The sequence below is a fragment of the Caretta caretta genome, chromosome 1 (assembly GCF_965140235.1).
Source record: "Caretta caretta isolate rCarCar2 chromosome 1, rCarCar1.hap1, whole genome shotgun sequence".
Classification (NCBI taxonomy): Eukaryota; Metazoa; Chordata; order Testudines; family Cheloniidae; genus Caretta; species Caretta caretta.
The window spans coordinates 30,066,184-30,138,272 of record NC_134206.1 but is presented as its reverse complement, the minus strand read 5'-3'; positions in this window follow the sequence as shown (position 1 = coordinate 30,138,272).

Here is a 72,089-nt window from a genome sequence, read left to right as displayed (position 1 = left end):
TAAAGTTATGGATTCCCCTTGTCTGATGTTGTTAGCGCATGTTCAAACCCACACAGCCGTAACTAGGCAAAAGTTGTTAAACAGGACTGCCTAACCAAAGGAACAGGTTTCAGAGGAACGTTTATTTACTGCTCATATTTAAATTGAGATGCACAGAGTCCATGAGACAGCAAAAGGGGGAAATGGCAGGAGACAAGGCAAACCTGCATTTCAGCATACACAGGGGAGAGGAGAGAACATGGGTCCACCTTCACCATCAGACTCCATGTCACCTTATTTACTGTTTGAATAAACTTTGCTTTGAGGGGTAATCCTCAGAAAAATCCACTTCAAAGGGTGACTGGACTATAAAAGTGAGGGGCAAAAACATCACAAGGTTTCTTTCCCTATCTCTCTACCTCTCTCTTTCACCTACGAAATCAAAGGAACCAGCCCTTTGACTTTGGGGGAGGGCCTGACCTGATAATTTGGTCAGTAATGTTGCTGGGAACATGTGGTAAGGATTTTACCTTGAACCAAGTCTAGCTTGTTAAGTTTTAGCTATGAGGAAGCATTTTATCTTTATTTTTCTTGTAACCATTTCTGGCTTTAATGCCTTATGCTTCTACTCATTTAAAATCTCTCTTTGTAGTTAAATAAACTTGTTTTATTTTTAAATCAAAAGTAACCCAGTCTGTGTTTAAACTGAACAGTTTGGTAACTCCAGTTAAAATAGAAAAATGTTGAATATTGACCCCTTACAGGGGCAACAGACCTATATTATCTGAACGACCCAGGAGAGGGCTGGAAAGTGCAGAATACACATACTGGAGAAAATTCAAGAACAGGAGTTTGTTGGGGCCACACTGCAAGTAGTAACCAAGGCTGCTGGGAGCCAGAGGGTGGCTGGTGTGTTGCTTACAGGCTGCTGGGGTCAGAGGTGCTGGGCCAGGGCTGTAGCTACACACAGACACTCAGGATGTGACCTGCATGCTGTTAGACTGTTTGTGAGTGGCCCAGCAAAGCACTGTGAGGCACCCAGGGTTACAGGCCAGGTAGTGACACAACCTCTCACTGGTTTGGACTGCACCCCAGAATGTGGCACAGAAGAATTAGGGTTGCTCCCTCAACTGAGGAGGGTATCTGTCTGCCCTCTAAGTGTCAAGGTGGTACATAGTCATGGACTCGGGACTCCCCCTGAGCACCCACATACCACCAATGATCACAGAAGTACCTTTCTTCATCTTTGGCTAGCCAGGAGATTCCTCCTCTTGTTCTTGGATATGGACCTAGCTATTTCAAGATATAACACTTGATTCACATGACGTCTTTGTACCAGCTCACCCTCAATAAAGGAGGCTGAAAAATCATCCAGTGGCTTTTTTTCTCCTCTAATCAGTTAGCAAGAATGAGGCTTTCAGAAAATACCCTATCTTCAATTGTAAGCTTGCTGGGGGCAGGGACTGTTTTTTGTACCATACTGAGCACAGTGGGATTCTGGTCCATGACTAAGACTCTTAGGCTCTACTGAAATGCAAATAATAGACTGGGGTAGGGACTAATTCTTCATTCAGACATCAGTGATATTTCTCTTGTATCTTGGGTTTGACACCTGGATTCTACAATGACATAATGCTTTGGAACTATGTAAACAGACAAACATCTGATGGGCTGTAAAAGCCATACCTCATGCACCATCCCTCTTCCACAAGGTAGGAGAATGTATTGTTATTTCCACCCCCTGAGCTGGTACAGTTTTGCCAGTGATTTTACCCCTTCTGCATTATTTCGTATGGCAATGTTTGTCCTTGTTGGGAATTTTGCATCATTACCAAAAGCTCCCTATACACAAGTGTGCCCTTAAAATGACAAATGACATCTACTGCTTCATTTACAATTTAAAACCCACATTTACAATGAACAAATAGACCTTATTAAAAGGACACTATTTCAATGTTGCACGATATCTGCAAAACCATATATCACAGCTGGCTATTGAAATTCTATAACCTGAATAGGAGAGGTACAAATGAGATGTAAGGAAAAACAAATCTTTTGAATTGCAGTTCATTTTTCACTTTAGAATTATAATGATCAACTATGATCCATAACAAACAGATCATTACCCCAAACTGTAATAAATCCTGAGCTCTTGTACCATAAGCACTTAAGATAGAGTAGGTGCAGTAGCAAAGCCTATATTTCATGTACACGTCAAATTATTCAGGATATATATGGATCAGACTGTAATATGGTTAACACGTATTTCTATTAAAAGGTGCTACCAAAATCTATTGCCAGTGGGCACAAAAATCCAATACAGTTTGTTCTCTGCATTCCGAGTGACTTCGAAGGCTTGAAGGAGTCATCAGCTGATAATGTCTGCAGTAGGGTCTGACCAGCAAACTATTTTCACCTCAGACAGTCAGAAATGAAGTCCCCCAGTTAAATTCTATATCCATGTGAAATGGATTCTGGCTAAACCCTGATTTGCACTTACTAGCAGCATAGTGAATACACTAAATTAGGCTTAATGGTATACATCAAATATTGGATCTACATATTTGAATTATGCTGTCTGGTTGGAATTTACACAAAGACAGATTCTCAGATGATGTCAATTAGCTAATCTGGTCCACAAATATTAACTACACAAGCTAAATTTTCAGATGTTATCATTCAAGTTCTTTCATCTATTACACATAAGACTCCTACATCTTCATGCATGAGAAAAGCTTTTCTCTTTTTTTAAGACAGTAATAATAATGCAATGTTTTTAGGTAAGTATGTGCCAATGTATTTCTGGGTGTGGCTAGACACACAATCATTGTACTTTAAAATGTTTTTACATGGTTGAAAGCTTGTACTGGGATGAGAGACATTTTCAATGGATGGATTAGAGGTCTGCACACAAGGCCCTCGTCCTTCACAGGGCTCTGAGTGGGTGGACCCCCATTGGGGTCAATGGGACTCCATGTGGTATGGACAGAGGGATCTGCCCATGTGGAACCAGTTGATAGATCAAGATCAGCATACCTTAGGCTACCTTAAAAACAACATCTACCTATTTAGAAAGAGAGAGAGAGATGGCCATAGCTGTAGAACCAATGAAAGCTTTCAAAATGCTATTGCAGTATTTGCTACAGCCGCAGTCAGCAGATGCATTCACACTGGAATCCCCTAGGTATAAGGGAAAAGGAGCTGCCAGCAGGACATATGCAATGAATGGCCTTTAACTGTGGAACCTACTCTTAGCCCTTTGGCCTGAAATAACCTTAATGGAAAATTGCATGGCCTATTGATTTACCCAGGCTGTGCAGGAGGATAGCACACTGAGGGGATATTGATTAGACTTTCATTCCATCTCTGGTCAGCTAATTTCTAGTTTGGGGAAGAGGATGGGGGCAGTTGCTATCACAGAGGTTTTTTTTGCCCCCGGTGTGACTGGATATTTAATGTCATGGCAGAGAACAGATCCATTGTTCTACAGATCACAAATTGGAATAAATAACTATACTGCACCCAGCAGCCCTGTTGATGTAAAAAAGAGGTGCATCTTCAGATGGTTGGCATGTGATATATGGGTCACAGTTCTCTTTGTGTTTTTGTCGTTGTACACTTGCTGATCTTAGTCCTACATCCCTCATCAGTGAAGAGGTAGAAACTCCATCATTGCAGACATATGGTATATTCTCTCATGCTTCATCAAGTGAGCCTTCATAGCTCTGAGCACGTGGTCACGCTATGGGTCCTCAAGCTTTTCCACAGGATAACCATATGCTGAGATACCTTAATGAAGCAGCTGCCCTTCCAGTTACACAACTGAGCCACAGCTGTGATTATTTTAATGGAAAAGTAATATTAGGAAAGTGTGAATTTGAACTGCCTTTAATGGGCTTGGTGGTTTTTCCTTTCTGAACTAAAGTCAGTAGCTATCTCCTTTTTTTCTTCATGTCATCTCATCCTGTAGCGAGATTTACCCTTCAGGAGCATTAATTGCTCACAGTCATGATATACACATCACGCAACCTTAACTAACTGAACTCTGGCTCAGTGACATTCCCAGTTCACCAAAAGGTCTGAGGGGTCCCACAAGCCCAGAGTGTAGCCTTACTTCCTGGGGGTAAAAGGCAATCCAGAGTACAGCTTGGGTTCCCCACGCCCACGATCACCACCATATGTAACAGACTGGGAGAGGGAGAGATCACCCGCGTCCTCAAAGCTCCATTTTGAAGATAGCAAGGGAAGCTCTTAGCAACTGCCCAGAAGCTGGCTTTGAAGTCTGTTTCCAGGATTGCACGACCCTCAATGCAGCTGATGAAGCCTCATAGCTGTCTCCCTCCATTATCTGAAGTTAACTGCAACCTTCAGGTAAACAAGATTCCAAGGTATAACACAAAAGGCAACTATGAAAAACTCATTTATGAGTAGTAATTAGTGAACAATACTTGGTGCTTCGCTCTACAGCCATTGAGCTTCACAGCAGTAGGGTTATCCTGTATTTTACAGATGGAGAAATTGAGACAGGGAGATTAAAGGTTAACATTTTGCCATCTTTACTCAGATAAAGCTCCCATTGGCAAGCTTCTCAGTGGGAACAGGGAGGCCGTGTAAGAACCAAGATTAGAACTCAGGAAAGCCTGGCTCCAAATCCTGTATTCCTACTCCCACCCCATATATCAGGTATACAGTGTGTCAGCCAGATTGTGACAGTCCTTACATTGCTGTGCAGGAGTAGGGGCTGTGCAAGATTACCCTTCATGTCTGGCTCCCTGTGCTCTAAAGAGTGCAGGGGGCATTCCTGCTCCTGCTTTCATCTCCAGGAGCACATCACCAAAAAAGGGACAGGGAGGAGCTGAGCCATGGCCGCAACCCCTCTTCACTGGTGCACCTGCAGCCTGATGGACTGAGCTGCTCGCAGAAACCCTGAGAATGGAGAAGCCCTAGAGAAGATTGTGCTTGCCAGAAGCATACAACCCTGCCTTCAATTCGCCTCCTGCAGAACAACACTATCCCCGTGGAGAGGGCTGTGTCGTAAAAACCACAATCCAGCCCTGCATGAGTGTAAATTCTTCCTTCTCCTCCTTTTCATCAGTATTTCCTTGAATAAAATTTCAGTTATTTGTATATAAATCAAACAAACAAGGAATATTAGTCCCATCCCTATAAAGAACAGTTTACCGTGATATGTTTGACTGAAACTTCTGTGCATGATAGTTTGTTGGCTGTTCCTGTGCAAATGATACAGTAAATCACCCATCACAGCAGCAATTTCTCAGCACCATCTTTATGTTTTCCCGCCCAAGCGTGAATGGAGATTTTTCATTTTGTGTATCATTTGCAACTATACACAGAGAATCTGCAAAGTTACAACCCAACCCTGCAGCCTTGATTAACTCTGTGGAACTTAATTTCAGTGGTCCTACTGTTATGAATAAGGATTACCCACCTGTGTAAGGATTGCAAGATCAAACAGTTAGACAAGAATTCGCCAACTGTCTCTCACTGTTGGCAGCAGCGTTTTCACAGCGGGTTCTCTCATGGGACACCTACCCTGCCCTTTGCAAAGCTTACAGTACACGCTTGTGGCAACTACAGCAATGTAACACCTGGAAGCAAGGAAAACCAGCATCATGTGGCCAGCCAGCACCTGGGTCTCAATCTTGCCAGTGCCCTCAGCTCTGTATCCTCCAGAGGACTGGCACGTGGCAGGATCAGCAAGTGCTGCATTGGCCACAGTTGGGGAAACATTATCTTAGTTAATAGGCATGCCAATAACCTTCACAGAGTGAAAAGAGGCAAAAAGATGAGCGTTGTGTTTTGGGGTGGAGTTTGTTTGGACCTTTTTCTTTTTTTGTAACAATGAGCTTTGTTAATAACCAGGCTAATGATTAAAATAAAGAAGATCTCTTTTTTGAGGTTTTGCTGCCATTCTTATATACACAACAATCTGAGTACACAGGGCGCATCTGTACTCTTGTTCCTTGTCACATCAATGCTACAAGTTACATAGAGAAAAACTGCCTACTATAACTTCTTATCTTCAAGTCTATAGAGAGTTGAGTGTATACACATTATGGCTGTGCTAAATTACACAGCCTTCTACTCTGCAGCTCCTCAGCAGCCAAAATACAGAACCCCATATCATCACCTTATCACTTACATATATTACTATGTTCTTCTCAGACAGAAAGTAGGTATGTTCTGTATTTCACTGCAGTCTCACCCCAGCCCACCCCTACACACTACTACCTTGTAACACAAATCTCAAACTTTGTTTTTTTCCTGTCCTTTTAAGGGAGTATCAGCTCCACACCATGGATTAACTTCCTATTGTAGTGTTATTTTAAGGCATCACGAAAAGCCTGGCCATGTTCAGGTGACGCTATTAAAGCTTCACGAGACTGCTGTTGTAAATCTCATAAGTGCCTACTAGAATATTAAATGGGAGGGGGAAGGGAAAGGAAATGGAAGACATTGCCCATAGCTGCTCTTGTGAGTGCTAGTCTCAGAGGCTTTGCTTGGTTCATCATATGGCCCTGAGTTAGAGGCTATTGAAAAGAAAAACCTTTTCCTCTGCCGTTTTGTTGCAGACTCCTGAAGAAACATGATCGTAGTACTGGTTAGTAATCTGCAATTTGCACTTGCTAACAAGCAGCATAAAACATGCACTCACCTTCTCTTTCTCCTCTAGTACTGGGTGGAGTGGGGAGAGAGAGAACAGCAGCAGAAGCAAAACTACTGGAAGGGATAACAAGAACAAAACACCCTGCAGGTGCTACACACCCATCAAACTTCAGCCAGCAGAATCTCTCACGTGGTAGCAAAGAAAGTAAAACAGTTCCTGGTAGGTGAGGGACAGAGAGAAAGGGAGAAAACAGGCTCAGTAACCCAAGCCAATAGTAAAAGGGAGGAGAAGGAACTCTGAGGAGTAATTCTCAAATGACTCTGCAAAAATGAAGAAATTGAAGATCCATGGACTCAGAGGAAAATGAGCAAGCAAAGGGGAATGAGGAGTGGGTCAGCCAGACTGTAGCATTACTTTCACTCATCCAGGAAAGTTCAGTCTCCGTTATTTTTTAGACCCACCCTAATGTGACTCAGTGCCAAAAAAATCAATGAAGCATAGATATTAGAATTGAAAAAGACCTGTACGGTCATCTTAACCTTCCATGCAAGTGCAGGATTGCTCCCTGGTTTAAGTGCTTTGCCCAGTCCAGGTGTATATGTCCCAACTGGTATTGCTTCCAGCTTGTGTACCATCCCATTTACTGTTAGTTTTACCCCTTCGCACCTCCTGAAATTGCTCTCAATTCTTGATGTTAAACATTTGTCAAATACTTGTGGGATAGTTATCACGCCCCACCTGTTACCTTAGTCATCATTTAGCCAATATTTAGTATTAAATATTTCTTTAAAAGTTTGTCCAGCTCTATAACAATTTTTGTTTCTCATCTTTAAACATACTCCAATTTGTCAGCATCTTTCTGGCAGTTATGTGTTCAGAAATTAATTAAATACTCTATATAGCCAATTAGTTCACTTTATCATTCATTTATCGTTGTATTATGTGATGTTATGGTCAATTCATATGCCATTTCATATATAATCAATTTATGCTAAATAGATTGAAGTTACTAGGCAATAGGCTTAAGAACACTTGACATGAGTGTGTTACTTAGGAATAACTCTATACCAGTAAGGGCACAAGATTACTGTAAAATATGTGCCAATAGGTGATACTACAAAAAACTAGATTGCAATAAACTGCAACGTATTGACCAAGATCACAAGGCACCTGATTGTAACATTGAAATGTCCTGTCCTGAAGGGTATATGTTGTGCATAGATACTAACAAGAATAAGAGGACCTATAAGTCAATGGACCTATTACAATTTCCACCTGTTGAGGATCTGTCCTAAAGTGTATGCTGATGACAGTCAAGCTAAAGATAGTTAGTTGAATGTATCACTGTTAAGTTTCCATTTTGAAGCGAGACCTCCACTACAGTAGCAGAAGTTTATAGAAATAAAGAGCCCGGGTAGTTGTTAGCTGTGAGAAGACAGAGCAGGTAAGTATGTTTTGTACAAAGTTTTGGCAGGGCAGAGGGAGGTTAGTTTTCTCTCTAGTCATGCCTTCCTTGCTCAATGATAAGAATGCAAATAATTGTTTATAAGGCTGAGAAAAGGGTAACAGCAGATTATTCTGCAGCACAATAACATACTGAATCATGGATGTATTATTAACCATGTTTATTACAGTAGTGCCATGATTGGGCCCTGTTCTGCTACGTGTTGTACAGACACATTAGTACACAGTCACTGCCCTGAGGATCTTACAATCTAAATAGACCAGACAGACATTGGGTGGGGTAAAGTGTAGCACACAAGCACAGCGAATAATAGGATATAGTCTGCAGTCCTATCTATAACTGAGTAGTTCAGATCAGGATTTAGGGAGATTCTGTGTGTTGACACAAAGCAGCTTAGGCTAGCTTTAGTCACATAGCTACTAACTAGCAAGCAAGAACAAGAGTCTCTTCTGAGACCAATAGCCTCAGTAAGAATTCCCTTTCAATTTAGCACAACCATGCCCTGTTTCTGTTCACTGCGAGGGACAATACAGTGAAAAGCAAGGGCACAGAAGTTACCCAGCTGCGCAGGAAGGACATTGTGAAGCCGACCTGTCAGCTGTGTTCTCCAAGAAACTTAGTATGAAATTCACGACTCCAGGTTGTAGGAGTTCTACTCTTTGCATTTCAAATTCTCATTGTTCAGCCAAGCACGTACACATACAAACCACTAGGTATCACTGATTACATCTAATCTTTTATATTAATATAACCATATTCCCAAATAAACAAAACATGTAGAAAACTAATTATGTTATTTGTTAACCTCAACCCAGCTCATGTGTTCTCCGCAGCTCATATTCTCCCTGCTGTGTACTACTTTTATTAATTTGCTCTTCTGACTTTAAAAGCAAATATTGCACAAATCAAAAGTAAATAACTATAGAATTTTAATCCTCTCACTCTGTGCAGATTTCAAATTCCCAGCCCAATAAGCAGCTGAAAACTCTCTTATTCTTAGCTGGGGTGCTCTGCATTGGAGTTGTGTTATTCTGGATTTACTCACTGCCTGCTTCATCAATCTGAACTCTTGCTACAGAGGACTGCTACCAATGTGGAAACACATCCTCCTCCTGGTACTCCTAGGAACCACAGATCATTTCCTTTGCTTGCCTCAATCTAAGCAGAGCCCACAGAACTGGTCTTGCATTGAAAATTTCAGCCTTTCTTCCATACCAGTCCTTCAGCAGCTCAAATTATATTTATAGTCCATAAGTGAGCAGGGCACTTTACAGCTGAATAAAAACATCAAGGACCCCTCCTCCAAAGAGTTTGCAGTAATCTAATTTATATAACAAAGTGCCAAGTTCATTGCGAGGAAAAGAAAGATGGGGGAGTGTTGCGTGGATGAGAGACCGTAAGCAACAGGAAGGGGAAATATTTGTGGGAGAGTGAGAGACCATTTTCTCCTTTCAGAGGAACAGCCGTGTTAGTCTGTATTCGCAAAAAGAAAAGGAGTACTTGTGGCACCTTAGAGACTAACCAATTTATTTGAGCATGAGCTTTCGTGAGCTACAGCTCACTTCATGAAGTGAGCTGTAGCTCACGAAAGCTCATGCTCAAATAAATTGGTTAGTCTCTAAGGTGCCACAAGTACTCCTTTTCTTTCCATTTTCTCCTTGTAGACTCTCGATTTCTCAAACACGCCACAGTCTAATGTTTGATCATACTAATTCTTCACTACTTACACCGCTCTACAGATGTGCGTGGTGCACTGCAGAACAGATAAACACAGTGAGTCTGATACTCATTTAAAAGGCACTTTGGACTACTAGATAAAGCATTAGACTGGGACTCAGGAGACCTGGGTTTTGTTCCCAGCTCTGCTGCTGGCCACCTTGAGTGCGTCACCACCCTGTGCCTCAGTTTCCCCATCTTTAAAATGGGGATAATGAAACTAAGCCCCTTTGTAAAATGCTTTTGAGATATACGTATGAAAAGTGAAGAGAGAGTGAAGAAGAGCTAGGTATTCTTATTTATGCTACACCACATTACAGAAATTTGGCAGTCTAAAGGGACATGAAACTGAATGTAAGCTACTTTTACACATACCTTAAATCCTCATTATGCTGCCAGAGTCGCTTTAGTGTAAATGAGAATCCAGCCCAGATTCTCTATTGAAAGACCTTAAGAGGAGAGCAACAGAAGAGGGATGGGCTTATAGGGAAGGGAAGAGGGTCAGGACAAGGGGCAAAGAAAATAGATATGCATTTGTAACTGGGAAGAGGGCTGCTGAGGCAACATTATGCATAACTATTACACTCCCCGTCTTCCTGCACCTCAGCTTCACTAAAGCACAGGCCAGAGTTCTGTCTTTTCAGGACTATTCAGAAAGCATTGCACAGCCCCAGTTAAACCTCAGGGCTATCGTATGTAAAAACTTGATAAATAGATGGCAGTAGTTCCCAGTCAATAGCAAAGAGAGAGCACCATGCAGTTTCTTAGTAACACAAACATTTAACGCACACAGCAAACATTATAAATAGTATTTGGAATACTTGAAATGGTATGGGAGGGAAGGAGTCTGATGTTGGTGTCGATGTACAAGGATTCAGAGAACAATATAAATGAACAGGTGTATGGGAGATCAGACTGATGTGGGGAACCGCAAACATGGTTACATGTGGGACAAAATGCCCATGACATTTGTAGGCTACAGTATCCTGGCTTTGCACTGTTCACGCTTTTCGCATAAGTTGTTGATGTGGCTTGTTTCAGGGTGATTAATGGCAACAGGACAAATCTACTGCCACCTCGCTCTGTCATGGGCTCTTGCTGCCCAGTTACAGTAGAACCTCAGAGTTACAAGCACCTTGGGAATGGAGGTTGCTCGTAACTCTGAAATGTGCATAACTCTGAACAAAACATTACGGTTGTTCTTTCTAAAGCTTTCAGCTGAACATTGACTTAATACAGCTTTGAAACTATGAGCTGCCAATGTGATGTGGCCGTGAAAAAAGCTAATGCAGTCTTGGGATGCGTCAGGCGAGGTATTTCCAGTAGAGATAAGGAGATGTTAGTACCATTATACAAGGCACTGGTGAGACCTCATCTGGAATACTGTGTGCAGTTCTGGTCTCCCATGTTTAAGAAAGATGAATTCAGACTGGAACAGATAAAGAGAAAGGCTACTAAGATGATCCGAGGAATGGAAAACCTGTCTTATGAAAGAAGACTCAAGGAGCTTGGCTTGTTTAGCCTAACCAAAAGAAGGATGAGGGGAGATATGATTGCTCTCTATAAATAGATCAGTGGGATAAATACCAGGGAGGGAAAGGAATTATTTAAGCTCAGTACCAATGTGGACACAAGAACAAATGGATATAAATTGGCCATCAGGAAGTTTAGACTTGAAATTAGACAAAGGTTTTTAACCATCAGAGGATTGAAGTTCTGGAACAGCCTTCCAAGGGAAGCAGTGGGGGCAAAAGACCTATCTGGCTTCAAGATTAAACTTGATAAGTTTATGGAGGAGAAGGTATGATGGGATAACATGATTTCGTCAATTAATTGATCTTTAACTATTCATGGTAAATAGGCCCAATGGCCTGTGATGGGATGTTAGATGGGGTGGGATCTGAGTTACTACAGAGAATTCTTTCCTGGGTATCTGGCTGGTGAATCTTGCCCACATGCTCAGGGGTCAGCTGATTGCCATATTTGGGGTCGGGAAGGAATTTTCCTCCAGGGCAGACTGGAAGAGGCCCTGGGGGATTTTCGACCTCTCTGCAGCATAGGGCACGGGTCACTTGCTGGAGGATTCTCTGCACCTTGAAGTCTTTAAACCATGATTTGAGGACTTCAATAGCTCAGACATAGGTGAGAGGTTTATTGCAGGAGTGGGTGGGTGAGATTCGGTGGCCTGCATTGTGCAGGAGGTCAGACTAGATGATCATAATGGTCCCTTCTGACCTTAATATCTATGAATCTATTAATTTAAATGAAAAAAGCACAGAAACAGTTTACTTACCTTGTCAAATCTTTTTAAAAAAAATCTTTCCCTTTCTTTTTTTTAGTCATTTATGTTTAACATACCACTGTACTGTATTGGCCTTTTTTTTTTTTTTTTTTGTCTCTGCTGCTGGCTGATTGCATACTTCTGGTTCCAAATGAGGTGTGTGGTGGACTGGTCAGTTCATAACTCTAGGTGTTCGTAACTTGGAGGTTCTACTACACTAGGATTGACCTAAAATGCTGTCAAGTTTGACCTCAGCATATCTTTATACTGACCACCATAAAAGCAGGTGCCTTGCTTTAACATTTTAACAAAAAATATGACCTTGTGTATTTCTGAGTCAGCTATATGAACGAGGTGACCAGACCAACACAACTGAGTGGTTATGACTATACTTTGAATATCAGACATCTGACAGTGATTAAGGATTTTGGTATTACTAAACTTGTCCCACCATTTGACCATGCAGACAGTGCCTATGGAATGATCAAGTTTCCTGATATGGCAACAATACATTGTCCATGTCTCACAACCACATAAAAGCACAACTGCCTAACAGATTTCCCTCTCATTCCATAGACAGTGTGACAGCATTTCAAATTCAGAGCTGGCCTTGGCTAATCTATAGGCAATCTCAAAATCAATCATGGCATTCTGTAACAGCATGCTCCCTATGTAACAAAACTTCTGCATGGACTTGAAAGGAGCATTGTTGATCTTAATAACTGGGTGAATGTGCCCATTCCCCCAACATAGGCTAGTACAGTACTTCACAAACTCAGACTTCTAAAGAGGTCAGAATTAAAATTAAAGAAACATTAAACATCCAACAGGCATCTTGAAGTCATGCGTTTTGAAGCCGTGATCATCTGATTCCAAGACAAACATCCCACAATCAATGCAACCTTCATGAATGTATGAAAGAGCTGTTCCAATCTAATAAGATTCAAAAGCATTTTAAGCAATAACTCAGCTGGAGTTTATTGCATTGAGTAGGTTTTCATCGTTGGTTGAGAAGATGGTTTCCAGACATCTGAAGTGCTCCATATTATGTTACTAAAGAGCTGTACATTTTCAGGCACCACTTAAATCCGTGTGCTACTGTTGGGGCTCAGTGGTTGGGTTAATTTTGCATCTCGTACTTGTGTTATTTACCTTTCAGGCAAATGAAGGAGCTGTTTTTCTGCAGCTGTCAACCAGGAGCTTTTGGAAATTATGTGTGTTTGTGAACAGACTGAGGCAATATAAGTAAAACAAGAGGAGTTGACAAGATCGGGAAATCAAGAGACCTCATTCACTCATATCCCATCATATTGACTATGATACTGGCCAGCTTCCATTCTCTCTTTGCTGTTCCCTTGCAACTGTAGTGGCTCCTTGTGTCTGCTGTACCACAGCCCTCCTCATCCCCTACTCAACTGTTCCAGCCCAGGCATTTTCTAGCTACTTTTCTTCCACATTCATTCTGGTAGACATGGGGAATTGATTCACATAAGCTTAGAAATCTGGAAAAGATCTGTTATACATATGCAACCCCATCCAAGTTAGTGAGGGTCCATAAATGTAAGCAAGGGAAAACTACTAATTTCTTTCTCTTATTTAGAAGACTCACTCCATCTTCAATGTTATTCTCATAAGTTGTTTCACTTTCCATTACAGTCATCCCTAGATGGCATATATGAACCTCATACCTGTAAACCAGGTATTATCATCTCTCGTGCAACCTTTTAATGATATTTCACTGTCTACTTGTATTACTTTACTTCTAGGATAATGTAACCCACAAGTTTAATAATGTTACTGGTTTATCCCTTCAAATATTCCTGTCTTATTACATTGAAGTACCAGACTCTTCTGCCCCAAATTGATTCACCAAAAATCAACTGAATATTCTAACTTTGGATGTAAAAGTAGTTCTAATAAAAAAACTTCTGCATCACTGCATAGATCACTGATGGGTCGTTTCACAAACATGAAAGCTTTTTTTTTTTTTTTTGCAAAAAATAATTAACAGATTTTAATAGAACATGAAAACCAGTTACCTAATTATTAGCTAATCTTTTGGCTGACAGTTTTAAAATGAAGCTATATATTATCTTTTATTGCTATTTGTCTTTTCTGAATTAGGTTACAAATTACCTGTTGTGCCAGTTCTGTTGTACACAGATTTATGTCACATGTTTTGCCACTATATACTAAACATCTTCCTGTGTGTTTTGAAGTTCTGTTTTCTTTTTGTATTAAAAAAAAATCAGATATTGGATCAGTTTTAGTGGGTACTTGATGGCCACATATGCAGTCAGTGAGAACTGACTTAGAGTCACACCGTTTGAGTTTCAAAAAGCAACCCTTTGTAAGGGTGGATCTTTTTTACTTAACTAGTTTACACTATCGCCAACCCCAAACACTCAAAAATCATGAGTCAGGCTCCCAACAAAATCATGAAATTAAAAAAATAACAATTGTAGGGTTCTTTCTATTTAACGGCTGGTTTTGGAAATGTCAATGTTCGCATGTTCAAGCGTTTCCAGCTGGCAATGTCTAATAGCCCACTAATGGTAACACAAGCCTCTAGCTCCACAGGTGTCCCTCGTAGAAATCACTTGGATCTCAGAGCACCCACAAAAAACACACGTCCCTTATGACAACAGCTCCTCAGGAGTCCCACTGTCCTTGCATCCTTGTCCATGACTGGGGCATGGCGGCTGGGACATGCAGAGCAGAAATACATTGTTGTTAACCCTGACAGGGTCAGGATTGATTCTTTCTTGTAGCTTCATAATTCCTACATAGAGTAGATCTTGACTGATTCCAACCCCTTCCTGCTCTACTCTACCACAAATGCTGGAGCCCAACTAGGCCGAGCTTGAAGGACTTTTGCAGGTCAGAGGGCATAATGTCACTTAGCTAAACTAGTCTCCTGGAACAGATTTTGACATCTGAGCAAGTTTTCCACTCCTTTCACCCTTTCAATGGCTAACATTAGAGGGTATTGTCCATAGTTCCAATGGAATTAAGGGCTGGGTAGGCGGACAAACAAGACGTAACCCTTTGAATACATGCCAAAGCCCCTGTATTGCATTGGGCAGGTGCAATTCAGCTGATGAATAACTGGAAGATCAGGATGAGCCTATTCTACTAATCTTTTATATAATTTTGTAAATCTTAAATACATCAGCATAAAATCTTCCATTTACCATTAAAAACATCCCCAGGTTCCTCACACAAATACCTCTGAGACCAAATCTGTCTGCTCAATATTGCACCCTCGTGGACACTTACATCTGTTCTAAGATGTGATGTTCGCTGTTGTTTATAGTACTCAAGGTGCCTTCTAACTACTTTATATACAATAATACTATCTTCTTTGATTTATATTGTATTTCTCTGGCAATTCTCTTTCCTTCTTCAATACAGAAGCAGAGTGGGTTGAAGGCCATGGGGAATTTCTCTAATAACAAATCCCAAATTTGTTTCAAACTCCTAGTAATATGCCACAGAGCCTCTCTATTTGTTACCTCATTGGATTCTTTGTGCCAGAATTTGTTTCTACATTCTGCATTTGTCTCTTAGAAAAAAGCATCTACATGATTTATGTCCGTATATGACTAACTTCATTGTTCATTTTTTTGGTATTTTTTCCCTGTTTAGTATCACATACAGACCTGAAAATTCTGCTCTCTATAGCATTAGGCAAGTCATTAAAGAATCAGAAAGCTGAACACATTTATTCTTTGGATCTTTTACAGTTTCTAGTTTCAATAAATCTGTCCCATCCTTTCCTAGAGATGACTTTCATTTTGGTGAGCAAATTTTCTTCTTCATCACAGACTTAGAAGTCTCAAGAATTTATTATGTTCTTGCACTTGGCTATATGCAGCTCTTTGCTCTGCATCAGGACAGAGACAGGGGCTACATGGTATTCACCAATATGTGCTTTGGAAAATCCAGTGGTCACTCACTGGTACTGGGACAGGGTTTAGTCAACCATGTATCTGAATGCAGTTTTCATTGGAATTTAAATTTAAGTTATTTTAAATATATTATGCTCTTCTAGTGTGATAGGATATTAATTAATTAGAGCTGGCTTGGATAACTAGCTTGGATAACATATGAATCAGCCCCAAAACATTGACCAAAGTGTTATACCATACCAGTGATATGTGAAGTGAACTTAAAGAGTAGCAATGAACAACGGTTTCTCCTCTCTGCAGGCCTTTGTTATGGGCCGGGTTGTGGGCTGTCAGGTCTAGTGGGCAGAGCAGATATACAGGTTGGGGGATGAAGCTAAGGCTTAACACCAGAGTCAACTGTCACTTCCAGAGCCAGAAACAGGGGGTAAAGCTGTGGCTCAGAGACAAGGTCATATGCAAATGCCAGAGCCAAGGGTCAGAATCAGGGTGAGAAATCAGAGGCTGGGATCAGAGCCAGGACTGATCACTGAGGATAGGAGGCGAGGCATAAGGGCAGGAAGAGAAGCAAGGATCAAGCATGGTGGGAATAGTAGTAATCAGTCCAAGTGTTAGAGAGACAGAGAGCTACAGGGTCTGTCTTTGGTCAGTGAAGAGTTCACTTTATATTTGTTACAACAGTTTTGTCTCTTCTGTACCGTGAGACACTAAAGACTCTGTAAGCAGCTGTATCCAGGAATTTCCAGCTGGAAAATGTGTGTTAAGATAAAAACTTTCAAGGACATTGAGAAATAACATGAAAGAAATGGAGGTCATAAGGAAACAATTCAATGAAGTGATGTAAGAAGCTTTAAATGGCAAGGACTGTTCCACATAACAGCACATCTCTACTATGTGCCTGATCCTGTACCCACTGAAGCCAAAGGGACTTTTGCTATTAAGTACATGTTTGAATTATAGCAGTGCCCAGAGACCCCAACAAAGATCCAGGTCTCATTGTGATAGGCACTGCACATACATAGAGTAAGAGACAGACCTTGCTCCAAGGAGTTTATAATCTTGACAAAGTGTTATTATCCCTATTTTACAGGGGAGGAATTAAGCAACTTGGCCAAGCTCATAGAAGAAATGTACGGCAGAACTGGGGATTGAACCCAAACATCCTGAGGCCCAAGGGCCTTAGCTACAATACTACCCATCTTCTCACTATTCCACCAGTTTTAATTTTTCCCTATATATAGATGACTGTTCTGTTGCTCAAGTGAAATGCATAAAATGTGTTTACTTTGTCTACAAGATGCTCCTACTACTAGATTTCTCCACAGAATGCAACATAAGATCATCCAAGAGTTAGCCACTTTGTTTAACATTGGCTTACACAATAAGAAAAAAAATAATGCAGCGATATTAAATTACTCTGCCAATTGCAGGCAAAAATAGCCTTAATCTTGGATCAACCTATATTAACATCCATGGAGTAAAAGACTTTTTAATCTATTAATATAGGTATTAGAGGGAGTTTTACCCAAATTTCATATCCGCTATTACATAGTCTCAGTTATGTCTCAGACTGGTAGTGGCAGTGGCATTTTAATGTATATTGAAGCACTGGCAAAATGAAACATAACGTCCCAGTAAAAGTCAGACACTAATAACAAGAGAATAAAAATCAAAAACCCTAGCCCAACGGTCCAAAACAAAACAAGCAGAATGCTGAGAAGTGTCATCAGACGATCACAACAGCAGTGAAGCCAAAGCCCCAAAACTGGTTCAATCACATTTCTTGTCAGACAACCAAGCTGAACTCTTAACTGCCTGTGGACAAATGATCAGAATAATTTTCTAGGCTGGATGAGGGCTTTAAAAAAATGTTGGAGAACCTTTCAGAAGGTAAAATACGGTGTTTTCTCCTCAAAGGTGCCACTAGTACTCCTTTTCTTTTTGCGATATCTTATACAGTTAACCTCAACGTTTCTGAAATTCTCCTCCAGCTGGAAAACACACAAGCCAACGCTTTGGAACAGATTAGCTTTCAAATTCACCAAATGCACTTTGGAGTACAGCTGGGTGGTAACAGGATTTTGGAGCGCAAAAAATTTCAAGACTTCCCAGAAATCAAAATTCTGAACAAATTTTTGTTTGGGGTTGTCATGAAAAAGTTAACCATGCCTTGTGTTTGGATCAGAACAAACCTGAGGTCCCTTTATTCAAGCATGCGCATACAGGGAGAATCAGCAGGAGCTGCTCTCACGTATACAGAAAATACAGGAGCTTATATTGCTGAAGACCACAGTTCGTCAAACCCACTTCCTTCAACAGCATTTTCCTTATTTGGCATATAGTGCAAGCTTCAACAGTAGCTCTGCCTTATTTGGAGTTTAGCAAAAGCAAGCTTTTCCTGTTATTGACAGGTGTTTTCTTTGTGGTTAATGTTGTTTTTTTAACTTCTAGCGGTTATGGTTACATTTCTTAAGCTGTGCTGTTTGCAATTTGACAGGTTAAAATCCATTGCTGATGTAATAACCTGGTATATGGATTTGTGTACAGGCTCAAAGTCCAGAGTTTGGTCAAGAAGTAGAGGCCTAGCAATAGCTAAGAGAAAGCAGAATAACCAAAGATAACCTTGTTTTTGTTAAGATATGTCTGGTCAGCAAAACGCCAGATGTTGGGGGCAATAGTTGTGTCTTATTCAAAGTTGCAAATAGAACAAAGAAGCCCTGTTTTCTGTTGTGTTAGTTTCTCCTGTAGGGAGATGTTCTTCCAACACATCCAACCTTAAGTTTATGAAAGGTTGGAACATGTCAGTATAAGATATGGCCTCCTCCCATCTCCCTTTCCCAGGAATCAATGCCTGCCTTAAAACACAAATAAGCAACTGGAAAGACAATCTTTATTGCCATATACTTTCACTGTTTCTTTGCTTTTACCCCTAGATATATATCTGTTGGACAATCAAAGGAGCTACTTCATTCCTATAGACCCCAAATTGAATCCAACATATATTCTATACTAATACATTTATTAAAGTACTAATTAAATGCTAAATGTTAATTTGTTAACTTGAGACCATGGGCGGAGACATTATGTAACCTTTTAACCATTGGCTACTGTGCTATCATGTCTTGCAGCTAAATCTATCCGGGGATGTGGGACTGCCTACCCCGTCACTTTCCCCACCCATGGAAAATCCATATATTCCATTGTAATCAATTGATAGTGTCTCTGAGCCTAATAAGCGAGGTGACACTCCATCAGCGCTGTACGTAGTAAACGCCTATGCTTGACCTCTACACGGTGTGGATTTATGTCCTTCACAATCGCCCCTCAGTGGAATTTTCCACACTCTCTTCTTATGCTTCATATACACAGTTAGCTTGACCAAAGTTTTAGGCCTACTTGGGTCCACTGAATTTTTTCTCCACAGGGCCAATTAAGATGATTTCCTTTGATAAAATCTAAACAATTCATTCAAATTTTGATCTTTTAAAACTTTTTTTAAGGTATATAACAATTAAATTTTGTTTCAAAAACTCAGTAAGAGAGACAAAACATTCAATTCTGAAAATATCAGAACAGACTATTTCAACATTGTAATGCATCAGGGCTTTTTAAACTAAATGTTATCAAAACTGACACTTTTTTCCTGTGTGTTAATATCGCCAAAATGGCATTTTTGTCAAAAACACTTTTCAACAAAAAAATCTGACCACCTCTAATTAGAAACATAGATTCCATTGACTTCATTGCTTCTAAATCATTAAGGCTCTTTTAAAAGTTTCTCCTTTTTTTCTCTCCCCCACCCCTCAGATAATGTTTTATAGTAACTACCAGTGGAGGCTGTTAGCTGGAGATTCCTTGATTTAAAAGGAAGGGGTGCTGGTAGAGTATTCTCCATAAAAGCCCCACAAATCTTCCCCACTTCCTTCCTTGAACTGCCAGAACCTGGAGTTGTTAAACTTCCAACCATATTTCAAAGGACATCTGTCTTCCAGGCCGAAGCAGGAGAGATGGGTGGAGGGATATAGGGCTTTACTATTTGGCCTATTGGAGAGTTCAATTACGGGCATAAACTGATTCATGTTGATTACAGTAGGAGGTAGATCAAGCCCTATTAGAATGGAGTTTATCGGGGGAAAGTGTTTTGGTTTTATTCTTGTCATACTTTAAAAACAGCTGAATTGTTTTGGCTCAAAGTTTCAACAAAAATTCACAACCAAACAGGGAACAAGCCTGGAAAACGTCATTCAAAAAGTGACAGGTTTCAGAGTAGCAGGCGTGTTAGTCTGTATTCGCAAAAAGAAAAGGAGTACTTGTGGCACCTTAGAGACTAACCAATTTATTTGAGCATAAGCTTTCGTGAGCTACAGCTCACTTCATCGGATGCATTTGAAGTGAGCTGTAGCTCACGAAAACTTATGCTCAAATAAATTGGTTAGTCTCTAAGGTGCCACAAGTATTCAAAAAGTGAAAGCTTTAAAAAGTTCTAGGGGACTGAAAACAGGGAAGTTCTTACTGTAGTGGTTGCTGCCACTCCTGTTCAGTGATCTGTTTTAGGCATTTGAAATGCACCCATCATTGTCATACCTCCGTGCTCACCCTGTTTAGTTTGGAGATCTGATAAGATAACCCAAGTGTTACAGTTAATTTAACCTTAATTCACCGAAAAAAATATTCCTTAAAGCAACTGATCTCCTGTTCCACAAAACTAACTTCTGGGCTATTTTTCTCTCTTGCAGTTTATTCTGCAAGAGGATTGTCATTATGAGTGAGAAGATGACAGTGGCACTATTAATGATAAGGCAGTGCTATATACAGTGCAAGGGGGAAAACCAACATAAAGAACTGTCAGCTGTAAACACAGAGAAAGTAATTCAGCACAAGAATAAAATAGGCAGAAAAATATATGCTGCCAAATTTACATCCACACTAACTAACTATTGTATTTTCTTATGTAAATATCAAGCATGAGGTGCTACTTTCTGGTTTACCTCTTTTAATAACAGCTGTCATTACTATATGCACTGGCATGTAACTAGAGACAGTTAGGTGCACAGAGCCTGTAATAAATATAAAGGGAAGGGTAAACACCTTTAAAATCCCTCCTGGCCAGGGGAAAAACCCTTTCACCTGTAAAGGGTTAAGAAGCTAGGATAACCTCGCTGGCATCTGACCAAAATGACCAATGAGGAGACAAGATACTTTCAAAGCTGGAGGGGGGGAGAAATAAAGGTTCTCTCTGTCTGTGTGTTGTTTTTGCCAGGAACAGAAAAGGAATGGAGTCTTAGAACTTAGTAAGTAATCTAGAAAGAAAAGGAGTACTAGTGGCACCTTAGAGACTAACCAATTTATTTGAGCACAAGCTTTTGTGAGCTACAGCTCACTTCATCGGATGCATTCAGTGTAAAATACAGTGAGGAGATTTATATACATAGAGAACATGAAACAAAGGGTGTTACCATACACGCTGTAAGGAGAGTGATCACTTAAGAAAAGGAGTACTTGTGGCACCTTAGAGACTAACCAATTTATTTGAGCATGAGCTTTCGTGAGCTACAGCTCACTTCATCGGATGCATACCGTGGAAACTGCAGCAGACTTTATATACACACAGAGATCATGAAACAATACCTCCTCCCACCCCACTATCCATAATAGCTATTACCAGCAGGACAGTGGGGTGGGAGGAGGTATTGTTTCATGATCTCTGTGTGTATATAAAGTCTGCTGCAGTTTCCACGGTATGCATCCGATGAAGTGAGCTGTAGCTCACGAAAGCTCATGCTCAAATAAATTGGTTAGTCTCTAAGGTGCCACAAGTACTCCTTTTCTTAAGTGATCACTCTCTTTACAGCGTGTATGGTAACACCCATTGTTTCATGTTCTCTATGTATATAAATCTCCTCACTGTATTTTACACTGAATGCATCCGATGAAGTGAGCTGTAGCTCACAAAAGCTTATGCTCAAATAAATTGGTTAGTCTCTAAGGTGCCACTAGGACTCCTTTTCTTTTTGCGAATACAGACTAACACGGCTGCTACTCTGAAATAAGTAATCTAGCTAGATATGCATTAGATTCGGTTTTGTTTAAATGGCTGATAAAATAAGTTGTGCTGAATGGAATGTATATTCCTGTTTTTGTGTCTTTTTGTAACTTAAGGTTTTGCCTAGAGGGATTCTCTATGTTTTGAATCTGATTACCCTGTAAGGTATTTACCATCCTAATTTTACAGAGGTGATTCTTTTACTTTTTCTTCAATTAAAATTCTTCTTTTAAGAACCCGATTACTTTTTCATTGTTCTTAAGATCCAAGGGTTTGGGTCTGTGTTCACCTATGCAAACTGGTGAGGATTTTTATCAAGCCTTCCCCAGGAAAGGGGGTGTAGGGTTTGGGGAGTATTTTGGGGGGAAAGACGTTTCCAAGAAGGCTCTTTCCCTGTTATATATTTGTTAGATGCTTGGTGGTGGCAGCAATAAAGTCCAAGTGCAAAAGGTAAAATAGTTTGTACCTTGGGGAAGTTTTAACCTAAGCTGGTAAAAAAATAAGCTTGGGGGGGTTTTCATGCAGGTCCCCACATCTGTACCCTAGAGTTCAGAGTGGGGAAGGAACCTTGACAGAGCCTAATCCCAAAAGGCAGTGAGTGTCCAGTAGGAGGTGTCATTGTGCATCCTCAACTCTCATTTCAGTCCAAGGGGGGTTGAGAATGGTCAGTATCACCCCCAAGGAAGCACCCCTCTCATTGCAGGACTTTAACCTCTGACTCGGGGCTTGAATCCACTTCGGGGGTCTGTGTCGAGGGTAATGCGAAACTGCACCACCCCCAGAAAAGCCTTCTGAATCCTCCTGTGTGCCATGGAGGCACTGAGCATGCTGCTACAGCCCTTTGAGCAGTGCATCTTACTACCTCCCCCCACAACATGGACAAAGAGCTCAAGTGGCCAGTGTAAATAAAGGACATGGCCCTATTTCCTCTCCACTTTTTTTGGAGTGCCAGGCACCCAAGTGGCACAGAGATCAGAGAGCAGCCCCTGCACTCCTGAGTATATCTAGATAATTCTGCCTAACCGTTATGTGGGCAGCTCAGAGTGGGGAGGCTTCTTGCACTCTTCCCCTTACAGAGCATGCCCACCTAAGGGCCAGGCAGAATCTAGCCCTCAGTGTTTACTCGACATTCTAGCGATGTCACTAACAATTTGGCCTGAGTAAAAACTGAGTCAGGAATTCTGGGTTTGGCCCATTGTGCAGATCCGCTTATCTAGGGGTACAATGGACAGCCAAGGGAACATGTGCAATGCGGTGGCTAAGACAGCAAACACAATCCTAGGATATATAAGCACAGGGAATATCAAATAGAAGCAGGAAGGTATTATTGCCACTGTATATGGAATAAGTGAGACCGCTGGCAGGGCCGGCTCTAGACCAAATGGTGCCCCAGGTGAGGAGCACCTTTGGCACACACACCCCTTCCATATGTTAAACTTTTGAATACCTTATTTTTTATAGAATGTGTAGCCTATTTCATGACTTTGATGGACAATATGGATGCATGAATTATCCCTGTCATACAAGATGATAAAGTTGTACAGTAGGATATGTAGATCTTATTTATTTATATACAACTTGAATAAATACAAAGCAAGGAAAATGTAGTTCTCAGAAAGTCTGGAAGGTTCCACAAGATTCTCCAAAGATCCAGAACATTTTAGAAGGTTAGTGAAAAATGAATCAACATATGGAATACCTGGAACATTTTACTTCAAACATTCTATTTTCTCTTTTGTCGCTAACAACAAAAACAGCACCTGGAGCCCGGTGCCCCCCAAGCTCGGCAGTCACCTGGGTCACCTGCCCCTAAATACAGCCCTGACCACTGCTGGAATCCTGTTCTGGTTTCTGGTTAAAAAAGATGCTATGCTGATAAATTGAAAAAGGTTCAGAAAAGAGCTACAAAAATGATTTGCGATCAGGAGACACCAGAGAAACTCAATCTACTTAATTTATCCAAAAGAAGGTTAAGTAGTGACTTGAACATGGTTTACATATATCTATATGATGAGAAGATTTCTGATTGCAGAGGCTCTTTATTCTACAGATAAAGGCATAACAAGATATAATGGGTGGAAGCTGAACCTAAACCAATTCAGAGTAGAAATAAGTCAGACCTTTAAGTGAAGGTAAATTGTTCCAATAGCTAATTTCCTAAGGAAATGGTGGAAGTTTCATAAATTGAACTCATTAAATCAAGATTGGATGGAGAAGGTGACACTGAAGGTTTACATGAAGATGATTTTGTGTGAATATATACAATGAGGTTGCCAGAGAGAAACCATGTTATTGAAGCTAAGTGCACTGGTTTTGGAGGTTAATGATGACCCTTTTGTATTCTGCCTAGATGTGGCAAGGGAAAACTCACATGCAGATGCTGAAAGAAAATACTTTGGCTGATAGAAGCAGTTCGATAGAAATTAAAGACAAGTCAGGTGATCTAGAGCAGTTAGATCAAGTAAGCAATAAACAGTTGCTGATAACATAGGCCTTTAACAAAGTCAGCAGATTAATTATGAGTTCTTTGAATTATTCAGATAAGAGCTGATAGAGCAAATATGCAGAAATTAAGCTGAGGAGTATGTTATTAGTAAAAACTCCAGGACTGTTTTCTTCCATAATTCCTTGTATAATAGGTATGGTTAATAAATTCACAGATTTTAAGGCTAGAAGGTACCATTGTGATTGTTTAGTTTGACCTCCTGCATAACACAGGCCATTGGACTTCCCAGGATTAATTATTGCTTCAACTCCAATAGCTATGGTTGAACTAGAGCACATCTTCTAAAAAAAATCCTATCTTGATTTTTAAATCGCCAGTGATAAAAAATCCACCAAAAATCTGGGTAAGTTGTCCCAGTGGTTAATTACCCTCACTGTTAAAAATGTGAGCCTCATTTCTAATCTGAATGTAACTTCAGCTTTCAGCCACTGGTTCCTGGTTCTTTGTCTGCAAGATTAAAGAGCCTTCTTTTATCAGATTTCTATTCCCTGCATCTAGATATCCCATGGTGGAAGGCTATTTTTGACTTAATCACAGGAAATGAAGACAGCAGTGCGAAATAGGTTACTACATTTAAACACTTGGCATCTGATCCTTCTCTAGTTATCAGAGTTTCTGCCAAAAACACTGCTTCCTGTAAATGTTTTCTGCATCAGCACCCATATTTTCGAAGTGCAACACGGCACTCCCCCGACCCCGTCCCAGCACGTGAATGTCCACTCAAAATGTGATACACCTCTTCACAGCTGTGTACTTTCAACCTTAGAGGTGGTCTGGTTGAGTTCTGTCATATGACTGAAGTCACAGAGTCCTTCCTACCCCATGTGATTAGAAGGTTTGGCATTTTTTTATGTTTTGTGAAGGGTGGAGAGAGAAAACAATGATGATGATGATGATAAGCTTCCAAAAGTTTCCAGAGGGGGCAACAAGCAATGTTATGTTATCCTGAGTTTTAGGTAGCTGGGGACCAATTCAATTTCTGTTGTATGTTAGGGTAACCTCAGGGATGCTCTTACCTACACCAGTTTCTGATGGCTCCATGAGGGTAAGGGTCATTATGCAAGGTGAGGATGATCAGGGGGCAGTGTACACTGGCTAAACCCCAACATGTCCCCTTCGAATCTGGCATGTCCCCGATGGTAGGAAGTAACAGGGTACATTCACTGCAGAGACACGTCCTAGTGGCTACATCTTAGGCTCAGCTCTCACCTGGTCTAGCATCCCCTCCATTTGTTGCTCCCTCTCTGAACTCAGGGTGCTCCATCTTCATGACTCAGCCCCCCAAGCTAGGTCATTGAATAGCGCCCCCCCCCCCTTTCAGAGCATCAATGTCTCACTGCACCAGTGGTCTGGGTGGCATCTCCAACAAGCCTGTGCCACTTCCCCATGTCTGGTAGGGGAACCGAGGCCATTCCTCTATACTGGGGTTCCAGCCCAATCCCCCTCGGCTTCCTCCTGCTCTGCTTCTTAGGCTAGTTTTCCCTGCAACTCCTCTGGCCTTGACCCTTCTTCCAGGGCTGGGATCCCGGGGCTTATCCTCAGTGAGTTCCCTCCCCCTCTCTGCTCCTAGAAAGTGACTGTAGACTTTCCCCCTGCAGCCCTTGCCTGCTATAAACTTCTTCTCCCAGCTGGGTTTCATGGGAAATTAGTGTTTCTAAATCCTTGGGCTTCCTGTCAGGTGCAACCAGGAAGGTTAATTGGCCCCTTTTGGGACACCTTAACTCCCCTCTGGGCTGGTATGGGGTGAACACCCCATCACAGGGAGCACAGAAGAGAGTGACGTAGAACCAACTATACCAATACGAGATTCCCCAAGTCACAGAAAGACCCAGGTGCAGTGTAAGGGAAGCTTTAAGGCTGGTTCATGCTGCTCCAGTAGCACAAGTCAGCTTTACTGGAGCCCAGGTAATAAAGTTTTCTCCTTCTATCTCCCATCTCATGTTCTTCCACGAAAAATGTCACAAATGGTCACAAACCATGCCTGCTTCTCTTTGAAGTTTCATAAGCATAACACTCGTGCAAGAGCAGCTTATTGCTCTTTGCATCATTTGATAAGTAAAATTTAATTGTCTAAAATTTTCACAAAAAAAGCAAAATGTTAGGAGCAAGAACTGGGCTGTACCAATCCTAGACTTTATTTGCATGACATTTTTTGAATCACCTTCCCCCCCCAAAAATAATAAACCTTCATTTTGTAATGTAAATGGGGAGAGGGGAGAGACTAGGATAACATAGGAAATAAAGCAACTCAAAAAAGATCAGAAAGCTAGATGGCAGGCCAATCTCCATGAGCCTGGCTGCAAAGAGCCTCGATGCTACATGGTATAATATTAAAGAGCTCAAATATTTTTGTTGGTAGTTTGTTGGTCCATCAGTGGGCCATGGGCAAAGTGAAACACTGACCAGCTCCTCCTCAGTCAGCAAAAAACATTGCATGAAAAGTCCAAGTTTGAAATGTCTTTTTGATCTTTCACCATCAGTCCACAGAACAAAAGAATTTATAACTATAGAGCTAAGTTAAATAAAAACAGAATTACCCACCTTAATATGCATTTGTAATTGAACATATTTCCCTGCTCTCAGCATGGTGGCAATAATCATTTTTGGCTTAACTCATTGCCACCATCACTTCAGCTTTAACACCAGTGCAGCCCGTTGAACTTAATGCAGTTACACTGCCAGACAGCTGAAGAGACATGGTGGTGAATCCAGCATTTTATTTGCAGAGTGCCACAACTCAGAAACATGTGAGTGCTGCAAAAAAATAAACTACAGCAGTAACAAAAAGCCCCTCCTCTTCCTGCTCACCAGGGCTCATGTCTTTGTATTGATGCCAAGAGCAACCAGACATCAGAAAGGAGAGACAGGAGATTCTCTCTCCAAAACCCATTTCTTCCATGAAGCCTACAGGTAATTAGCAAATAAGACAAAATTTATTTACTTTATTCCAAAAAAATTAGCCCTTGCTAAGCTACTGCATTCTTTTACTGATGGACCCTGTCCTTCCTTCTCCTACCTCCCTATTGTCTCGTTAGCCCCTTCATTACAGGTCTGATCCTGTTCCCATTGACTTCAATGGAGCAGGACCAAGCCCTATGGCCTGTCTGATATTGTCTTGTCAGATCACTGGTTAAGAATCATGTCTGTATATCTTTTGTGGGAGAGACCCAGTAAACTTTGGGGTACTGTGATGATCCTCCCCTTTTAATATCTGCATCCAGGAGCACCTAAGCATGTTCCAAGTATGTGGCTGCATGATGCTGTAAGTTGATTCCATCCGGTCTCCCACCGAACACACAGCCCCAACATCCCTTTCCTGATGTGTTCCAGACACAGACAAACTTACCCTTCATTGGAGGATAAGATGGTCCTAGATCTACTCTGCTCTGGCTTGGTGCCTTTCATTCCTGAGCTGTCTGGTATTTAGTTGATATTTCTGATGAAACAGATAGAGATGTCTTCACATGGGGTGGCCCTTAGGTCTGAGATTTTGTTGGGGGAAGCTGAGTTTACTAAATGGAATTGTTCTACCATCCATAAACTGATGGTCAAGGCCTCTGAGAAGTTCTGTTGAATCTGAACCTGAACCCTTGTCCTAATTCAACCCTGAGCTCAAACCTGATCCTAAACCATAATGTAAATGTGGATCCAAACACAATCACTGAGAACTTGCTGAAATAGCCATATTTCCAGCCTCTTCCAAATCGTCAGTTTGCACCCAATCCTGCAATCCTTACCCATGTGAGTGAATCCTTACTCATGCAAGTAGTCCCCATTGACTTCAGGATTACTCATACATGTTAGGATTGTGGGACCAGGCCATTACCCTTATTGTCTGCTATTGAGGTCATTTACACTGTAGGGAAAGTGATAGCAAATAAACAGTGATTGCAGTAGGAAAAAAGCACCATTTGCCCAATAGAATCATAGAATATCAGGGTTCGAAGGGACCCCAGAAGGTCATCTAGTCCAACCCCCTGCTCGAAGCAGGACCAATTCCCAGTTAAATCATCCCAGCCAGGGCTTTGTCAAGCCTGACCTTAAAAACCTCTAAGGAAGGAGATTCTACCACCTCCCTAGGTAACGCATTCCAGTGTTTCACCACCCTCTTAGTGAAAAAGTTTTTCCTAATATCCAATCTAAACCTCCCCCACTGCAACTTGAGACCATTACTCCTCGTTCTGTCATCTGATACCATTGAGAACAGTCTAGAGCCATCCTCTTTGGAACCCCCTTTCAGGTAGTTGAAAGCAGCTATCAAATCCCCCCTCATTCTTCTCTTCTGCAGGCTAAACAATGCCAGCTCCCTCAGCCTCTCCTCATAACTCATGTGTTCCAGTCCCCTAATCATTTTTGTTGCCCTTCGCTGGACTCTCTCCAATTTATCCACATCCTTCTTGAAGTGTGGGGCCCAAAACTGGACACAGTACTCCAGATGAGGCCTCACCAATGTCGAATAGAGGGGAACGATCACGTCCCTCGATCTGCTCGCTATGCCCCTACTTATACATCCCAAAATGCCATTGGCCTTCTTGGCAACAAGGGCACACTGCTGACTCATATCCAGCTTCTCGTCCACTGTCACCCCTAGGTCCTTTTCCGCAGAACTGCTGCCTAGCCATTCGGTCCCTAGTCTGTAGCTGTGCATTGGGTTCTTCCGTCCTAAGTGCAGGACCCTGCATTTATCCTTATTGAACCTCATCAGATTTCTTTTGGCCCAATCCTCCAATTTGTCTAGGTCCTTCTGTATCCTATCCCTCCCCTCCAGCGTATCTACCACTCCTCCCAGTTTAGTATCATCCGCAAATTTGCTGAGAGTGCAATCCACACCATCCTCCAGATCATTTATGAAGATATTGAACAAAACCGGCCCCAGGACCGACCCTTGGGGCACTCCACTTGATACCGGCTGCCAACTAGACATGGAGCCATTGATCACCACCCGTTGAGCCCGACAATCTAGCCAGCTTTCTACCCACCTTATAGTGCATTCTTCCAGCCCATACTTCCTTAACTTGCTGACAAGAATACTGTGGGAGACCATGTCTAAAGCTTTGCTAAAGTCAAGAAACAATACATCCACTGCTTTCCCTTCATCCACAGAACCAGTAATCTCATCATAAAATGGTGATGGTTTTATGGTTTTTATAGCAATGGTTGCTACAAAGTGTTATCTGAAAATTCCAGTTATGTCCTATGTAGAGAATGGCAGTATTGGGGATACCTCTGTATGGGGTCCATAAATGTTTAATGTCCACACAGAAATGTACTGGTAATTCTACAAGATGTTCATTGAGGATCCGCTAGACAGAGTAGAGTAGCATCAGCCAGCCAAGTCGTCTTGCTTCCTTTAATAATGCCCATTTTTTCACAAAAAGATTCAGGATAGAAAATTGGAAAACTTTTATAAAGAAACAAGAACATGGACAAGAAAAAAATGTATAATTTGGGGTGCTGGGTGTTGTTTTGACTTTTATCTTTACTCACAAAGATAAATATGATAACAAAGTTACAGAGCACAAGTGAGTTATCACTCCTTTCCCTATGCATGGAAAATATATTCCATAACATAGTCAGCCCCTGCAGAGGCTCCCTCTTCCTCCCTTCCACCCCCTTCTAATCTCTCTGTGAAAGAATGGACACATATATAAATTGATAGACATACATCTATATGCTGCTTCATCTTAAGTAATGCATTTTTATGAAAATATTGAAAAATCCCCAGTAAGGCAGGCACTTATTAAAATAGATTTTGTCGGAAGACAAGTTTAAAGTACCTTTAAGGAAAGTTGTCAATTCCTACACAGTCATTAACTGCTGAAGCATACTCAATTCATATTCAGGGATGCCCACAGCGAAGAAAAACAGTGGCTGTAAGTCATTCTATTACTCTTGGCCATGACAAAATAATCTCCTTTTGATTAAACTGGGTGGGTTTTCTTTTCCCCACAGCAATGACTGTCATTGAGGAAAGGTTCTGAGTGATATATTTTGAAACGTACAGTTTAATGTAAAGGAAGACATAAAACTAAATCTAGAGTTCATTTTATAACTACTGAAACAGAGATTCTGCACGTATCTTTTCACATTCCTAGTTCTTGCTGGGTAGCTATGGAGAGATAACAAAAAGAAATGCTTTGCACATTGCATTAGGCACCAGGAGATTCCAATAAAAAATACAAGCCTAGGAGAACACTTAACTGTCAAGATATTTTACATATGATATGGGGAGAAAAAGATATCCCCCATTTGGCTCCAACCAATTCATAAATAAGTAATTTTGTATCTAAATCTGATATACTAGAAAATTACACTGAGGTCAGAAATAAAATTTGGTCTGGTTTGCAATGGAAAAATTTCTGCTAGAGTTTTAGGGATTGATTTTCAAAGCAGGGCTCAACAGGTACTTGCACCCAAGCAGGGTAATATTTGTGTGCGCAAAGGGGAATTTCAGGATGCAAAACATGAAGCATGAAGCTCATGCAAACAGGGAGCAAGTCCTGAAATGACCCATCCTGCAGCCATCATATCCTGCTTTGAAAGGTACCCCACAACATTCAGTGTTCAGGGCCAGATCCTCAGCAAAGTTTAAAATTGATGTAGCTCAGCTGAAGGCAACAAAGCACAACAGACAACAATATATACTGAAAATGGATGGCAGGTAGCAGGCATTTTTTACCAGCCACCCAAGACTTTCATTAAAAATTGGGTAGCCCAGGTGCAGAAAATGCCAATCCACACTTTATCATGAGGATGACATTGTTTGATAAACAATGAACACCCACCAGAACTGGTGGCTTGCTTCAAGCGAGTGGAGAAGTAGCAGCTTGTAAGTCTGCTCTACATATTAATAAATAAAAAGGGCTGTTATACAGAAAATTTCATAGCATAAGGCCTGATCCTAATTGATTCTGAGGAAACAAACCATACATACATATGACATCACTACTTAGAGCTAGTAAAAAAAAATTATGAAAAATGTGTTTGTGGCTGAAAATCATTGTTTTCCAACGTTTTGAATTAAATATTTCGGGGGGGAAGGGGAGGGAAGAGTCAAAATGTTTTGAAATTGTCCATTAAAAAGGTGGAAAAATATCCCAGTCTCCTTACTTCCCCCCACCCACATCACCACCATATCCCACTTCTCTCTTTTTTAAAAAAAAATTATTACGCCTGCCATTTTCCACTAGAAAACAGAGGGAGGTGGGAGGCTTTTAGAAAGAAAAAAGGAGGCAATGTAGCAAAAATTCCAAACATTTTTCCCCACAAAGGGAAAAACACATAAATAAATTCAAACAAAATGAAAACTGGTGGTTTTTTTAAAAATTTGGGGGAAAAAAACAACACACATTTCTACTTTTGTCAGCAGGACTTGAACTGTAGAACTTCAACACTGAAGACCACAGACCTCTACCATATTAGCTAAAGGAAAAATCCCTTTGATTATGTGTAATTAGTAGCCTATCATTGTCAGTGGGATCAGTCTCAGGAGGAAGACAGTGTTTGTACATGCTAACCCTTTGTATAACAATGAGCACCTGGACTCATATTAACTTCTGTGGGAGACACAGGTGCTTAGCATCACTTAGGATCAAGCCAATCTATGTTGCCTTTCATGAAAGGTTGTAATAACATTTTGTGTTTGTCACTGAACAGGGTAGTCTACCATGAAGTACTTCATATATTGCTGAGCTCTCCACTGTGTCATGTACAATAAAAAAAAAATCAGTTTTACAACTCAGACACAGCAACAGCTTCAAAAGAAATAGGGTAGAATTACCACAAGTTTAGGCAAATATTTCTTCAGCATTATCACATATCACCTATCAACCCAGAATTTAGGGTAGATGTATTGTACAGCTCTAAACAAAGGAACAAACAGAGGTCCAGCTGAATCCATACTGCAGTTCCATAAATTCAATGAACCTTTATGAAAATTGTTGTCTCTTGGTCACCGCATGACACGTACTACTGTCTGCAAGGAGCTGGGATAAAACCTTGACACTCTATTGTCTTGGCCTCTTCCGAAGAATCTCATTACTAACCCAAACAGCTCTCCTAATGGAGTTTAAAGCGACAGAAAGCCTTTTATAGGGCAATAAAACCTTTTAAGATGTACTTCAGAGGCTTCTAATTCTCTCAGCAACACAGTAAATATAATGAACATAAAAATTATCCTTGCAGCTGTTGTGCATGTCAGTAACAATAACATAATCTCATCACGGTACATGACCAAAAATAGCATCTGGTACTCTGATTCACCCAATTTAATCACAACAGTGTTTGAACATTCACTGTTTTACAGTTTTTGTTTATCAATTTACAGTATTTTAATAAGATTATTGTGAAAATGTATATGCTGAACATGTATCTACATGGGACATATACCACTGGTATCCATCATTTCACTCATTGCTTTCTACAGGTAGCTAATTTTCAGCCCTGTGGAGTTCACAGGAAGATTTCACATTAAACAGTCTGCTGCTTAGTGTAAGGAGAAGTGAAATCACTGTTAGTCATTTCCTAAGTCTTTTGATAGACTTATAAAAAGTCTCTTAAGGGTTTGCAAGAAGGGAAATTAAAGCACACACACACACAAAGCCACTTATTTTTGTACTGATTTACAATGGAAGTATAAATCATAGAATGACTGGAAGATAGCTAATGTAACGCCAATATTTTAAAAGGGCTCTAGAGGTGATCCTGGCAATTACAGACCAGTAAGTCTAATGTCAGTTCCGGGCAAATTAGTTGAAACAATAGTAAAGGAATAAAATTGTCAGACACATAGAAGAACATAAATTGTTGGGCAAAAGTCAACATGGTTTCTGTAAAGGGAAATCACATCTTACTAATCTATTAGAGTTCTTTGAAGGGGTCAAACAAACATGTGGACAAGGGGGATCCAGTGGACATAGTGTACTTAGTTTTCCAGAACACCTTTGACAAGGTCCCTCACCAAAGGCTCTTATGTAAATTAAGTTGTCATGGGATAAGAGGGAAGATCCTTTCATGGATTGAGAACTGGTTAAAAGACAGGGAAGAAAGGGTAGGAATAAATGGTAAATTTTCAGAATGGAGAGGGGTAACTAGTGGTGTTCCCCAAGGGTCAGTCCTGGAACCAATCTATTCAACTTATTCATAAATGATCTGGAGAAAGGGGTAAACAGCGAGGTGGCAAAGTTTGCAGATGATACTAAATTGCTCAATATAGTTAAGACCAAAGCAGACTCCAGTTGAGGCCTAATCAGTGTGGAGTACAGCGGAAGAATTCTCTCTCATGTTTTGCTTACAACGCTCCTGCTAATACATCCCAGAACAAATGTTTTCTTTTTTTGCAATAGTGTTACACTGAGGACTCATATTTAGTTTGTGATCCACTATAACCCTCTGATCCTTTTATGCAGTACTCCTTTGTAGGCAATCATTTCTCATTTTGTATGTGTTAAAGCAATACACTGATCTTCTGGTCACTGCTCTGACAGGTCCAAAGTGTTCTCACTGGAAAAGTTGTGCATTGTTTTGTGACCTGTTTGAGATAAGATGGTGGTTTCACTCAAGTTTATAGAGGATCAGTAGTGTCATGCATTCAACTCCATACTGCTTATCTAGAGTTGGGTGGTTTCCCCCATGGAGGGTAAACCCATTCAAGGAATGAAGCGAGCCATCTTAGAAAAGCAATCTACCACTACCGGAATGATCATGAAACCATTGGATTCTGGTAGTTCCACCACCAAGTCCAAGAAAGTGGCCTCCCAGGGCCAGGATGCGATGTCCAGAGATTGGAGAAGACTGTAGGGTTTCTGGGATGGGATCTTGGTGCAGGCACACACCTGGCAGAAAGCTACAAAAGTCTCTATCATGAGACACATAGGTGGCCACCAGAAGAAATAGGATGTTAATCATTGGAGTTTATATCACCCTAAATGTTCTTGCAGGGTGGAGTCATGACATAGTTAAAGAACCACCACTCTCGCAGGTCCTCGGGGAACATAGATGTGGTCCCTTGCAAATGTGATCCCCTCCTAGGGGTCATATGGTTCTCTGTTGATAATGGCCAGCTCATCTGGTGGAATTCCAGAGACAAAGGCATAGCAGATGAGTATGAGCAGATTCTGGTGGCAAGTCTCACTGAGCAAAGTGTGGAACTTGAGAATGATGGAATGAGAATGAAGGTAGAATCTCCATCCTTAGAGGTTTTTAAGGCTCGGCTTGACATAGCCCTGGCTGGGATGATTTAGTTGGTGTTGAGCAGGGGATTAGACTAGATGACCTCCTGAGGCCTCTTCCAACCCTAATATTCTAAGTTTCTATGTCTGGTTCTGAGCCTTGTAGGTCAAAGCCATAGCTTCAGGACAAGACATCAGTCTTGCCATTTCTAGTTCCAGGGCAATAGATCTAGGTCAAATAAAACTGGCAGAAGAATAGGGCCCACCAGAGCTGTCACTGATTTAGGGCCTTGACCTTGAGCACATAGTCCAGGTTGTTATGATCAATAAACACTTGGTCTGGACGACAGGCCCCTTCCAAGTAGTGTCACTACTCTTCAAAAGGTAGTCTTAATTGCCAGAAGTTCTTTGTCCAAGTTCTCATAGTTTCACTCAGCAGGGGTAAGCTTTCTCAAGTAGTAGTTTGCTCATTTCCAAGCCTTTGGGAGAGGACTGCCCCAATTGTCATGCTAGAGGCATCGGCTTCCACAACAAAAGTTTCTGTCATGTCTGGATGGGCTAATCCTGGAGCAGTGGGCAAATTTCAACTGCTTGAATGTATGCCGGGCTTTGAGCAACCAGTTTTTCTGAAGTAGGGCAGTGAGGGGCTGAGTTTGTTTTGAAAAACTTGACACAAACATCCCGTAAAAGTTTGCAAAGAGAAAAAGCATTATAGGTCATACACATTGTGAGGGACTGCACAGTCACATACAGCCTGGAACTTGTGCTGATCCATCTTGATTCCTTCCAGGGACAGATGAAACCCAGGAACTCAGTGGAAGTCTGATCAAATGAAGTTGCAAGTTTAGCATAGAGACTGTGTTGTCCTAGTCTCTCCAGGACTGTGTGGACTTGAATGCTGTGTTGGTCTATGTAGTCTGAAAAGATCAATATATGATATAAGTACACCACTACAGACTGGTAGCACATTGTTAATTAAGTGCTGGAACATCACTGGGACATTAGCCAGTAAGAATGACAATTAAATATTCAAAAGTGGTCATAGCAGGTTCAAAAGGCAGTATTCCATTCATCTACCTCTTTGATATGGACAAGATTATAAACTCCCGGGAGATCCAGTTTAGTGAATATGTGGGCACCCATCCACACAGTCCAGCAACTCAGGGATCAGAGGTAACAAGTAACGCTTCTGGATTGTTATTTGATTTAGGGCTTGGTAATCAAACACAGAGGTGGAAGCTACCATCCTTTTTTTACATGAAGGATTGGAGAAGTTGACTTGCAGATGAATCCACAGGCCAGGTTCTTTTGGAAATATTCTCACAATGCAGCCAGTTCAGGCTCTGACATTGTGTATATCTGCCCACATGGTATCTTCACCCCTGGATTAACATCTATGTGGCAATTGTAATCCCTATGTTGGGAGAGGCTTTTTGCATTCTTCTTCTCACAGATCGTCTGTGGAGTTATGGTACATAGAGAGAAGTTCCACAGCTCCCCACGTAGGTATTTCAGTGCAGGCGACTGCACCTACTTGAGCCTTCATGGGTTTAGGTGTAACATTTACTGGCCACTGACCATGTGGTCAACAAATTCGGATGGGAAAGTGACCTTCTGTTTTCACTATGAAGAGTGGATTATGAAGGGTCAGCCAGGTGGTGCCAAGGATCAGGTGAAATGCAGGGAATGGATCACACTGGATTGTATTATTTCTCTGTGTCCTTGAATAATGGCTTCCCAGGGGACAGTCTCCCCCACAACTGCACCTGAAGACAGTGAGGAACTGTCAATAGGTCAACCGTGTCACACATGGCCTTGTGTTGCAGGGGAATCTGTAGGGCGCAAGCTGTAGATGCAGCCATAAAATTGTCCACTGATCCCAAACTGATGAGGTCCTGTGGGAGGAGAATCTATCGGGGGTCCCCCAGAATGCGCAGCTGATAGGCACCTGCAAATGAGAAGACCCTGGATGGGACTCAGGGTCCATGAGGAGTCAGACACAGGGAAGTTCTCTTCTGTCAAGGCCCAGACTGGTTCCCCATACTGTACCTGGACCAGCTTGCTTCTTCAAGCTCCTCGGCATTTGCACTGGGCAGGCTGAGATGGCATGGCCAGGTTCACAACAGTAGAAGCACAGGTGGCATTTATGAGGGTGAGTAACTGATAAGCCAGATAGACTTGCATGGGTTCCGCAAGCGATACAGAAGGTGAGGTCATGCAGGTAGGGAGCTGTAGGGAACCTCTTTTCTCCTCCCTTTGTTCTTGCAGCAGGTATCTGCATGCACGGTCAGGAACACCAGGGCGTCTAGGCCCATAAGCATCTCTACACAGGCCAGTTCACCTTGAACTTTGAAGGATTTCTTCCTTCAAGCTCCACTAGAACAGGTACAGCTGTGCTGCTTCATTCCACTCTGTATGTGAGACAATGAAAGCATGCTGCATAGGAGGCCACTGTGCCTTGCCTATGCCAGAGTCCCCTCAGGAAGGCATTGGCCATTTGAGCTCAGTGCAAGTCACTGAAGATGGTTGACATCAACTGGAGAAATGTATCCCAGTTTGACAGCACCTGGCTATGGCCTTCCAGCAGCGAGGAGGCCAAGTCTAATGAGTCTCCTGTCAGCAGGCTGATTACCAAGGCCACCTTGGCCTGGTCAGAGGTATAGATTTGGAGAAGCATCAGAAACAGTAGGTGGCACTGGTTCATTAAACTCCAGAACCACCAGTGGTTCCCGAATTGTGCAAGCAAGGGAATCACAGGCCCTTATCCAGGGCAAGGCACTGCAGGCTGTTCGCAGCACTGTATTCTTGGAGGCAAGCTGCCTCACTTGCTCCTGCAGCCACTGGTTGTCCAAGATCAGCTGCCCAACTTGGGTCTGCAGTGCTTGATTTGGGGGGAGTTGAATGCTTCTGGTGGCTTTGTTGGTGCTGCTGGGTCCACCCCTCTCGCACCAGGCTCAGTTCCATAGGATTATTATGGTCCAAACAAGCTATCATAGCTGGGTCATGGGTGGCTAGACCTACTAGTAGGAGCCAGATCCCAAACTCACAAGACAGGAGTCAAGAGTTGGCTGGGTCAGGATACAGAAGCAAAAAACAAACTGGAAATCAGAATAACTAGTCAGGAACCAGAGTCAGGCCATGTCCAGATACCAGGGGGTCAGAGGCAGGAGCCAAACTGTGGGTTGGGAACCACAAGTCAGATGCCAGAAGTCAAGCCGGGTTGGGATGCCAGGAAATCAAGCTGAAGAAGCACAAGACACAGCCCAGACTAGAGAGAAGACCAGTTGTTAGGACAGCTACCTGTTCCTGCTGCTGGCCAGTCAGCTGCTCTGGGAGTCCACCACTCAGGCCTCAGGGGTGGAGCCTCACCTGAGGGCTGGGCTTTATGGGTCCCAGATAAGCCATTGTCAGCAGGCTGCCAGGTGGAAGGTTAGAGTGTGGCAACTCCCATGAACTATGTATGTTTGAGACCTGTGTGTTATAACATGTGTGCTATTGAAAGATTGCTCCTGCCAGAGCCCGTGTTAGGGTTCAAGTGAATTCTAGTACGCTTATTAGCATTGATGTAGGCTCTTTTATTGCTTTTAATGTTTTCTGTGTAGTGCTTTTTCCTTAAGAATAAAATAGGCTGGCATAGAAAGAGCTGTGTGTTTAACTTAGAACTGTTGACAATCACTCTGTTATCAGTCTTAGAAGAGAAAGCAAATACCACTGTGCAGCCTGGAAACACCCCAGTCAGAAAGGAGAGAAATAGAGGTCTCCACCCAAGAAAGACAACAGCTAGGGAGCTGGAGAGCTGAGAGTGGGTGCCCTTGCTGGACCACTGAGGGGACATACAGGTGCAGTTGCCCTGATCATCATAATAAATCGTCTGTACATACAGTGTATATGAGGCACATCGCTGTCTCAGTAAGCACATCGCTGAAGAGAGAAAACCAACATGTCAGGGAGGTCACATAAAACTGGGGTTATTTAGATATTTCATATTTATGTACTTCTAAAAAGTGATTGCCTGCCCTGTGTCATAAACAGAAGCAAATTTCAGCTATTACCTGGCACTATGTGTAATTTACTTTAAACATGAGTTTCTTCCATTCTTTCCTAGTTAGAATATCCGAGGAACAATAAATTTTGGCATCTAATGACACTGGCAATAAAGACTGCCTCAGGCAGAGGCATTTATGTCAGCCAAGCATTATGTATTCTCAGACTATCAAATGTGAGATCTCTCAGGAACAGCAGTCCGGACGCTAATGGCAGCTACATACCGGTGTCTCACAGCGAGCAGCTAAAGAATATTTTTAAAACATATTTCAAAATAATTTAAATGATTATTATACTGAAGGGGCTTTGTGTTCTCCTGTAATAGTTCTAAATTGAAGATTCTTACAATATTGCAAAAGGAATGGATCTGCAGATGCAAACAGTTGGGTTCTTTGCATTTTAAAAAGCATCAAGATGTTTGACCCCTGAAACTAAAACACTTTTCATAGTAAGAAAGCATTTTTCCCACTCTCACTTTGTTTTTATTCTTTTTTCTTTTGGCATTTCATAAACAAACATTTATTCTTCTACATACGACTTCTATGCTTTTACAGAAAACAAATATGCTTGTTTTCCAGAAAACAAATTTTTGCTGATTTACACCCTGTGCAAACCAGTATATAATTTGATCCTAGATTTTATTTCTCTGCCACATTTGCACTAGTCTTGCAAACTCCATTACTTGTTAATAAAAGAAAAATCCTTAAACTTGAAATGGCTCACATTCATTGTCAACCACCTAGTCTGCCATCCACACAGGAGAATAATTTTTTATCACCACCCACGTCACAGGGGAACTCATCGTACCGGGATTCTAGTCTGAACAGTGTAGCTGGAAAAAACTGCAGCATGGGCTTTTGTGTTGGTTGTGTCTCAACGATTCTTTATCAAGTAGGCTCAGATTTCAAGTACAAAGTTTTGTTTTGTTTTTTTAAACTGCTGACCCGGCATTCTGGGAGCTCAGCGTCAAGCCGGATTTCTTCCATTTCATGAATCATCATTAATAGTAACGATTCAACAGGCCAGCTAAGATCCTCAGTTACAGCAGTGTAAACCCATTGTCAAATTATGCACTAGGACCTGTGCAACCTATAGCTTCCAATGTATTGCACAGGTAAAACAGTCTGAAACTCAGTAACCAATTCTGGTGATGATGCACAAGATAGAACACAATCCAATTCACTCCCTCTTTTATAGTGAGCCCCAAACTTTCTTGAAATCTTACAGTGGCCAATCCTACATCTTGGCAGGGGCTTTAGACTAGATGCCCCTTGCAGTCCCTTCTAGCTCTATGGTTCTATGACTCTATATAATATAGCAAAATTGTTGGGGACAGGAGAGCACAGAATAGATTAAAGAAATGGTGTCAACTGAGGAATTGCTGATTAGGGCTGTTAAGGCTCCTGATGAGGTTACAGAATTCTCACACAGCAGCCGATCAGAATCTTCTTAAGGTAGGAGAAAGTCCCCTTCTATGGATTATACAAACTTGTTTGGATTGGGCCAAGGTTGCCCTTCCTTTGGGACACTTCTTTTCTGGGGAGCACTAGGCAGCTCACACAGCACAACGAGGAGCTGTTGCACGGCATCAGGCATTATCATCAGGCTCAGCAGCAGCATCACCACCAGGTCAGTCAGCCCAGGGAACTGAATCACCATTGGCCTGAATCTTGTGTAGTTATTTAAACCCGTATAAAGTGAATGCAAAATGGCTGTAAAATTCTACCGTTCTGATCTGGTAGCGCTGGATGGCCACTTTGCACAGGTGTAAATACCTGTACAGGTGCAAGGCAATGGAGAATCACACCCCAGGGATTCGCCATCACTCCACTGAACCTTCTTTTTTCTGGTCCTGAAACTTTCTGACTGGACTAGATGAGGAAAGGGAGACCAGATGACATCACCACCCTTGAGGTGAGACGTGACCCTAAAGTTCTTGTCATCTCTTGCCAGCTACTGTGTCAATTTTCATGCAACTCCTCTATCCTCGTCCCCTTTTTTTCCCACTTTTTGTAATGAGAATTTGGCTTAGACAAGGTTGATTAGATACAGAGGCTACCGTCCCTAAGCTTGCCTAGTTTCTTTTCTCTCTCCCCCTTTGTGTGCACTGGCCCTTCTGCCACACTAGTGGGGAGAAAAAGCACTATGTTGCTCTCTGTAAAGGAGCCGTCTTGCTTTCTGGAAGCCGTTCTCTGTGTCTGGCCCAGCCTAGTGACACCCACTGTCTAGGAAGCACTACAAATAAAATACCCAAATAAGACAAGCAAAACAGAAACTGGCTATGCTGATATGCAGTTGCCTGTTCCATAGTTAGAGCAGCGCTAGGAAACTAATTACTAGCTAAAGCCTAGAGCCCTTCTGTGAGGAATCCATCTGAGGAAAGATCTAGGGGAGAATCCGCTCATGGAGATCCCAGCACACCACATCTTGGTGTATAGAATCGTAGAACCATAGGGTTAGAAGGGACCACTAGAATCATCTAGTCTGACCACCTGCCAAGATGCAGGATTTGTTGTGTCTAAACCACCCAAGACAGATGGCTATCCAGTGTATAAAGAAAAGGAGTACTTGTGGCACCTTAGAAACTAACAAATTTATTTGAGCATAAGCTTTCGTGAGCTACAGCTCACTTCATCGGATGCATTCAGTGGAAAATACAGTACTCCTTTTCTTTTTGCGAATACAGACTAACACGGCTGCTACTCTGAAACCTATCCAGTGTATGGTTTACCCATTCTAGAAAAGGCTACAGGGCCCACTCCAAACCTAGTAACTTGACAATTAGGCTACTGGTGTGCCGAGATGACTGCCTAGCATGCCGACCAATGTGGTCCCTATTTCCTTGTACTCCCTCATCCATCAGTCTGCAGCCATCTGTGGTCTTAAACTTTGATTTTTTTTTCCTTTGGGACCACTTTTATGGAGAATCCCACAGGCCCATTATAGCCCTGTCCAAGAGGCGATATCGATAAGTGGTCACAGAAGTCACACCTATTGTATATAGTAAGTCCTATTTTAGAAGGTCCTGTGTCTTGCATTAACATGTTGCCCTAGTGCCATTCCTTGAATCCAAATAAGATACAAAACTATACGTCTTAATTGTGTATTGCACTTTGGGGGCACTGGCTTTAAGAAATAGATCAAGATGATGCTTCTGAAGGATTTTTGTGGACTGAAAATATGGCTTGTGTGTATTTTACACAAACGTTGACATTTGAATCCGCTATGTAATCATGATGGGGATGGATTTTAGATTAATAAAATATTGATGTGGAAAAGAGAGGGCCATTGGGAAATGCCTTTCATTTACTATATAAAAACCATGCACATATTCTCAGGGGCTTTGTGTTATCGACAAATGTATAAATAGTTGGAATTTTAACATGCCACAGCAAAAAAACCCAACACATTACTATAATTACACACATTTAGTAATATAGTAATGCTGCAGGGGAGCCTTGAATGGCTCCTCCGTTGGCCAATCACGCTAATAATGCAACTCACTTTTCCCCTCCCTCACTGCCTACAATGGTAGGGGGGTTGTTTTTTGTTTTTTTTAAAAGGCAATTTCTTCCCAGCAGTGATGTACTTTCACTGTATGTTGATAGAAGTGTATCTGAAAAGAATATACATTATTAAAGGCAGAGAGCCACCCACTGTCACTAAGGATAGCAGAACATTGGGTTTGACACACCATGGGTTCATCTACTTTTGGCAGAGGTCAGTGCCAGATGTCTCAGTGGAAATTAAACCCTCCCTTCTCACCACATTAACCATATAAGTTTCTATAATAAACATGACACAACGAGGGCTAACCAACTTTATATCTTTGCATGGAGGAGGTTTTTCTTCCCCTCTCTATAATATTGTTTTGGTTTGCTTTGTTTTTTTTTTTGTTTTGTTTTTTTGCAAAGGAACCAGGAATTACCACACTGGCTCAGATTCAAAGTCCACCATGTCCAGTAGCCTGTCTTCAACAGTGGCCAGTGACAGAGGCTTCAGTGGAAGGTGTAAGAATCCCACAGTAGGCTGATGTGGGGCAACCTGACCATCCCCACCCCCATTAGGTCTCATCCTGATCCTGCAGTTAGAGATTGGCTAAAGCACTGAAGCATGAGCTTTATTATCCCATCTAAAATTGGTGTTTTCATTAATGATACCTCTGGCTATTCATGATCCATATAAACATCTGATCCCTTTTTGAATTTGAATTTATGAGACAAGAAGAAATCTTTGCATGGGAAATCTTGTGACAATTGTGACTACAGAGTTCAAGGGAACTCAACAGTGAAAACGACACTAGAATAGAAGAGAGAGAGAATAACTAAACATCTTTTATATTTATAGGGACTTTCATCCCAGAAGAGTTTAAGCAGTTTACAAAGCCACACCTGAGAACATGCATGCCTCAAAGGAAGGTAAATCCCCTGCAGCATTCAGGAAACATGAGTGGGAGTTACAGCTTAGAGTGCAGTCTTGTTGATATAGGGACCAGCTTTTGTCATGTGTGTTCAGAACCCAGCATAACGAGGCCCTTATCCAGCCCCTGGGGTGCTACCACAACACAAATAATAATGAACAGACAAAAAGAAGTTGTTGTGAAACCGTCAGGGTTGCTGCACCCACACACACTAGACTCACACAAAAGCAAGGAAATGAAACTACCTATCAATCAGTACATACCCACTACTGTAAGACGTATCGACTTTAAAATATGCCTTGAAAATATGTTGATGGCAACTCGCTCTCTGTCCTTCTAACTATTTGGTGGCATCACCCTTATGCATAGTGCAAACCTTAGCTTCCTCCCACAGGTAAAGACAGTGTGAGTCAATAGACCCATCCCAACAGGTGGGACATCTTGTCTAGGGAGCATTAAATGAAGCTAAAATACACAATTCCGAGAACGGGAAAGCTCTGATAGAGGTTTTTCCAACCACTGTTTCTCAAAACAAAGGCATCCATAATTTATTTATGGATGTGACTTCCATCTCCCTTGGTCTAGTTAAGTAGAACTCCTGCCAGGTGACAAAAAAATAACTGCCCCCTTTCTTGTGTAGAGTGCCCTGTGGTATCTTATGTGTTTTAATTAAGAGTCAGAGGAAAGGAAAAACAAAATGTTGGTTAAAACCAGTTAGGAATAAGTTGCTGGTGACCCAAGAACCTGGAAGTTTCAGAGGTCAAGCTTCCTGATGCCTAAATATCTATATTATATTGCCGGGATGGGGAACCACCCATTGCTTAATTTCATCCAGCCCACGGAAAGTCTCCATGCCGTGGACCGAAAGCCCCGAGCCTCAGCACTCCCACCCCCTGCAGGGCTAGAGCCACAAGTTCCGGACTGCCCCACTGCAGGGGGAAGCTAAAGGTTGCCAGGCCGTTAAAAGTCTGGTCGGCTCCACACAGCTCCAGAAAACGGCCAGCATGTCTCTGCGGCCCCAAGGTGCAGGGGCGATCAGCCAATGGGAACTGCAGCCAATGGGAGCTATGGTGGAAGTGCCTGCAGGTGTGGTCACCATGCACCGTGCAGAGTCACCTTGCCTGCACCTCCACCTAGGGGCCAGACATGCCAGACGCTTCCAGGAGCAGCGCAAAGCCAGGGCCGGTAGGGTGCCTGCCTTAGCTGCCCTGCTGTGCTGCCGACCAGGAGCCGCCTGAGGTAAGCACTGCCCGGCCAGAGTCCACACCCCAAACCCATGTCAGAACCCCCTCCCACACCCTAACTCCCTCCCAGACCCTGCACCCCAACCCCTTGTCCCAGCCCTGAGCCCCCTCCAACACCCAAACTCCCTCCCGGAGCCCACATCCCCAACCTCTGCCCACACCCCAAAGCTACTCCTGCACTCCAAACCCCCTGGCCCCAGCATTGAGCCTCCTCCTGTATCCCAAACCCCTCATCCCCAGTCCCACCCCAGAGCTCGCACCCCCAGCCAGAGTCCTCACTCCCTCACGCACCCCAACCCCCTGCCCCAGCCCAGAGCTCCCTCCCACACCCTACCCTGAATACATCATTTCTGGCCCCAACCCAAAGCCTAGGAGAAGCCCTGAGCCTCTGTGCCCACCTGTGGGTCAATGGCCCCGATAGAAAAAAGGTTATCCATTCCTGTTATATAGTGTTTATATATCAGTGGTTTCTCAGGTGAGTTTTCAATGACTCAGCCATCCAGCAGAGTCACACACACAATCTCTATGTGAAACAGAACAGACCCCTTCTGGGGTACACAGTCCACTGGGGCCTATCCTCTCTTGGTATCTCTGTAGCCCTCCTTGGGCTCAGTCTTTAAACAGTCCTGACCCTGGTATGGGGCCATACCTCCTGGAGACACTGGACATACCTGGAGACACTGTCTTCCTGCAGCCCACCCTCGACTCAGTCCTAGCAGCCAGCCAGGAGCTCCTTCTTGCTCCCCCAGTCCCGGCCAGCAGACTGATCTGTCCATGGTCCTGCTGCTCCTTCAGCTAGCCATGAACACAGTCCTCATTCCTCCAGCTCCAGGTAGCAACTGCTCTCTGCTCTGCACTGCAGCTCCCTTCATATGGGCCTGCTGAGCCTGGATTGGCTGCTCCCTGCAGCCTCCCTCAGTGGCTGCTTCCCTGCAACCACTCTAGACCACTTGGAGGACTTCTCTTCTGCTCCTCTCTGGGGTGCGGTAGGATCCCAAGGCCTCCAGCAGGGGGCCTCTGGACCTAGTCCACCCCATCACATATATAAAATATTTCACCTCAATTTAGAAACTGTACATTTGTTTGCCTTGAATTATCTGTGAACAATTTCTCTTATTCTTCCTAATGTAATATCTCATCCTGTGATAAGCCTTGAAAGATGTGAAGTGAAAAATATTTGGTTATATCCAAGATTGTAGAGATGATGACCACTAGATTTGGAAGACTATATAGGATTTTGTTTGTTTTCCATGTAAACAATTGTTGCACCCAGAGGAGGGTTTGAAACAAATTGATTAATTCAACAGTAATAAGTCACCAGGAACAGATTGTATTCATCCAAGAATTCTGAAGGATCTCAAATATGAAATTGCAGAACTTCTAATGTGGAATGTAACGTATTGCTTTAATCAGCCTCTCTACCAGATGACTGGAAGATAGCTAATGTAACATTGATTTTTTTAAAAAGGCTCCAGGCAGCTACAGGTCAGTAAGCCTAACTTCAGTACCAGGCAAACTTGTTGAAACTATAGTAAAGAACAGAATTATCAGACACAGATGAACATGATATTTTGGAGAAGAGTCAACATGGCTTTTGTAAAAGGAAATCATGCCTCACCAATCTATTAGAATTATTTGAGGGTGTCAACAAGCATGTGGACAAGGGTGATCCTATTAATATAGCATACTTGAACTTTCAGAAGCCTTTAACAAGATCCCACATGAAAGGCTCTTAAGTAAAAAAAGCAGTCGTGGGATAAGTGGGACTGTCCTATAATGGATCAATAACTAGCTAAGGAGATAAATAACGAAGAGTAGGAATAAATGGTCAATTTTCAGAGTAAAGAGAGGTATAATAGCAGTGTCCCCCAAGGATCTGTACTGCGACCTGTGCTGTTCAACATATTCATAAATGATCTGGGAAAAGGGTAAACAGTTAGGTGGCAAAGTTTGCCGACAATACAACATTATTCGAGACCGTTAATTTCATAGCTGACTGAAGAATTACAAAGGGATCCTACAAAACTATAAAATGACAGAAGAAATTCAGTGTTGATAAATGCAAAGTAATGCACATTGGAAAACATAATCCCAACTATGCATGCAGAATGATGGCATCTAAATTAGCTGTTTCCACTCAAGAAAGAGATCTTGGTGTCATCATGGATTGTCCTCTGAAAACATCTACTCAGTTTGCAACAGCAGTAAAAAAAGCTAGCAACATTAGGAACCCTTAGAAAAGGGATAGATAATAAGAAAAAAAAAAAATATATATATATATATATATAATTAGAATTGGAAAAGATACAGAAAAGGGCAACAAAAATGATTAGGCATATGAAACAACTTCCATATGAGGAGAGATTTAAAAAGACTGGAATTATTCATCTTAGATAAGAGAGGATTAAGAGGGGATATGATAGAGAAATATCATTATGAAATTATCATTGGTATGAAGAAAATGAATAGGAAAGTGTTATTTACCCATTCACATAACACAAGAACCAGGGGATCTCCCAAATGCAATTAACAGGCAGCAGGTTTAAAACAAATGTAAAGAAGAACTTCTTTATACAACACACAATCTGTGAAACATATTGTCGAGGATGCTGTGAAGACCAAAAGTATAACTGGTCTCAAAAAAGAATTAAATTAGTGTGTGGCAGATACATCCATCAGTGGTTATTAGCCAAGACAGTCAGGGACTCAACCCCATGCTCTTGATGTCCCTAAGCCTCTGACCACCAGAAGCTGGGACTATACAATAGGATGGATCACTCAATAATTGCCCTGTTCTGTTCATTCCTTCTGAAGCATCTGGCACTGGACACTGTTGGAAGACAGAATAGTGGGCTAGATGGCCCATTGGTCTAACCGACAATTGCCATTCTTGGGTTCTTATGATAAAAGTTGCATAGCACAAAAAGGAATGTTGAAAGATATAATCACCTAACCAAGGTATAAATTTGAAATATTAAGAGAAATTGCCTAAAAAGGGGGATCCCAACTGGTAGCCAGAACTGCAAATGAAATACAATCCATGAAGTGAATTGAATTCTCCGACTAAAAGAAAGACAGAAAGAAATGTGTTATACATTGACACCACCTGCTGGATATTGACAAAAGAAGCAAAGAAACTGCAAAATCTAAGAGGCAGTTGGAAAATGAGCAGTAGAAATTAGAGGGTGGCCCCTGCAAGGAGCCCTGAAATCAGGGTATATGACATTGAGTCATTGTGTGGAACCTCAGAATTTTCCAGAGGGAGGTTGCCAAGCCCCTGTGTGGGAAAAACTGTCCCCCTTGTCTGGGGTCAGAGGACTAAGTGATGACTGAATCCACAAGGAAGGTGCGGAACCCCCCGCGAGACTAATGTCCAGTTAAAAAGTGATGAAAATTCATTTCAAATATTGTATTTCCCCTTCTGTTCTTTAATATAAATAACTGAAGTTTACCTTATTAAGGCTACACTCTCTAGTAAGACATGAAGTAACTATAGTTTAGATTTTAACTAATGCTACATACATGCTTGTCATAAATATAAAGGGAAGGGTAAACCCCTTTAAAATCCCTCCTTGCCAGAGGAAAAATCCTCTCACCTGTAAAGGGTTAAGAAGCTAAAGGTAACCTCACTGGCACCTGACCAAAATGACCAATGAGGAGACAAGATACTTTCAAAAGCTGGGAGGAGGGAGAGAAACAAAGGGTCTGTGGGTCTGTCTATATGCTGCTTTGCCGGGGATAGTCCAGGAATGGAGTCTTAGAAATTTTAGTAAGTAATCTAGCTAGGTATGCGTTAGATTATGATTTCTTTAAATGGCTGAGAAAAGAATTGTGCTGAATAGAATGACTATTTCTTTCTGTGTTTCCTTTTCATAACGTAAGCTTTTGCCTAGAGGGATTCTCTATGTTTTGAATCTAATTACCCTGTAAGGTATCTACCATCCTGATTTTACAGGGGTGATTCCTTTACTCCTATTTACTTCTATTTCTATTAAAAGTCTTCCTGTAAGAAAACTGAATGCTTTTTCATTGTTCTCAGATCCAAGTGTTTGGGTCTTTGGTCACCTATGCAAATTGGTGAGGATTTTTACCAAACCTTTCCCAGGAAGTGGGGTGCAAGGGTTGGGAGGATTTTGGGGGAAAAGACGTGTCCAAACTACGTTTCCCAGTAAACCCAGTTAGAGTTTGGTGGTGGCAGTGGTTATTCCAAGAACAAAAGATAAAATTAATTTGTACCTTGGGGAAGTTTTAACCTAAGCTGGTAAAAGTAAGCTTAGGAGGTTTTCATGCAGGTCCCCACATCTGTACCCTAGAGTTCAGAGTGGGAGAGGAACCTTGACAATGCTCTCCTTTATAAATCCAAACAAACTAGTGTATGAGAGATTTGAACCATAACTTTAAGCAAATGCTTTTGATATTCCAAACTTATCTCTTTAGGATCAATCCATTGAAATAGCACAAATCACAGTCTCAAAAGTGTATTAATGACTGATACATCCTTACTCCCTGGGGAACTACTGGAAAGGTGATGAGTGTGTTATGATCATTAATTCTTTAGAACCTAAGTAAATTATAAGAAGTCCTCATGATTTGCATAGTTCCAGGGCATTGCTGCTGAGCCTCAACCATCGTCTCTGACAACTGCTTTTAGAACTGTATTGGTGTGTTCAGTACATGCCTAAAATATCAATTGTGTCTACACTTGATTGATGAGCTGTTGATTGTATACTGATACAGTTCTCAGTGAATTCATAAATTGTTGATTTGTTAAAAATAGCCAAGTGTCTCAATTTGAGAAACAGTGTCCAAGTTAAAAACTGGTCTGAAAAAGAACCCAGTGTTAAAATTCCATAGACTCCAAGCCAGAAGTGACCTTTGTGATCATCTAGTCTGACCTCCTAAATAGGCCATAGAATGTCCCCAAAATAATTGCAGGTTTCAGAGTAGCAGCCATGTTAATCTGTATTCGCAAAAAGAAAAAGAGTACTTGTGGCACCTTAGAGACTAACAAATTTATCTGAGCATAAGCTTTCGTGAGCTACAGCTCACTTCATCGGGTGCATTCAGTAGAAAATACAGTGGGGAGATTTATATACATAGAGAACATGAAACAATGGGTGTTACCATACACACTGTAACCAGAGAGATCACTTAAGGTGAGCTATTACCAGCAGGGGGGTGGGGGGGGGGTGGAGAGGAACCTTTTGTAGTGATAATCAAGGTGGGCCATTTCCAGCAGTTGACAAGAACGTCTGAGGAACAGTGCGGGGGGGAATAAACATGGGAAAAGAGTTTTAGTTTGTGTAATGACCCATCCACTCCCAGTCTCTATTAAAGCATAAGTTAATTGTATCCAGTTTGCAAATTAATTCCAATTCAACAATCTCTAGTTGGAGTCTGTTTTTGAAGATTTTTTATTGAAGAATTGCAACTTTTAGGTCTGTAATCGAGTGACCAAAGAGATTGAAGTGTTCTCCAACTGGTTTTTGAATGTTATAATTCTTGACATGTGATTTGTGTCCATTTATTCTTTTACATAGAGACTGTCCAGTTTGACCAGTGTACATGACAGAGGGACATTGCTGGCACATGATGGCATATATCACATTGGTAGATGTGCAGGGGAACGAGCCTCTAATAGTGTGGCTGATGTGATTAGGCCCTATGATGGTGTCCCCTGAATCCTGGAAATCCAGGACACCCCATCATCTCAGGCATTGGCACCCTCACAGCAGGATTGTCTGGCTATGTATACTCCCTCCTCAGGCCCTACACTACCAGCACTCCCAGCTATCTTTGAGACACCACTGACTTCCTGAGGAAACTACAATCCATCGGTGATCTTCCTGATAACACCATCCTGGCCACTATGGATGTAGAAGCCCTCTACATCAACATTCCACACAAAGATGGACTACAAGCTGTCAGGAACAGTATCCCCGATAATGTCACAGCAAACCCGGTGGCTGAACTTTGTGACTTTGTCCTCACCCATAACTATTTCACATTTGGGGACAATGTATACCTTCAAATCAGTGGCACTGCTATGGGTACCCACATGGCCCCACAGTATGCCAGCATTTTTATGGCTGACTTAGAACAACGCTTCCTCAGCTCTCGTCCCCTAATGCCCCTACTTCACTTGCTCTACACTGATGACATCTTCATCATCTGGACCCATGGAAAAGAAGCCCTTGAGGAATTCCACCATGATTTCAACAATTTCCATCCCACCATCAACCTCAGCCTGGACCAGTCCACACAAGAGATCCACTTCCTGGACACTATGGTGCTAATAAGCAATGGTCACATAACCACCACCCTATACCGGAAACCTACTGACTGCTATTCCAACCTACATGCCTCCAGCTTTCAACCAGACCACACCACACGATCCATTGTCTACAGCCAAGCTCTACGATACAACCGCAGACCAACCACGCAGACCAACCACTCAGACAGAGACAAACACCGACAAGATCTCTATCAAGCAACTACAATACCCACCTGCTGAAGTGAAGAAATAGATTGACAGAGCCAGAAGAGCACCAAGAAGTCACCTACTACAGGACAGGCCCAATGCAGAATGCATAACAGAATGCCACTAGCCATCACCTTCAGCCCCCAACTAAAACCTCTCCAACGCACCATCAAGGATCTACAACCTATTATGAAGGACGATCCATCACTCTCACAGATCTTGGGAGACTGGCCAGTCCTGGCTTACAGACAGCCCCCCAACCTGAAGCAAATACTCACCAGCAACCACACACCACACAACAGAACCACTAACCCAGGAACCTATCCTTGCAACGAAGCCCGTTGTCAACTGCGTCCACATATCTATTCGGGGACACCATCATAGGGCCTAATCACATCAGCCACACTGTCAGTGGCTCATTCAACTGCACATCTACCAATGTGATATATGCCATTATGTGCCAGCAATGCCCCTCTGCCATGTACATTGGTCAAACTGGACAGTCTCTACGTAAAGGAATATATGGACGCAAATCACACGTCAAGAATTATAACATTCAAAAACCAGTTGAAGAACACTTCAATCTCTTTCGTCACTCGATTACAGACCTAAAAGTTGCAATTCTTCAACAAAAAAACTTCAAAAACAGACTCCAACGAGAGACTGCTGAATTGGAATTAATTTGCAAACTGAATACAATTAACTTAGGCTTGAATAGAGACTGGGAGTGGATGGGTCATTACACAAAGTAAAACTATTTCCCTATGTTTATTCACACCCCCCCCACACACACTGTTCCTCAGATGTTCTTGTCAATTGCTGGAAATGGCCCACCTTGGTTATCACTACAAAAGGCTTCCTCCCCACACCCCCGCTCTCCTGCTGGTAACAGCTCACCTTAAGTGATCACTCTCATTACAGTGGGTATGGTAACACCCATTGTTTCATGTTCTCTATGTATATAAATCTCCCCACTGTGTTTTCCACTGAATGCATCCAATGAAGTGAGCTGTAGCTCATGAAAGCTTATGCTCAAATTTGTTAGTCTCTAAGGTGCCACAAGTACTCCTTTTCTTTTTCCCAAAATAATTGTTAGAGCATAGAATTTAGAAAAATAGCCAATCTTGATTTAATATTTGCCAATGATGGAGAATCCATCACAACCCTTGGTAAGCAGTAAATTACTCACTGTTAAAAATGTATGCCTTATTTCCAGTCTGAATTGGTCTAGCTTCAACTTCCAGCCATTAGTAAGCAAATGCTCCTGGACCTTAATAAAAAAAAAGGATTATCCTATTAGATTCCATTCTAATATTCGCTATGAAAGTCATCAAATTAGCAAATCTAGTTCATTAGATTTCAGTTTTAAAATCTAACTAGCACCTTGGTAAATTCATAAAATTGACCTCCTTTCCTGCTTACACTACCTCTCCATTCAGAGGTGCACACCTACCCCGACCACAAGTATTGTAGAAGATAACCCATGCATCACAGCCTTCACAATGTCCCCTTTAATATTCCCTTAGCTATACACCCTTTACTGTACTGCACTCACCTGACACTAGTAGGTGTAAATGTGTGGTATTGTGTGTTGTGCTGGGAGAGTCTGGTAAGGGGGGTGATGGAAGTCTGGCAACCCTAGAGAGGCTACAGATGAAAGTGTTTTCTGTTCTGCTCAGAAGCTGCTCGTAAACCTTTATGTGCTAGGCGCTGCACATAAAAAAGCCTGCTTTGTTATGTTCAAAAACTACTGCACATAAATTCTTGTGCAACAACTGCTGAACGTACACTGCACATAATAAAGTTGAGGCACAACTGTACATAATAAATTTATGTGCAAAAATTGTGTGAACAAAAAACCTCCCAATCAGTAACCTTTTGGGCATACATTTTTGCGTCTGATGAAAAAAAGACTGCCAAAAATGTCAATTTATTTATTACTTTTAACTACATGTTGCACCAATGGATTCACCCCTCTACTAAACTTTGTTCAGAGAACTAATGTTTTAGAAGAGACATCAATCCGCAATGGATGGCAGGACGGCCAAAATGATTTCAGAGAGAATCAAATTTCAAACCTTTTTCTAGTAAAACGTTATGAACAGAACCCACAACTGCATAAAGAATTCAAAGGGCCTAACTGTGTGCATGAAATTTGACACTGGCAGACTTTTTAAGAAACAGAGATTTAAGTCCATTTTAAAATAATTTAAAATGATACCAGGCTACCCTCTATAATAAAAAAAAATTGTCCACTGAGGGGAAAATATAACCATATTTTATGATTCATTTCAGCCATAAATGAAATGCAACAACTTCTAGGGTGCAACATGGAGGAAGTTAAAAAGCACACAGCAACCTACACAATGTTTTATGAGAGGAAATGAGGAAGAATCCCTTCTGAGTTGCTGGAGAGTTTAGTAGTGTCATTTTGCCCACTGATATAACCTGGGTGGATTTGCAGTGAACTCAACTCTCCCACCCAGCACAAGTGTTTCAATGCATTTGTCACAACAAAACTACTGAGGAATATTCAGAGATTTAGACCCAGGGTTCAGAGACCACCAAAAGGGCAAGATGGATTGGGGTGGTGAAATGCTGCTCCAGTTTTACAAGAAACTTATGTTTACTTTTCTTCAGGCTCTGTCATGTTGGGTGCAATGGAATGCCCCTCCCCCCCCCTTTTTTTTGCACTAGTAGGATAATTACTTTTCACACTGAACATTTTCACATTTGACTTTTTGCAAAAACAAAAAGTGGGGGGTTGTTTTTGTGGCTAAATTTTCCACAAAGGAGAACTGGAGCACTAGGTGGTACTCTGTAGTGATGCAAGAGAAAAAAATCAGACCAAAGATCTCTATCCTGGCTTGCCTTGACCCCTGCATGAAGTTTAAATATCTCATCCTCGCTTTCAAGTCTGTCCACAAATCCCTGACATCTCAGGTTGCCTCTTGCCACACTTTCTGCTCCACTAACTATGTCAGGCTCAGTTTCTTGTTCATCATTGTTTCCTACTCCCATCTGCATGCTTTTTTTGGATGGAATAATCTTCCCATTCCACGTCACCAACATACTGCCTGCCCTCAGTTATCTTAGGCACATGTATGACCCCAGCGTCTGAGCACATCACAATCATTAATGTAACAATCCTCAGAACCCCTGTGAGGTAGGGTTGTGCTATTATCCCCATTTTACAGACGGGTAATTGAGGTGGACTTGCCTAAAGTCACATAGAAGTCTGGAGAGCAGCTGGAAACTGAACCTGGGTTTTCTAAGCCCAGGGTTAATGTCCTAACCACTGTGCCACTGTCCTCCTTAATCCCGCTAAAAACCTCACATCTTCAGTAATGCTCACAAATCATTAACTTTCTCCTCTGGGTTGCGAGTGCACCACTTTTTTTTAATATCACGTGTAAACTACTGTGGACAACTCAGAGCACGCGGCTAATGCATAACAAATCATTAATACATACAAATAATCATGCTAGTTTTGAATGAAACTGTGATCCAACAGCAGGTATATAAAGTAGGAAAGGAAGGCAAGTATAGGGATTCAGGCACTGGATTGGCACTTAGGAGACTTGGCTTCAAATCCTACTACCTCTTTACCTGCTAGATGATTTTTGGCAGGTCATTCACTCTCTCTGTGCCTTAGTCCCTCATCTGTAAAATGGGAATGATAATATTCCCTTTGTCAATAACATCCATTCAGATTGTAAGCACTTTAGGCCAGGGATCATCTATATGTTTGCATAGTGCTTAGCACAATCCATGATCGTAACCTTGGTTAAGGCTCCTAATCATCATGTTCGTCACAGCAAAAACGTTACCATTGCTTTCACATGGTATCAGTGGGGAAATTTGTGCATTATACAGCACATAACCTCAAGTACAGATAAACCTGGACACTGCAGAAATGAAATAATGCATCCATTTCCACACATTCACCCCATCCACACAACCTCAGCACAAACCCCATATTTACTGTATGTGAACAAATAGGTTTGCCTTAAACAGGCCTCAGAAAATAATGAACATCAAGGCTGTGTCTTTTTGAGCGGCTCTATTGTTCCCTCAGTTTCCTCTAATGTCTATTGCAATAATGATCCAGCTTCTCTCTAGGGATAATTAGACTGCCCTAGTCAGTAGTCAGCATTTTCTGCACAGTTGCTCCGTTAGCTGAAAAAAAGAGCAATCGGTCAAAACTCAGAAGCAATACTCAGGTGGCAAAAGAAGCCAGGCCTGAATATTTCGTATACATTTAAATGTGCACTCAGGCAGTGACGGAAATCAGTAAAGCAGCCACTAATGATCTGGTTCCATTAACAAATGCTCATTTGGGTGGTAAGTGACCTGAAACAAAGAGGAAATGCAATTTTGAGTGCCAATACAATGAAAAATGGCTGCCATTACCACTATATAGAGGTTATAATCAATGATACTTTTTATTGGCTCAATTCAGCTACATCATAGCTAATTAAACCCTCATTTTGATGACATCAAATAAAAAAAGAGTTTAGGCTCTTTTATGGCTTTTATAAAATCACCTCATGTATGACTGCTTTTGTTTGCCTTATTAACACAGCAAGTCACCTTGCTCATCTGATTCATAGAACATAATACTTTTAACCTCTGCATTGTTAACCCCTAGCAATTAGAAGTTTTCAAAAGCACTTGCATTCAACAAATAGATCAGCCATATAAGTACAGCAGAGGGACCTTCTCTGTGAGCGGGTCCTCCAGACCACCCTCAAAGTAACAGACCATCAGGTTAGTCTCAACCAGCCAAGCCTGTGGATTGGGCCACAACAGAGGATCAGACTGAAAGGAGCCATGCATACCGATGAGATGTAGCTGAGAGAATTCTTACTGTTAGGGGAGTGTCAGACAAACCAAATTGGACATTCAACATTGCGTGCAGCAGGGAGACAGTGAAAAGGGGCCACTCAGGGATGAGATCATCCCTGAAACCAGGGCCTGAATCAAGTTCTTTCCAGAAAAATACCAGAACCTTTTAATAATGGCACAGCCTTTAAGGGGTACCTCAGATACAAGATTGAAGGAGCACCAAAAGGCAATAGTACTTTTGCACCTACCTTGGCACTACCATTGATTTTAGCAGGCCCTTAGGGAGAAGCAGTATTTATCTTTTATTGCCATCGACTTAGACTTTGTACCCAGGGTGTTTATACCCTATCCTTTCTGCCTTCACTAGTAAAGACACCTTTCCTATTAGATAAGGTGTGTTTATTGGTAACCCATCAGATTCTGGCCCCTATATGCATTAGCTTCTGAAGTGACTAGCATGCTGGGCTCCAAGCTTACTACCAAGTGTACAGAGTGACCCCACAGTGGGGGTCAGCCTTCAACTACAGCGTTATTCCTAGAAGTTCTACATTTATGTCACAATTTCTGAGTATTACAGGACAGTAGGGTGGGGGGAAAGATATCATTTTTTAAAAAAAAACTCATGAATTGTAACACTTACCAGTTAAAGAACAGTATACTGAAGGAGCGTACATTTCCATCCTTCACTATGAATGAAACATGTAAAAGTGATTTATTGCAATGCACCAATTATATTTTAAGATACACCCAAAACAATTATTAAAATTAAGGACCCAAAAATAATCTGACAGTCCAGACAACAGCCCAGCATATATACTATACTGGCTGTTTATCAATAAGAGTTAATAAACCCAAAGTGCATTGCAGCCTACCCTCAATGAAACCATTTTTCTGCAAGCAACCTAGTCCTTTATTTGAATGTTTGGTCAGTTTCTCTGGATTTAAAACATATACTGTGGCATTCTATTTTTAGCCTACGCAAGCAATTTATGCTTTTTCCTTTAGGAGAAGGTATTCTGTAGAGAACTCCCAATGGACTCCCTCAAGAAATGGACAAATGGGTTGTCTTTTTTTAATCTTGTTATTTCTGTCTTCACCTTGAAAGTACAAAAACTCTACTCCATCACAAGCCCTAGGCCAATCTGGTTGTGAAAGGTCTTCAAGCACCTTTTAAGCTAACTGGATAGCTGTATTCGGAGACCAGGAAATGGTTAGCAGCTCAATGCTCTCTGTGGCAAAGATTTTACAGCTCTGATTTCCTCTGTGTTTGTTTTAAGCAAGAGCTGCTGCTGCTGCTAATAAAATATGTTTTATTAGTATTTGGGATTAAAAGCTATGGACTTTTCACAATGTATGCTTTAAAAAAGGATGAATACCTCAAGGCTGGACAGCAGATTTTCTTCCAAGCTCACACTGAGAAGTCAGGGATGATGGATGATCTTGTGGTCAAGGCACTGCTCTATCACTCAAGTGATGGGAGTTCAATTCCTGGCTTGATAAAGCATGGTCCGAGCACCCCATAGGAGCTAGAAGTACACTAACATATGTATGCCAATGACAAAGTACCAGCTCAGTCAGGACACCAGGATCCTTCCTATCCCCTACGCTGGTACAACGTTAACCCTCGTATGACTTCTCCTTTTATACATTAATACAAACAAGCTATATATTACACTCCTGACATGGTTTGTTACCACCCTTATCCTTATACCTGCTAGTTCAAACAAAACATCCTTATCCATTATCCTGTCATCCCATCCTTATTTTCCGAGGGGTGGGTGTGTTCCTGTACCTTCTCTTAGGAATGTGTTTACATAGTTACTTGAGACATCTGTGGGTTTGTGTAGCCTCCTGTCCAGTCAGAAATGTGCTTACTTGGTGTTAGCTAATACTTAATGTGTGGTTATTCTGACAAGCCCAGGCCTACTCTGGTTCCCAGCCTTTGGTTCACACTGCTAGTTATGCCCAGGACTGCAGCAAAGCCTACAGAGTTCTGTGCTGGAACTGGGCATGGCAAACTAACACCATGAGTGAAATCCTGGCCCCACTGAGGTCAATCGCAAAACTCCCCTTGATTCCAGGAGGGCCAGGAATTCATCCTTGCAATAGAGGTGGAGCAAAAGCAACCTTGGATCAAACATCTCTGAATCAGATCCAGATTACAAATTTGTAATTGGAGCTAATCTGTACACTGATCATTATCCCACAAACTCACACAAGCCTCATAGAGAGCAATAGCTAGGACTAGTTTCAAAAGAGATGAGCCAGAAGTATGATATTCAGAACCAATCCCCCCTCCAAATGTTCAATGGTATTTGGATCTGAGGTTTTCCTTTCAGCACATTTCAAACAGGCCATGCTGACATGACACCCCAAATTCTCAGTTACCACCTTTTAGTGATTTCCAGTGACACTCAAACTCATTAGGAATAAAATCAGAGGTGGTCAAAAAACAATTTCTGCCAGAATGTATTTTCTGGTAAAAATGCCATTTCATTGTAATTGAAGTGTTCCACAGGGACCTTTTAATAAAAAAGGAAAGTGTTTCAACAATCCCTCATTCCATTTCAACATTATCAGAATGAAATGTGGCCATTTTTCATTCCAAAACAACTTTGCATTTAATTCAAAAACAGAATGAATTTTGATTTTATAAAAACAGAATGTTCCAATCAACCCAAGTGAAATTTTTTTTTCAAAAATTTAATTTCACAGAAAATGTTTTCAGAATGAAAGCAAAATTTTGAAATCTCATTTTTTTTCACAGAATAGAAGTTATGGTTCCTGCATAGCTTTCAGTAAAATGAATTGGAAGCTGACAACCCACTTTCTGGCTAGGTTTCTATTTCTGAGGACTCCTTATTGAGTATAGAAGATAAAAGCCTGAGACTAGAACTGATCTTTTCAACAGGAGATTAAGCCAGTTTTGCTGGAGCACAAGTAAACCAATGAGGAATATGGAAGTCAGTCTCCATCTCTTCATTGTCTCTGAAGGATTCTCCTGTCTTTGAGGAACGGGTTGATTCAGAGACCTAATCTAACTTGTAACAGCACAAAAAGTTGTCACTGGGGAATAAAAATTAATATCTCGGAAGATGTAGATTCATACTAGTATGAAGAATTTACTAAGAGATGTACTCGAGCAAGTGGAATGAAGATAGGGTCATTGGATCTTTCTAGGCAAAAACGCTTCTATCGGAATTGGTCCTGGATTGGGAACTTGAGTCAGCTCTAAGGGGAACATGGAGACACAGAACAGCCCGAATTCTCCTGTATAAGAAATCTTGCCATGTTTTGGGCTATCACAAAATAAAAAAGACAACTAGCCTATTATACTGTTCTGTTACAAGATTTAGACCAGTACACATTAAGTGCACACTAAGAATGACATTTTAAAACCAAATATGCTTAGACTTCCTTAAGTACATAAATAAAGCAAGCCCAATAGCAAGCAATACACTCCAAACACCTTTAGACCATCCAAGTACAGCATCTTATAACAATGATCCTAAACATATTAATCCAGAAGCAGTTTATTTAGTAGAATTGATTGATATTTTTCTAAATTGTTTAACAAAAAATTTGCATTGAAAATATCAAGAATATTATACAAACAATAGAATCATCATAGAATCATAGAATCATAGAATATAAGGGTTGGAAGGGACCCCAGAAGGTCATCTAGTCCAACCCCCTGCTCGAAGCAGGACCAATTCCCAGTTAAATCATCCCAGCCAGGGCTTTGTCAAGCAATAACTATTTGCATAACATTTGCAATAATTTTTGGTAAAAAAACTGAATGAGAATATGGGGAGGGAGAAATTCTTTTTAAAATGTTAAGAAAAACCTAAAAATTGGTCCATTTTCGGACCTTCAAAACAAAAACTATTTTAATTTTTTTGTTTTACAAGATTGGTTTTCCATTTTTGATCAGCTCAGCAATTAGTTGTCTTACCCTTCATTTGTAAACTTAATGCAAATTATTGGGCTACATAAACTAGCAGATGGAATCAAATTAGTTATGAATAGAAGAAGAAATGGGAAAGAATCTTCATCAATAAATGCCCATATAAAATATGATAAAGCATTTTAGGGATGGTGCTGACGTGGAAATGTTCTAAACAGGTACTTGGAAATGGTCTAAATCAGTCCAACCTCAGTATACACCTGAAGATCAGAGCTTGTTGTATTAGCAATAAGACACCTATCCCAGGTTCTTGTCACTCAGCTGAGCAGCTTTTCGACAAAAGGAGAATGTCAAAATATGCCAAGAAACAGGAAAACAGAGTTTGAGGAAATCAATGTTTTGACTGTTACAATAAGGTGGGAGGAAAGAAGTTGAAAGCTCCCCAGAGAAAGAGAAGATAAAGAATTATAAAAATGTGAATGTTTTTATGTCAAGTTATCCACTTCTTCTTCTTCTGAGACAGTTACTATATTTCACTTCTAAATGTATATATTTATAAAATAAATTGTGACCAAATGCACTGCTATTATTCACACCCTACACACTATTGTAATAATCTTTGAACAAAATATGCTTTGTGAGGTATCATTTGAAAACTAACAACTTGCTAGTCAATAATATCATGGTAAAATGTATGTAGCAACATTACAAGTAAAGAATTCATATAAGGTGACGTGGTTACCAGATAAGTCTGGGAAGTGGATAAACCTGTTTCCCAGAGACAAAGGACAAGCTGACCCCCCTAGCCAGTTGTCATCAAAGTTGTTGGGCCACCTGTCAAGTGGCCATTCTTTGGCAAAGAAGGGGGCAAGAACACATCAATATACATTTTAGCAAACAAAAGTATGGAACCTCTTTCATCAGACTCCATGACTCGAACCTCACAGCAGGAATGAACTTTATCCAGGAGTAACCATCAGGAAAATGCATTTCAAAGGGTGACTGTATAAAAGTGAGGGGCAAAAACACTAAGGAATCGCTCCCTATCCATCTCTATTTCCTCTAAGACATCAAAGGAAGCAGCCATTTCACTTCAGGAGAGATCCTGACCTAAAATTTGGTCAACACTGTTGCTGGGAGCCTGTGGTAAGGATTTTGTCTTGAACCAAGTTTAGTTTGTTAAGGTTTAGCACTAGAAAGTATTTTATCTTTATTTTTCTTGTAACCATTTCTGATTTTAATGCCTTGTACTTGTACTCACTTAAAATCTATTTCTTTGTAGTTAAATCAACTTGGTTTATTCCTTAATCAAACTAATCCAGTGTTCTGTTTGAACTGAAATGTTGGGTAACTCCAATTAAAGTAGCAAACTGTTGTATACTGACTGCTTACCAGGGCAACAGACTTACGATATCTGAACTATCCAGGAGAGGGCTGGATAGTGCAGAACACACGTTTTGGAGGGAAATTCAGGACTGTGTTAGTGTCATCCTGCAGTCAGTAGCCAAGGCTGCTAGCATTGCTGGCAGGCTGCAGCTATACACAGACACTCAGTGTGTGACCTGCATGCTGTTTGTGAGGAGCCCAGGTTGGGAGCTACAGCAGCAAAACATTGTGAGGCACCCATGGTTGCAAGGCAGGTGGTGACACAGCCTCTCACTGGTCTGAATTGCACCCAGAATGTGACAGAAATCACTGGGAGAAAAACCATGAAGGCTTTATGTAGTTCTAGCCTGCACTAGAAAAGTTCTTAGTGTAGATGCAACTTCTATGAGCAAAAATATACTTTTGCCGATACAGTCTATATCAGTGCTTGAAACAAAATAAGCTCACCAGCACTTTTTCCTTGGTTTTATGGCATCTACACTAGGGATTTTGCCAGTATAAAAATATAATTAAAAAAATCAGACAACCAAAATAATTACACTGGCAACAAATTCCAGTGTAGATGTGGCCTCAGGTTTTATCCAGCCCCTTTTCAGGCAAAACTATCAATGAAGTGAACATGAGAAAGTTGTTAGGACTTCAGGTTTAGGTCCTTGTTTAATGGGTCTTACGAGAATTAAAATGAAGATGGTGCAATTAGCCAAGGCGGTTGGAGAATTGTGAACTTAGTGAAGAAAAACCTTTCTAATCCCCCAGACATGGAGGATGGGCTGTGAAAGTCCCAAATGTGAAAGTGTTATATAATCATCAACTATCTGCTGTTGGATAGAGCCTTCAGTACTGTTTTATCGACTGCCAAAACATATTTCTCAAAAGAAAATGAGCCGCCCATCTGAGAAATTATCCTAGTTACATCTGTGCCAGTCTGTTTAAACTGACCTTTAGGTGATCCACATAAGAATAAAGTGGAATTTATTACTGTATGCATATTTTCTTTATTGCTAGGCCAAATCAAGAGCTGGTCTGACAATCTTAGACAAAAGTTATGCATTTCCTTGCAAGAGAATCTCCATGGAATAGATTTGCAATTAATCATGGTCTTGCATAGTTTATAATCTGACAATAAAAAGCACATTGGGGCAAATAAATCCTTGGTTTAATTCCATTGCTGTAATAACAGGGAGAAATTTGGCCTATTTCAATATGTTTTTACTTCCCATATCAGGACGTGTGTGTTTGTGTGTGGCAGATAATGAATTGATTGAATATACCACAGGTCAAACATAATTAAACCCATCAGCTGGTCTGATATTATTAAAAGTATTATTAGAACATTAGCACATTGTGCCTTTTATCCAAGCATCTGAAACCCATTTTCAAAGTTTAATGCATTAATCCTTACAACAGTCCTGTGAGCAAAGTTAATATTATGCATTCCCTATTTTGTGTATGGGACAACGGAGGCACGGAGAAGTTAAATGGCCTGTTGCAGGTCAGAATGAGTTACTAGAATATCAGTCAGGGGTGCGCATTCCCAGTCAACTGATGAGTGAAAGGAATAAAAAAATAGGGGCCATACGTTCACGGAGCTACAGCAGTATACACCAGCTGATGATCTGACACTAAGGCATGAAAGCTGTTCACCAGCATTTCAAACTCTGCTCAACCATTGTCTCCTGGCTTGTTGAAAATCTGAGTTCATGTGAGTTTGCTAATGTTGGGGAGAGGGGAAATCCCTTTTTTAGCCTGGACTTTTAACTAACGGCTCTGAGCCACATGAGACTTGGAGAGGCTACAAAAGCGTAATATGAAGTGATCAGGGAACATTCAAGCGCATCCTGAATAGTATTTACTTGATTTTGATGTTCTGAGCAGCAGAATGAGGAACGGGGGGAGGGGGGCGGGGAGGAAAAGGGTCATCATGGATGGCATTTGTCACTGATTTCACTGAAGCAAATCACACTGTTTTTGCACAGGAACTCAGCATCCTGAGAATCTTATACTCTGAAAAGTATACATGGCACTTTGAAGTAATTATTTTACTTTTTCTTTTTTAATTATTTGCTCAAAGCCCAGACAAGGAAAAAAAATGGCAGACTAGGTAGCAGAGAGAGAGAGAGAAAGAACAGGACAACGGAATTACTATATCATTTTAATATCCATGCTGACGCGATCAGTCTTCTTTCAGTTTTGAAAGGGAAGACAAAAATATCTTTTCAGATGAGCAGAGGAATTCAGTGCAAGTTCTTCTTGTAATGGATAGAACAGTCTTAGGGAATCCTCTACCTATCCAATATTATTACAGGCTCTGGTAGCTGAGGTTTTGATTGTGATAGTCCCAAGTAAATCAGGATCAGGGGGTTTTGTGCCTGTCAGGAATGGATTCTGACTGTATCTTTTTATTCTCATCTTCTGGTACTTAACACTTGTGTTATGTTGAAACCCAGGAGATTACTAACTACATATGTGTCAGAAAGAATTTCAAGTACTTTCCACTTTACCAAGAGAAGATGGATTTTTCCAACTGTGTGTTTCAGTGTCATAGAAGCAATGGTCTGTATATTAATAGCAGGAATAAGGACCTTGAATGCTCAGGAAGGTTTCTTGGTAGCTGAAACCTAATTCTACAAGGCACTGAGTGGCCTCAGTTACAGGAATTGAGGGTACTCACACCTCACATGATTCCCCTCTGATGGAGGAAAGAGCCCGAGCTCTGTCTTGAGTAGTTGACATGTTAAGGTTCTGACCAAATGTTCATGAAAACAAGAAGGCTAGATTGTTAGATGGACTGCACAGGTCCACAAAGGTACAAGGGGGAGTAAGATCACTTCTTATGCTCCTGCATGGTATCTCTGGAGCATGATTCTGAGCAAACAATGGTAAATGGTGCTGTGCTTCCACTACTCCCTCCCTACAAGCAGGTAGGTCCAAGCACAGGGTGCAGATCTAAACTAGTAGCAAATCGCTACTCCCCTGAAGCACGGTAGGAGGAGAGAGGGAATCATGCATCTCTGAGCCACAATTCCTTGTCTGCATTACCGCTGTAATGCCCCGCCCCTTACCCAGGACAAGAACATAGCCCAAAGTCAGCCAGTGAGCTAACTGCCTAGTCTGCTTACACATTGCACACAGAAGTGGAGGTAAACTGGGCCAAAAGCCTAGACAAAAACTGCTGGGGAAAAAATGAAAACCCACAGTGGCCCTCAAAAGGTGAGGATTTCACACAGAGGGAAGGAGCAGGAAGCTTCACAACTGGTTTCTAGCGCAATACTGGATGAACTAAAGGTACAACACAATGCACAACACCTTAATATCAGTTTTGAATGAGGTACTTTGATGCCTTGATTATCTCTACTTCTAACAATCTGTTCATTTAATACAAACTTTTCACCAGCAAGGAGCCACCTCTTGCAATGTGACGAGTCAGTGGAAATTTGAAATTTTATCTCTGCCGCTAATTCAGATGAAATGCAAACATGGTCAGATGATTTTCAGAAAACAGACACTGATGACTGAATATTTGATTACTTGGGATATCAGAGCATTCACAAAGGAATAGGCTTTGTAAACAACTTAGTGTTCAAATGCCTCCAAGAAATAAATATAGAATGTTGAGAGAACTGATGTTTTTGAAATTGATGCAACTTGTCATTCTCTGAGAGACTGGCCCATGCCCAGCTCTTTCCTAGTCAGAAGCTAGGTCCAGTGACTCTCCTAGGGCTGCTTGATTCCTCAATGCTTCCTGCAGAGCGCTGCAAACAAGAAGTCTTATTGGTCGTACAAGACCCAGGAACTATGCTACATATTCTTGAGCACCATTTACTGGCAGGTTTCAGCGTAACAGCCGTGTTAGTCTGTATTCGCAAAAAGAAAAGGAGTACTTGTGGCACCTTAGAGACTAACCAATTTATTTGAGCATGAGCACTTCATCTGTTAACTAATTATTTACATATGTACAGATTTGTCTCATAACAGTGAGCCACTGGATCCCGCAGATCCTAGTGTAAGGAAAAGAGACATCCAAAGTAAGTTAGCATAATTTTGTATTTCCTGAGCAAAATGGACCTTGTCCAAAGTCCATTAAAGTCAATCAGAATCTTTGGACTGAGTTCAACGGGCTTTGGATCAAGCTCCTGCAAAACAAGCAGGGCTGTGTACTGAACACCATACACTACACAGAAAATAGAAGGAGACACCATTTGTCGCCCCAGGATATCACAAACCAAGTGAACAAGTCATACCAATCAGAAATAGACTGCACTGGGAGGTCAGGGGACTAATTAGCACAGAGCCATAGAGGAGTTATTATTTTGAAATTAATTCACAATATCATAGGAAAACTTTTCCCCATTTTCCCCCAGTCTCCCATCCTCCCTTGATCTTCCCACTACTTTGAACACAGTGCCCTAGGTGGCTGCCTATTTCACCTACGCTGTCAAGAATGAGGACGTGCAGCAGAATCAATCTGCAAGTAGGGCCTGCATCGCTAGTCTCCAGGCACCCTAATAAGCATAGCTGACCTATAGTAGGCTGCCTGACTGGCTACACTGCCCAATTCATTGGAAGAGTCAGCAAACCAGCTGACTGTTGGCTCCTCAAAGCATTTACTCATGGCTGTGAAAGCTTGTCTACTTAGCCAGAGCCTAGCCCCACTCCAGGTAACCTGGTTCTGACCCTGGGCTCTGACTCCTGGCTACTGACCCCTGCTATAACCACAAGACCTGACTAATCACTGAACCTGACTCCTGCTCCAACCATTAAGCATGACTTCCCATGTCCTGGTCACTGACAATGCCTAAAACCAGCATCCTCTCTAGAGATGGCAAAAATGATCAGAGGACACCTAGTAAATATCACTCTTTTGTGTTGTCATAAATATAAAGGGAAGGGTAAACCGCTTTAAAATCCCTCCTGGCCAGAGGAAAAATCCTCTCACCTGTAAAGGGTTAAGAAGCTAAAGGTAACCTCGCTGGCACCTGACCAAAATGACCAATGAGGAGACAAGATACTTTCAAAAGCTGGGAGGAGGGAGAGAAACAAAGGGTCTGTGTGTCTGTCTATATGCTGCTTTTGCTGGGGATAGACCAGGAATGGAGTCTTAGAACTTTTAGTAAGTAATCTAGCTAGGTATGTGTTAGATTATGATTTCTTTAAATGGCTGAGAAAAGCATTGTGCTGAATAGAATAACTATTTCTGTCTGTGTGTCTTTTTTGTAACTTAAGGTTTTGTCTAGAGGGATTCTCTATGTTTTTGAATCTAATTACCCTGTAAGGTATCTACCATCCTGAGTTTACAGAGGTGATTCCTTTACTTCTATTTACTTCTATTTCTATTAAAAGTCTTCTTGTAAGAAAACTGAATGCTTTTTCATTGTTCTCAGATCCAAGGGTTTGGGTCTGTGGTCACCTATGCAAATTGGTGAGGATTTTTACCAAACCTTTCCCAGGAAGTGGGGTGCAAGGGTTGGGAGGATTTTGGGGGGCAAGACATGTCCAAACTGCATTTCCCAGTAAACCCAGTTAGAGTTTGGTGGTGGCAGTGGATATTCCAAGGACAAAGGATAAAATTAATTTGTACCTTGGGGAAGTATTAACCTAAGCTGGTAAAAGTAAGCTTAGGAGGTTTTCATGCAGGTCCCCACATCTGTACCCTAGAGTTCAGAGTGGGGGAGGAACCTTGACATGTGTAACCACCATCTTGTACATGTTAGGACTTTTACTTCCCTCTTTTTGGCAAAATATTGGTAAACACCTTTTTTGCATGCTTCCCTGTCTTCCTGTGATGACCTTAAAGTAAGCAGCACAGCTCTACTCCTAACATCTGTTTATGACTTCTCAATATTGTTGCAAAGAGTAAAAAAATATTCTAGTAGCTGGCTTTCGTTTCCTGAATTAAATTAAATGAAGATGCAAATGCACCTTGAAGAGCTGTAGAAGAGTTGGGAAGGGTATCTTCAGAATAGTCTCTGTATCTCTACATAAAGACAACTGAGTATTTTTGAGTGATGTAGTGTATGCTGTTAATCTAATATTAACAGTGACATTGCTCAGCTATAGAGAAGTTCACTGTGTTAACAGAATTTAATTGGTATTGGCATGGGTTTGTAGAAGCTAGTTAGAATGAATAAGGAAAACAGTATGTGTAAGTATTAAAGGGTAAATTATGAGTCTGAATTGGTGAAATTCCTAACAGCAATGCATTTCAGTGGTTTAACAATGGCATGCATGGATATGCTTACTTCACTTAACTCCAGCAATTTTTAGCTGAACAGCAACAACGTCACAATTTACTTTATTACATGACATTTTGGGGTGACCCAATTATGTAACTGACCGGGGAATTAGCTTCATTCTGATGGATTCTGTAAGCAGAAGGGGGAAAAAACCCTGCATGCATAGTTCAGCTGAGTTTAATATTATTGAACACCAGAATGAATCCAACTAGTTCTATTGATGAAAGCTAGATTAAAATACTGCTGGTTTGCTAATGGAGAGAAGGGCATCTGGAAAGAAAAAATTCAATATTAAAGAAGAAAAACCCAGCCATGCAAAGTAATAAAGATGCTCTATTTTTATTACTCTCTTCCTCTCTGGGAGATACATTCATTAGGATAAGTGAGAAGAATAAAAAGCCCACTGACATTAAATGACCAACAGGCAAGAAGTAAATAGGAGTAAAGTTTTTAAAAAATTCTATGTGGCTCAGTGGGAGAAAGTGAGTACAGCACAGATTAAATGGGTAATAGGGCATGCTTCAGAAGTGCCATGTGAAAGCGTTTATTGAAATTCTGAACTCTACCTCCTCTCATTAAGTTGATTCATTGAGTAAGTAACAAGGGAATAACTGGCAAGTGCTGACTGCTGTGTGTGCTGGCACACTGTGCACATCTATCACGTTAAACGATGAAGAAAACGTGCCTATCCAGCCTCGTCTGATAGAGCTCATCTTTGCCTCCCACCCCCGTGCTAATATTATTCCTTTTAGCATAGCTGTTTAGAGAAGCCAGTGCATCCCACCAGAGTCATTTCACACTAGGGGTTAGTACAAATTAGCCAATGACACTGCATCTTAAAGGGCCTAATCCAAAAGCCATTGGAATTAATGGAAGGAATTCCGTTGTCTTCAGTGAACACTGGATCAGGCTCTACATCCAGTTAAAATAATTTCCAAAAAAAAAAGAAAGTGTCTATTTCAGAAATGGATACTTGGGGCTCATTAATGAAAGGAAGATGGACCACTTTTTTTTCCCTCTGACTGGGATGCTGTTGGGGGTCAGAGGACAATTGATTGTTCTGATTAATGTACTGCACTTGCACAGATAGCTAATGACTATACGAAGTACGGGGGCCATATTCTCTCATCCATTCATAAGCAACCATCCCAGTCTAAATCAATGAGGAGTCTGCCTAAAAATTTATGGGCCCAGGCATTAGAGAATAAGATGCTCAAGTCCAAATCCTTCGCTGGTGTAAATCAGTGTCTCTCCGCTGACTTTAATGATGCTACTTCAGTTTACATGGGCTGAAGATCTGGCCTTCAGAGTATTGTGACATTTTGTTTTCATATGCCATTTTCTGTCTCTCTTTTAAACCTACAAAGGGGCCTTCTTAAAAATGGATCAGTATTTTGTCCATTTTAAATATCGACAGACAGTTTAAGAACAATGGTTCCATTTACTTTTCTGCCATTAAACTAACCCTCTTTTTATGCTGCATTGGTGCATCCTTCCCTATTTTTCATCCTCTCAGATATTGGGTCTGATCCTGGAAGACACTGGGCAGCTCTGGAAGGTGCTGAGCATCATTGCTTTCCATTAAACACTGATACTGCTCAGCACCACATAGGATTATTCTTTCCTCCCCTTTTGTGATTCCTCTTTTTCTCCTTCAGTTCTTTCCAGACTTAAAATTTTCCCTTTCTCATGCCTTAGAAGACTTTGCTTCCTATCCAGTTCTCTTTTTCCTTGTACATGTTTTGTTCAGGAATAGAATTTGCAAGGCACAGAGAACTACAAATTTAAATCCCTTCACATGAAAATGATATGCCCTCAGATTGAACTGAAGTAGGAGTTCAAAGTAGGAGGGTGATTTCCCTGACAATGGTAGAATTCAGCCTTCCTTTGAAGTCCACTACCCCAAACTCAGATTCCTCTAAACAACATGTTTTGGCTTTGCGGATACGTTGGATTGGACGAAATGGCAAGCATGCTCAATTTTTTTTAAAGGAGGAAAATAATATAGACATAGGTGAACCAGTTTGGAAAACTAACACACTGACTCACACACATGCGTGCACGCCCACTTGGAAACACTTGTAGTATTTCCAGCAAAGGTTAGTAGCAGAAGAGCCTGAAAGCATTCAAGAAAGCTATCTGAATGACCATTTCCGTCCAATTTTACATATTCAAGAGCTCTGGAGATGCTTTGCCCAAGCATCCTAGACATTTAGAGATCATCAGTTGGGGCAAATCAGCATTTCTTTCAGTGGAACTACATCAATTAACACTAGCTGGGGAACAGGTCCTACTTAGATGCTTCTCAGAAAGAAATGCAAACCCAAGACAGGGATGATCAAAGTGGTCTAAGAGTTAAGCACACAACTTCCATTGAATGTCAATGGGAGTTGGGCACCTAACTCCTGTAGACTCCTTTGGAAATCCCAGCACAAACTTTTCAAGGTTCCCTATCCACAAGTCCTGAGTAAGGCAGGATAGGGCAGAGAATTAAACACAGATGTGTATGTATTAGAATCGAGTTTAATAACTGCTCAATATAACTGCCCACCATCTGATCCTTTGCTACATAATGTACTATTGATTTTGGGGAAATGATGATATGGTGGCTAGGAGCAAATTCCTGTCTCTCTTTCTCCCAAGATTTATTGTTACTGATAATGAGTAAATATATTTTATGCATGAAGAGCTAGCCAGGCCTTTCTCACTGTCTTAGTTCTGTCAGGCCCAAGGACAAGAACCTTTATTACTTTGTGAATGCTGCACATAAAGAAAATCTGTGAGTTACCAGTCAGCTAATGATGGCTCTGATGAAGCGCAGCTAACTTCTACATATCACAAAGGTTGCTGACAGAGCTATTCACAGCCTTATTTCATCACATAACTGCATCTCTTATTTTCAGTAACAGCACAGGGAGGATTAAAAACTTCCTCCTTAGCCGGTATTAACTTCTCTGCAAAACAAGATGTAGTGACTTTCTTTAGAACTAGGCATTTCTCTATAGGAAATCTGCCTTTGGATGGTCTCAGGGCTTAGAGCTGGCTGAACTATTTGTTACTAACAACATCCTTCATGAATTTTAGTCCCCTCTCCCCTAGTGAGCTCATTAATCAAAGTGGTCTAAGAGTTAAGCACACAACTTCCACTGAATGAAACTCAACTCTCATTGATCTCAGTGGGAAGAGATCTGGTCCTAGAGGGAGGGCAGGGCTGCCAACATCTGTCACAGTGCAGAACACAATGCATTAGGTGCCCCAATCCCCACTGAGGATCTAGCCCATACAAAACCCACTCGAGGTGGATGAATGATAGTTGGAAGTACTACTTCCTCCTTTTTGGACAATACTGGAATGGACTGTCTGGTTCAGTAGCTCCCTTTTTCTCCCCTCTTTCTTATTGGGGTGGATTGCCAGCAGGGGGCTGCCTATGTTCCTTTAAGACAAGTTTCAGAAAAGTAGCTGACACCTCTCCTTTCTCTCTCTCCGCTGCCCTTTTCGATCTCTTATCCCCCCCTTCCCCTTTTGTTTAGTTCTGTTTTGCACATCCACCCCCATTTTCTATCCATTTGCTCCAGTACTCTTGTTTCCCATTTTAATGGTCATTCCCATATCCCTTTAAGTGGCAAACTAGTGCCTGAGTCTGCAGCCAGGTACACACAAGCTGTGTCAGGGGACACCAAAGATGCAAGAAGGTAAGATAGGCATCTTCCCAAGAGCTGCCTGCCACTCTAGCCACAGCAACAGATTCGTATTTGCACAGGGTGGGAGATGGATTTGGAAGTAGCCAGCTATCCATTTCCCATCTATTCCTCTCCTTCAACTTCCCAGAGTTGGAACACACCTGATCAATGAGTGTGCCTACTACTGCACTAAACTCAAAAGACCTTTTATTGCAGAATACTAATCTGTAAGTCCTTTAGTAGGAGGAACCGTGCTTTTTGGCGTAGAAAGAGCAGAATACTATTCCCACTGTTGCCATGAAGTTCTAGGTGTCCACTGGAGACACTGCAGTGAGATCTTTGAAGTCCTAGGTGACCAGAGATTGTCTGCATTAATTAGGGAAATGGGCAGATAATTGGGACCATGCAAAGGAACTTCAACCCTTTAGGAGCAAGGGACTCTACAGATGCTTTGGATTATAGGAAAAAGACCTATTCTTTTCATCATATTTAAATACCTTTTGAAGAACTGGAATCAACTGAGCCTGAAATATTTTATAAAGTTGTATGGGAAAACCATCTCTACCTGGGTTTTTATGGGAATTTCAAGACTTTATGGCTTCTGATATTTTTGCCTCTACTAAAGGGAGATTAACTCATCTTGATGAAACAGTAGGGATTTCTACCTTGTTTAAAATTACTGTACTAAGTTAGATATCATAACAGATTCATATTGGTGCAAAAATGTATGATCGTCCCAAACATGCTTTAATAACATGAGGTTCTGTAATGCATAGGCCTGAGGATGACCCAAGTGATGATAGTATACTCTGCCCTTGTTCTTTTGAATAAAAGTGAAACTCCCCTTGCAATTTACTCTTCTATAATTACCACAGAAGTTGTGGTATCCCCTATTCACAGAATGGGAAATAAGTTTAACTAGTGTGACTTGTAAATATGATGGTGTTAATGACTGACTCTACAGTACATTCGTTTTAACATCTGCAAAACCAGATGAAATCAATTCTGGAAAACAAGTCAGGACACTGACAGCAAGAAGTAGGAGTTCTCTATCACATGATGTGTACTTTATTAGTATAATTACTGTTCATTATATTACAGTAATGCCCTGAGCTTCAACCTGGATCAGAACCCCACTTTGCTGGGTGCTG